Here is a 60,948-nt window from a genome sequence, read left to right on the forward strand (position 1 = left end):
TGTGCTATCAGTCGGTTGTGAGAACAACCAGATGCTAGTCATCATTGTGTCTGGGTCACAGCCTTGACGCTTCATATCTTGGCAGATGGTTTGTTGTTTTGGGCTGGTGTAAAATCCTACCTTGTAAGGGACTTTCAAAGCTTTGCCTTTTTGGGGGGAAATGAAACTCTTGGAATGCTTAAACCCTGTAATTTAGACAAATGCGTTGTTGTATTTTAAATCTAATTCGTAAAAATTGTTGCCTAACGAAGTCGATTCGCTGCAGCAAAGATTCCAGTTTATTACTCAACACCATTCGTCCACTTTCGATATCCTATTGGAGAAGAGCTGTGGCAGAGAAGTTGCAGCTTTTTATCAGCCTTATATTAGGATTTATATTAGGCTGAGATATGCTTATTAGTGGTGTCTACATCCGATGGCGGATCACGGCAAATATTTGTCAAGTTGCATTATAAGTAAATTCCTGAGGGGGGAAATATGAGCTTCTCTGGCAGGGGAGGAGTTGACTCTGAAGAGTGTTCATTCCGTCTATATAAAGCACGGCACATCGTTTTTGTTGTTTTCCCATATATTCCCTCAAAGGAGATTTGGTTTTTGTTTTGTTTTTACTCTCATACATTCCCAGAGCATAGAAAAGCAGAAAGACTGAAAGAGCTGCATGCTGATGAAATCACAAATGCCGGAGCAGTATTGTCTCTTTTAAGGTTAACACACTGAATGAAGGGCATAAAGACTAAAACTGCGGTTCATACAGCTTAGCACCGAGGCCCCAGTTAGGTATGTCTCTGCGGGGGGAGGTGTGCGTGGTCACAGGTGCCTGTGGATTCCTTGGACGGAAGCTGGTCAGGCTGCTGCTGGACGAGGAGACACTGGCAGAGATCCGTCTGCTGGACAGATACGAACCGCCCGTCGAGTTTTTACAGGGACTGAAGGGTAACTGTCTGAAAACAATGTTCACTTACAATATACTTATTGGATTACTAAGAAAGAAGGGTTGTTGGAAAAGCCCATAATCGTCGCCTGCTGCTTAAACCGGCCACGGTTTCGCCACGGGCGACGCCCATGTGTTTTACATCCAGCAGCCTACCTTCGTCTTCTTGTGGTTATTGGCTGTTTATTACAAAGGGTTTTATCACCAATGTACTCCGAGTCATGATAGCCCAAAATATCCGATCTCATACGAAATATCTGGTTATACGGTTTGAAAGCGGAGACATGCCGGGGCGCGTCGCGTCCGCTGCCATTCCAGCCCCATTACGCGTGCCGCGTAAAAGGCGCAGAAACGTCAAGTGTCGTGGCTTTGGTTCCTCGTCTATTGCATGGCATCATCAAATTTCTCAGAATTACTTTTAGATATTTGCAGCATGTATTCACTTTTCTGTTGCAATGCCTCGGCGTCTGTATGAGTCATCGTCAAAATTGTAGACAATCTTGTTTTGTGGCAAGAAAACACATACTAGCACACCCTTTCCCGTATTTTGATCGTTATACACTGACGCTGTATTTATTCGTTTTTGTTCAAATTGCACACATAGAGAAATCAATGCAAGGAAATTAAGATAAAAGGATGTTTGTCTTGCTTACAGGATGTGGTGTTCTTGTAAAGCCAACTGAGACAAATTTGTAATTTTTGATATTGGGCTGTACAAATAAAGTTAACATGACTTGACTTGACTTGTCTAAAAACAAAGCTGCGGTGAAACGCGACACGACACGCCAGTTAGCCTACATGCATCCCCTTTCAACACATCAGGCATTAGCAATTTAAACAGTAACTTAAATACCGTCTCTTTCCTCAGACGTCAAGTATTGATACAATGAGCATATGTGCAGTGTTTCAGCCCTGTAACATAGATTTACCTTTATATTCTGCACCAACTGGCTCGCGTTCCACTTCTATTTCTTTCTTCTTCTTTCTTTCTTCTTTTTTTTTGGCATTATCAATAGTTGTTGACCTAGTAGAACATTCTTCTTTTACCGTTTTTTCAGACTGCCAAAGGAAAACTGTTGTCAGTGTGTATGAAGGGGACATCAGGGACAGTGAGTTCCTGAGAAAAGCCTGCCGCGGAGCATCCATGGTCTTCCACGTTGCATCTGTCATTGATACTCATGGGAATCTGGAGGACAGTGAGCTTTATGACATCAATGTTAAAGGTACTGACTGTCACTGTAAGATTGAACTGAGATATGAAAGATGAAATGAAATGAACTTAGCTTCTGTAAGCTAGTCTTTTTTTCTGAAATTATTAAATAGTTCTTATTCCACAATCAAGAGAAAATTCCCAGGAGTGATTTAAAACCTTTATAAAGCAGAATTGCTTACAAGTGCCTGTTCTATTTAGCACTAAACCTGAAAGGGTAACATGCTTGTAACAATCTTAAAGTGAATCACAATCATGTTATTTTGAGAAAATTAAGGGACATGGATGAGAGAGCTGTACTAGTCCCTGTCAAGTCGTGCACTAATGAAAGCCCAAAGTCAAACCAATCTTTCTATTTCAGCTATCTGATTTCCTTGTAGGTATAACTCCACAAGAAGGAATTATCAATTTCTGATACAGCGCTTTGTTGATCTGTCCACATAAAACTACATGAACTGTTAGCCCGTCCTTGCATTTCAGGAACCAAGCTCTTGCTAGAGGCGTGTATCCAGGAGAACGTGACTTCCTTCATCTACACCAGCAGCCTTGAGGTGATGGGGCCCAACTCCAATGGCGATCCCATAATCAATGGCAACGAGGATACAAAGTACAACACGTTCGGGCTGTTCACTTATGGAAACACTAAAAAAGAGGCTGAGAGGATAAGCTTGAAGGCCAATGGTGAGGTGCTGCAGAACGGGGGCCTGCTGGCCACCTGCACCCTAAGACCTATGTATATTTACGGAGATGGCTGCCGCTTCCTCCTTTACCACATGACAAGAGGGATCCAAAATAATGATGTTCTGTACAGAGTCTCAGCCCCTGAAGCCCTTGTGAATCCGGTGTACATAGGCAATGTGGTTCAGGCCCATCTCCAGGCAGGCCGTGCCCTTAAAGATCCACTGAAAAGAACCAATGTTGGTGGGAAGTTTTACTACGTCTGCGATGACACGCCACATATGAGCTATTCAGATTTTAACTACGCCATAATGTCATCACTGGGGTTCAGTATTCAAAAGAAGCTTGCGATGCCCTACACCCTCCTCTACCTGTACTGCCTCTTCTGGGAGATGCTGAGATTTCTGCTCCACCCCTTTATAAAGATCCACGTGCCTATCACCCGAAAGCTTCTTGTCCTGATGAACACACCATTCAGCTTCTCCTACCAGAAGGCTCAGAGGGACCTGGGCTATGCCCCAAGATACACCTGGGAGGAGGCGCGCACTCACACTATTGAATGGCTGGCCACCAAGTTGCCCAAAGAAAGAGAAAAAATAAGATCTAAATAAGAGTTATATGATGTATGCTCACTCGCAATATTCAGGAGTACTATTAAGTTCTTTTTTTCCCCTGTTACTCTGGCAGCGGTTTTGTGGCAATCTATATTAAACAAATCTAAAAAATAACTTTTCTCTTTGAATGTTTCATTCATTGTCTCTAACTGCTTCATCCAATTAAGACTTGGGTCCAGAAGCAGGCAGGCATTTGGTGGAAGGCAGGGAATGATGATTTGGCAGATTGCTCGCCAAGTCATCACAGGACCCACTCACATGATTACACAAAGTTAATGTTAATTTAGAGTTTCCAGTTGACCCATAGTCAACCTGTACTGCCTCTTCTGGGAGATGCTGAGATTTCTGCTCCACCCCTTTATAAAGATCCACGTGCCTATCACCCGAAAGCTTCTTGTCCTGATGAACACACCATTCAGCTTCTCCTACCAGAAGGCTCAGAGGGACCTGGGCTATGCCCCAAGATACACCTGGGAGGAGGCGCGCACTCACACTATTGAATGGCTGGCCATCAAGTTGCCCAAAGAAAGAGAAAAAATAAGATCTAAATAAGAGTTATATGATGTATGCTCACTCGCAATATTCAGGAGTACTATTAAGTTCTTTTTTTTCCCTGTTACTCTGGCAGCGGTTTTGTGGCAATCTATATTAAACAAATCTAAAAAAATAACTTTTCTCTTTGAATGTTTCATTCAATGTCTCTAACTGCTTCATCCAATTAAGACTTGGGTCCAGAAGCAGGCAGGCATTTGGTGGAAGGCAGGGAATGATGATTTGGCAGATTGCTCGCCAAGTCATCACAGGACCCACTCACATGATTACACAAAGTTAATGTTAATTTAGAGTTTCCAGTTGACCCATAGTGTGTTTTTATGTTTCTATATTGTGTTTTTATGGACTCTAGGAGGAAACAGCAGCAGCCTAGGCAATGGGCCTCCAAAGTGTTGTTGTCAATTTGGCGCTCTCAGACCACATCTGGATCCATTTATTTTTCACCTATGGCAAAATGAATGTGGTTTATGGATCCTGTTAGCCAATCATTCAGCTTTTAATGTATACTGAGTAATATAAGCAGAAATGGCATAAGATAAGGTTATCATTTCCCCATGTAATGAACCTTTAAGAATTATTTTGTTAACAACCATGGACCATGGACTGGATGTTGCGTTACAAGAGTGCAAATACAGGAACAAATATATTTTATGCTAACCTAACAATTGCTAGTGGTCTCTTAATGCAGCTTGGAAATGATCGAAATCCATCTCACCTAGTCCCAAAATGCATAAATAATAATAATAATAATCATCATCATCATCATCATCATCATCACATTTATATAGCGCTTTTCTAGACACCCAAAGCGCTTCACATTGAAGGGGGTAACGCACCTCAGCCACCACCAACGTGTGGCACCCACCTAGGTGATGCACAGCAACCATTTTGCGCTAGAACGCTCGCCACACACCAGCTTGAGATGGAGGAATCATTGAGCCAATTATGGGGGGAAGGGGGTGATTAGGTGGCCAGATGGAGAGAGCCAGGTTGGGATAAGTGCCATGGGATCTTTGATGATCACAGTGAGTCAGGACCTCGGTTTAACGTCTCATCCAAAGGATGGCATCTCCTACAGCACAGTGTCCCCATCACTAGGATTTGATGTTTGTCGTTTTTATTAGGACCAGAGGGAAAACTGTCCCCTACCGACCCACCAACACCACTTGCGGCAGCAACTCAGTTTATCCCGAGAGGTCTCCCATCCAAGTACTAAGCAAGACCATATCTGCTTAGCTTCCGTCATTTGGCAGAGCCAGGGTACATGTTGACATGGCTGCCGGCAAGGCGCAGTCCTCAAAAGCGAAAAGAGTCAATATCAGCGTTGGATATAATCAAAGGCAATTGTTTATACACTCCCATGTATTCTTATATTGGACTAAAACAGGGTTGGATCCAAAGTCCATAATTTGCTCCTGAAATTTACATCACACTTTAGAAGTCTATACCCCTTGAACACACGGACGACATGCAAACTCAAAGTGGATCGAGCCCAGGACCCTGTTGTTATGGGGCAGCAATGCTATGCACTGAGGCAATGTACTGCCCTGTACAACCGTGCCTGTTAAAATTATACTTTTCTCTCGTGGAAAAGACATTATTGTAGTAAATGTTTCATTTATGGAATGTGCTATGTAGTTGAAGTTTGATCGACTGACCGACGCTCTTATTGGCATGCCCCTTTGACACGTTGAAGTCCTGTGGTAACAATGTGGGCAGGCTGGCAACATGGTGAAAATAGCAGGTGAATTTTGGGATGAAAAAGGCCTTTAGATGGAAGTTACTTTTTTTTTTAATAGTGTAACTGAGGGTTTGTAGATGTCGCCTATACTGTATGAAACTATAAAATAACAAATACGGAGGTTCCACTTTCACACGAGGACTACTTTATTTGGATTCTTCCCCCAACAGAACTCCACAGCAACAACACTGTGTACAGCACTTCCGCTCTCTCTTCAGCCTTCAAAATAAGAGCTCAAGGCATATACTGTGGCAACAGCTTATAACAGGAACTTAAAATCATTAACAGGCTAAGTCCAGAAAAATAGGTTATATACCTCCCCTCCTACAAAAAGAAACGTCCTCGTTTCAAAACAGTAACACTATAAGTGCAAAAAAAAACACAGGCTTGTCCAAAACATTATCAACCTGTCCTCCTAAACATACATATACAAAGCAGAAAACACACACTGAAAACAAAAAAGTGCATATCAATCTGCGAACCCCAGAAGGAACCCAACACCATAAAACAAAATCTTAACAATAACATTATGCATGTTATCCCTCACGTCACTTAATGACTTAATGACTTAATGACAATTCATTAAGTCTCATTGATTTACTATGTAACTAATCATTCATGTCACTGTTTCTCTGACTATAAAATGATCACAGGATCAGTGTTTCCCACATGACTGAAATATACTTGTGGTGGTAGCAGGGGTGGGGTACGATCAGACTCTGCTATTGCTAGATTTGATACTTTTCGATACGTTGGCAGCCATGAATATACTTGGGCGGTCTGCAAAGTATTTACTATGTGTGGGAAACCCTGCGGGTTCTAATGATTAGCCAATCAACGCCAAGGATGGGACTAACAGTGTTGTCAAGCTGTTGTTGAGCGTTGTCATTTGTAGTGTAATGAACATGTGAATAGATTGTTGCCTTAACCATCAAAACATGTTAGGGTTCTCCTAATCTCTCTCTATTCTTGCATGTCTTGTTTTACAGTCACATGCCCTAGTACGGAGGACTCCCAGGCCACGACTGCTGCAGGGGATTCCCAGCCAAGAGCGTTTGCTCAAGAAGAATTTGGTAAGATTGTACACATAGATCGCATCATGCTGAAATCTTAAAGATGCCACACAGGGTATCAATTAGCCATGGCATAGGACGCTATACTATTTGGGGTTATATCTCAGTAAAGCGCCCTGCCACCATTCATTCATTGTACCATAGACATGTTTCACTTGGTCTGTAATACTGCATCTACAGATAAAATTTTTGTCATTCACCCTGTTGATCCTTAGTTTTAATGTTTTGTAATTTGCAACTGATCAGACGTAATTATTTATATACAGGCATGGTATTGTTCGATTTTCAACAACCCTTTATGGCTTTTGAGCACTCAAATGGAAGTAGAGATTACAAGTTCTCTATTGCACCTTTAACATATTCAACATGCTTTTGCATTTCCTTCATAGACCGAAACATGGACAGGCTGTCAATGACTTCTGGGTCATTCTGTACTGATGTGCCTGCTGTGCCTCTGCAAAGCTCCTCGTCTTGGTCCCTGCGTCAGCTGACAGCCCAAGAACAGTGGAAGGAAGCTCGGCCAGACCACCTGCAATATCTACTGGCAACTGAAGCTGTTGGCCAGGAGTTGTGCTCTATCTGCCATCAGGCTGCTGTTATAAGGTTGGAGTCAGATGTCTGCAGCTCTCTGTCAGTTTTTGTAAATAGTTTAGTTTACACACTTTTATCATAGGCTGAATAAATACGGAAGGACATGTCCTAACAAAAGGACATGGCTCAGTCTTACTCTAATTATTCCAACCAAATGCAAAGTTGAAAATATATGGCACGTCTTATTTGCTTATGAAATAATTATCTGTTTTTCTTTGCATAGGTGCAGAGACTGCCTTCCCGAGGAGTGGTTGTGTGAGGCCTGTGATGTGTTACACCATAAAATATGGCCACTCCACAACAGAGACAGCATGGTGGATGGCTTCCTCAAGGCCCTCCCACCATCCACATGCTATACTAAAGGGGAAACTGGACACTACATCCCACACAAGCAAGGTACATATTCTACGTTTTTTACTCACTCACTATTACGGGATTATCTTATGTTCTCAAAGTTTGATTGGTAGTTATTTCTGTGAGAGTGTATGACATTAAAATATACATGCTTCTATTCTGTCTGTTATGCAAATAACATGTTTCTATTTTATTTTCTGTCAGCTTCCATTTTACCCACAGTGCGCACACCACAGCTATGCTCCTGTGAAGTTGCTGATGTCACTATGTCTCCAGGCAGAGAAGTCCTCCTTATCACCATAAACGGTAAAGAGTTGTCGTTTTATACTTCATATCTGTTAGCATAATGACATGTCATTGTCTAAATTGTTTAAATGTATCACCAGGACGGTTGACTTGCACATGCCTGTTCATGTGTGCAATATCTGCCTGCAACGCTGGACCCCGGATCTTAAAGATCTAATCAAGAGTGGTTACTGGCCAGCTCTTCACATTCCCAGACCCTGCACACTATTGACCTCCTGCAGTCATTCCAAGACCTGAAGGTCATTTCACCTGGCTTTCCCAGGCAAGCTTTTGCAAAGCTGCTGGAACATCGCACCCGGCGTGCTGGAAGAGTAAGTGTAATAGAACAAATGTCTTCCTAGTTATTATTATATTCTTAAATAGACAATACCCACATGTTCATAATTATGTACACTTCAGTCAGGGCAAATCAATGGGGATGCACTTCAGCAAAGCTTCCTGGAGTTCAGCTATTGCTCGTTTGATGAGGACCAGCTCTGCTGTGCGACCCCGTTCACCTGCCCCGCCCCTGTCCAGGGTGTCTCCCCGCCTGCCGTCCAGTGACTGCTGGGATAGGCTCCAGCATCCCCGCGACCCTGAGAGCAGGATAAGCGGTTTGGATAATGGATGGATGGATGCATGTGATGCATCTTGTGTTGCAATTTGATGTTGTTTTATTTCATTCATTGAGGGGCGTTCTCAGTTTATTTTGTTGTGGGTTGAAAGAAAAAAGAAGAAAACCGCGGAACTGTAGAATCGTTCTAGATTGTTATGATTGCCAAGCATGGAAGCTGAATAAGTTAATAAAGGAATTTAAACATTACACTGCTGCCTTGGAATTAGATTTAATAACTTTACAGTTACCTCTTGCTTTTCTCACCCTGTCTATCCCCCAGAATTTAAGATTTACACAAAGTGCGACATCCACTGTGGTCTTCAGTCATTACATTCTACATCAGCCTAAGATAATACTAAGACCCGGAAAAACAATACCAGATGTCTATACCCTTGACCCAGTTCTCCTAGGAAGGATTACATTTTTGTGTAATCGTGGTCAAAGAACAAGAGGCAAGATCCAGGCAAGCTCACAATGTATTATGTAATGTATATGACTCAGCCTGTAAACTCTTAATCCCTTTAACAGACCTAAGATGGAGGCCACTTTCAGAACCTCGCTGACATTCAAGTAGGAAAAAAAGATTAAGTATGTTAACTTAGAACAACATTCAATCATCTGATGATCAATCTTCTGCATTCACAAAAGGGCAACCCGCTACATTCATACATACATACACACACACACACACACACACACACACACACACACACACACACACACACACACACACACACACACACAGAAGCAGACTAGTGGGCAGAGACGCCAGAGTCCAGCATTCAAAAACAAACAGGCATTGAAGCCAATGAGGTCAGGGATTCAAAAACAGGCTGCAAAAAACATGCATGGCCCCTTTAGACTCAGTCTGCACAGGCCTCAAGAAATTTACATCAACTAAAGCAAAGAATACCATTATTAATCAAGATTTAATGCATATATAAATACATATTTGATATGAATAATCATATGACTGCAGCAATATATTTAAATGTGCCAATAAACTTAAATTATTTATTCATCTTTTTTTTCTTTGTTTTTCTAGCTTTTTAACCCCCCCCCTTTTTTTTTTCTTCTGCCAATTGTATTCGGCCAATTACCCCACTTTTCCGAGCCGTCCCGATCTCTGCTCCAGCCCCTCGGCCGATCCGGGGAGAGCTGCAGACTACCACATGCCTCCTCCGATACATGTGGAGTCGACAGCCGCTTCTTTTTCACCTGACAGTGAGGAGTTTCGCTAGAGGGACGTAGCATGTGAGAGGATCACGTTATTCCCCCCAGTCCCCCTATTGTGTTTAGAAATCGCGTCAGGACACAGCACTGTCGCTCGACACAACCTCTGTGTTGCATTGTTTATTTTGACTGACACGGCGTCACAGACAGACCCGATCAAACAACCCAGAGCCCGCAGGTATCACCAATCGATCCCAGCACAATAGAACAGCACCAAATCAAATGCAGCACTGTCGATGTGTGCAGACATAACCCCCCCCCCCACCCCCCCAGCAGGATTTAATAATAACAGAACTACTGGGCATCACACATCAATCAAGGCGCAATAGTACGATGCTATCATTAACTAATTGCAGCACTGGTGATCCAGTGTGCAGACATAACATCCCCCCCCCGGCAGGATTTCAAACATGAAAGGTTGACACAAAGTCCTCTAGGTGGCCAGGGCGTAAACGTGTGCGAACAGGTCGCGAGACAGCCTGAGGCTGGGCAGGCCGAGGTGGGGAGGGGGAAGGCAGGGGAAGCTGAGGCCCAGGAATGTCTGGGGCCCGTGTAGGAGCTGCATGAAGACCCGGGGTGTCTTGCCATGCTGAGAGAAAGGCTAAGGTTGTGTCACCAGCTGTGTGTGGTGGAGCTGACACCTTCCGCAGGCGACTGGAGTGCCACCAAGTGCCATCGCTGAGGAGGTAGGTGGCTGGGCCCAGCTGACGGGTGACTTGGAGAGGAGAGGTCCAGTAGGAAGCCATTTTTTTGTCCTTGTGGGGCCTGTGGACCCTGACCCAGTCTGACGCATTGATGTCTGGCACCCTGGTTCGTTTTGACTGGTCAAACCGTTGCTTCACCCACGTCTGCTGACGAGTGACTGAGGCTCTGACCCCAGAGGGAGGTGCCTGGGATGTGGAGGGGTGGAGACTGTCAAGGGGAATGTACAGTTCCCGGCCCAGCATTAGAGAGGCTGGGGAGATGCCTGTGGTCGAGTGCTGTGTGGCCCGATAGTGTAGCAGAGTGTGACGGAAGGCCTGTGTGAAAGAGCACCCTTGGGCCATGTGTGCTCTGAGGCCGTTCTTCAGTGACTGGTGAAAACGTTCAACGCCGCCATTGGCCTGGGGGTGGTAGTACGCAGTGCGCATATGACGAAAGCCCTTGTTTTCGAGATAAGCAGTGAACTCAGCAGAGACCAGCTGAGGACCATCGTCAGTGGTGATGGTCTTTGGGAGGCCCCAGCGAAAGAAGAGTCCAGGAAGTCGATGATGACCTGTGAGGTCACAGTGCCGGAAGTGGTGAGCTCAGGCCATTTTGAGTGTAGATTGTAGGCGACCACCATGAACCGTTGGTGGTGGGGAACTCCATGGATCTCACCACAGATGTCCAACTGCAGGTGTTCCCAGGGCTGAGAGGGCCAGGCGAGAGGTTGCAGGGGTGGGGGAGCCTGGTGGCCAGTCTTGCCACTCACAAGGCAGGCAGAACGGTCTTTCATCAGAGCCTCAATATCTCTGTCTATCCCTGGCCACCACACCAGGTCTCAGCAGCGTTGTTTCAGTTTCACAATGCCCAGGTGGCCTTCATGCGCCATATTCAACACACGCGCACGGAGAGCACCTGGGACCACTGTGCAAAACCCACGTGCCACGCAGGTGTCATTCCAGCAGGAGAGCTCCTGTCTGACTCAGGGGAACGCAGCCAGCTCCTCTGGGACCTTGTGAGGCCAGCCGTTCTGGATGTAGGTGCGGAGCTGGGAGAGGACAGGGTCCTGTTCGGAGGCTGCCCTCAGCTCCTGCAAGAGACAGTGGCCAGGAGGGGTGTGTGTAGCATTTGGACAATGTCCTTTTCCACACAGTCAGTGTCTGTCTGTGGAGCTGGGGTGGAGACAGAGCAAGAGAGCAGGTCGGCGACAACATTGTCTCTGCCTGGGGTGAACTGCAGGCTGAAGTTGTACTGGCGGAGGCGTGCAGACCAGCGGTGCAGCCTCAGGGGTTTGTGGCCTGTCCCAGATGTGGACAGCAGCGCTGTCAGGGCCTGGTGATCTGTCCTGAGGGTGAAGGAACAGCCATAGAGGTAGAGGTGCCACCTTTCACAAGCCCAGATGCAGGCTAATGCCTCACGCTCACTCACGGAGTACCGCTGCTCGGTCAGGTTGAGGGCACGGGAGGCGAAGGCGATGGGCTTCTCCACACTGTTCTGGGTTTGAGACAGCACAGCCCCTATCGCTGTGGCTGATGGGTCACGAAGGTGGAGCTGGAGATGTCGAAGTGAGTCAACACTGGTGGTGAAGTCAGTTGAGTCTTGAGATCACGCACAGCGTCACTGCATGCCTTTGACCACACCCATGGCTCATCCTTACGCAGCAGCTGGCGTAGGGGGGCTGTGGTCGCAGAGTACTGGGGAAGAAACCTCAGGTAGTAGGCTGTCATACCCAGGAAGGAGGCGACCTGGGTGGCCAAGCTGGGCTCAGGGATGGCCTGAATGGCATCCACATTGGATTGTAGTGGAGTTACACCGCTCGCTGACAGCTGGAACCCCACGAACTCGATGGCTGGCACAGAGAGGACACAGTTCTCAGCATTGAGAGTTAGCTTGTGCTTGGACAGGGCTGCGAAGACCATGTTGAGGCGCTTGTCATGGATTTCACTGGTGGGCCCGTGTACCACTATATCGTCCAGATACATGGCCACGCCCGGTATGCCAGCCAGCACGGAGACCATGACTTTCAGGAAACAGCTAGGGGCGGAGCTGAGACCGAAAGGCATCCTGGTGTAGCGAAGCACTCCTGCATGTGTCACAAAGGCTGTGAGGTTTCGGCTGCTGGGGTGGAGGGGCACCTGTAAGTACCCCTGTCTGAGGTCGAGCTTGGAGAACACCTCAGAGCCATAGAACTGAGCAGTGAGTTCTTCTGAGGTGGGCAGTGGATACTTATCAGGGACCACTGCCTTATTTACTGCACGTAGATCGACGCAGACACACAGGCCCCTCGAGTTCTTCTTAGCCACCACGAGGTTTGAGACCCAGGGTGATGCGTCCACCAGTTCAACGATACCAGCTTCCAGCAGTTGTTGCAGCTTGGCAGTGACAATCACGGAGAGCCAGTGGGATGCAGCGCAGTGGTTGGATGACAGGTTTCACAGCAGGATTGAGGAGAGGTTGGTGGGCGAAGGCGGAGAGGCAGCCCAGCCCCACAAACAGTGATGGCCAATTCTGCTGCCAAGGCGTGGCAACAGTCAGGATTGCTGCCTCCCCTGTGTCTAAGAGGGAGAACCCCAGAGCGGAGAACAGGTCCAGGCCCATCAGGTTGGCCCCACGGCGTGCCACATGAAAAACTGGATTGGGCACCAGCTTGATTCCATAGCGGACAGTCACTTGGAGAGAGCCAACCAGATCGATTTTGTAGTCACCATACCCACAGAGGACAGCTGAGGGTGCGGACCGTGGCAGTGAACTGAAAAATTGACTATAAGTATCAACATTCAGGAGAGACACACCTGCACCGGTGTCCAACAGCAGGGGGATGCACACATCATTAATGTTGACTGTACATGATTTGAATGACACTGGCCCAGAGCTCACATTGTGAATGATGGTGGTTGAAGACTGGGGGGTGTGGCCCTCTGACCCAGCCGGGGAAGATCGACAGACGTTAGCAACGTGGTTTTGCTTACCGCAGCTACGGCATGTCTGGCCACGGGCAGGACAGTTCTGAGCCCTTGAAGCATGAGACCGAGATCCACAGTTACCGCAGGACTGTTGAGGGCGGGGCCGAGAACGCCGTCGTTGCAGCTGCAAGACGTCCTCAGTGGAGTCGGCGCCCGCCTCGCTCTGGCTGGGTTGCGTCCCGGGGGGCAGCCGTGAGTAGAGGGAGAAGTCGTTGGCAGCTTGACTGGAGGTGGCCACTTGCTGTGTATTTAGCATAGCAGCACACTCAGCTGCTCTCTCAACTTGTACTGCGATGGTAATTGCTCTGGACAGCAACAGATCGTTTTTTTCCAGCAGGAGAGTCTCACGCACCTTTGCGTTGTTGGTGTGTTCGATTAGCTGGTCGCGAACAATCTCGTCCTGAAGCGCGCCAAACTTGCATGAGCTAGCTAGCCCTCGCAAATTAGCTACGTACTGCTGCACAGACTCACCAGTCAGTTGGTGTCGCTGACGGAATATAAATCGCCGAAGCTGTGGAGCAGCGAAATGGGTGTTCAGAAGTCCCACAGCTTAGTCAAAGTTTGTGAAGTTCCCCAGAGTCCCGAGCACACGATGACCCTCTGCTCCCAAGCAGTGTAGCAACAGAGCCGTCTTCCTAGCCTGGCTCACGTCGTCGAGCCCTGAGGCTATGAGGTAATTTTCAAAACTATGTAGCCAGCAAGTCCATGGTACCGGAGGCTCGCCAGGTAATGCCAGGAAGACGGCAGGTGGTGGGAGAGAGATATCAGCCATCCTCGTCGCCAATATTGTGTTTAGAAATCACGTCAGTACACAGCGCTGTCGCTCGACACAACCTCTGCGTTGCATTGTTTATTTTGACTGACACAGCGTCACAGGCAGACCCGATCAAACAACCCAGAGCCCGCAGGCATCACCAATCTATCCAAGCACAATAGAACAGCGCCAAATCAAATGCAGCACTGTCGATGTGTGCCGACATAACACCCGCCCCCCCCGAACAGGCACCCCGACCGACTGACCAGAGGAGGCGCTAGTGCATAGACCAGTACACATACCCACCCACATCCGGCTTATTTTTCTCCCCAATTGTACCCAGCGAATTACCCCAATCTTCCCAGCCGTCCCGGTCGCTGCTCCACCCCCTCTGCCGATCCGGGGAAGGTTGCAGACTACCACATGCCTCCTCTGATACATGTGGAGTCGCCAGCCGCTTCTTTTCACCTGACAGTGAGGAGTTTCACCAGGGGGTCGTAACGCGTGGGAGGTTCACACTATTCCCCCCAGTTCCCTCCAAACAGGCGCCCTGACTGACCAGAGCAGGGGCTAGTGCAGCGACCAGGACACATCCACTTCCGGCTTCCCACCCGCACACACGGCCAATTGTGTCTGTACGGACGCCCAACCAAGCTGGAGGTAACACGGGGATGTTGGTAGGCAACGGAATAGACCACCACGCCACCCACACGCCCAAGCTTTTTAACTTTTCTTTGCAGTCCTTTTCATTTGATAATATTTATTTCATCATGTACTCGTCAATCAACACGACCGGGGCTGAACCTATTCAGTGATTTGTGCTATCGATTACTTTGCCTCTACCGGCCCATTTTCTTCCTAGCACATCACCTGCCAGCACAGCAGACTGGTATGGCAAAGTTTTGACAACTACTAATCAAGCAGCATCAGGTATTCATAGCAGCGGCTTTTTTTTCTTTTCATTTCAGTCCCAGGTCTGTGCCAGACACTCCTACAAAAGTTGGAACCGGTCGATCTGTCTGTCAACAATAAGTTGAACTTTCTCCATAACCTCTTCAGGGAACATGCCTAAATTTGAGGTTTAAACTTTGACCCTTCAGAAGCCGACTTTAATTAAATCAGCTTAAACTCAACAAATGACAGCTTCCACAGCTTTTACATTATTAGAAGCATATTATTAACATAGAATTCAAAGTCTTTACTGAAGGGATAAAAAGGGGCAATTGCCCCACCTGGTGCCCCCCTGTTCGAAAAAACGCTGCTAAACTGCCCTCCTGCCCCCTATGGTAGATAAAACATGATAAAGTGCCCTCTTGGTTGGCCCAATGTGCAAGACAACGTGATAAAGTGCCCTCCAATGTGCCATTCCAGTGGGCAAAACATTACCTTGGCCTTGCTATTAAGACTCCTCTTCTATACCACGGCAGTCTCCTAATAATAATTTCATTTAGGCGTGAACTGTGCAGTGTATCTCGCTGTTGCTGGTCATTTTAAAGCTGCATGCTTTCACTTCTTTCCTTTGCTACTAACATGACGTTATGTTACGTCTGATTGTGATGGGCAGGCTGGGGCTCGCTTTGACGATCATGTCACCACCGTGTTACCATGTCTGTATGTCCTCACCATGTTGCCATGTCTGTACTATGTCACCACCATGTTACTATGTCACCATCATGTCACCACCATGTTACCATGTCACCACCATGTAACCATGTCTGTACCATGTCACCACCATGTTACCATGTCACCACCATGTTACCATGTCTGTACCATGTCACCACCATGTTATTATGTCTGTATCATGTTCTCGTCATGTGTACCTGATGTTTCCTACCGGCAAACCTTTTGTTTCACCTGTTACCATGTCTGCATTGGGGTCCTCAGTTCCTGCTCCCGCCGTGACAATACTGTTGGCTTATTTATCTAATTAATTGTGACAACAAAAATTGGACTCTGGGGGGGGGGGTGTTATGTCTGCACACATCGACAGTGCTGCATTTGATTTGGTGCTGTTCTATTGTGCTGGGATCGATTGGTGATGCCTGCGGGCTCTGGGTTGTTTGATCGGGTCTGCCTTTGATGCTGTGTCAGTCTAAATAAAGAATGCCACGGAGAGGTTGTGTCGAGCGACAGCGCTGTGTCCTGACGTGATTTAAAAATACAATATTGGCGACGAGGATGGCTGATATCTCTCTCCCACCACCTGCCCCCTTCCTGGCATTATCTGGCGAGCCTCCGGTACCATGGACTCGCTGGCTACATAGTTTTGAAAATTACATCATCGCCTCAGGGCTCGACGACGTGAGCCAGGCTAGGAAGACGGCTCTGTTGCTACACTGCTTGGGAGCAGAGGGTCATCGTGTGCTCGGGACTCTGGGGAACGTCACAAGCTTTGATGAAGCTGTGGGACTTATGAGCACCCATTTCGCTGCTCCACAGAGTGCCCTCCTTCGGCGATTTATATTCCGTCAGCGACACCAACTGCCTGGTGAGTCTGTGCGGCAGTACGTAGCTAATTTGCGAGGGCTAGCTAGCTCATGCAAGTTTGGCGCGCTTCAGGACGAGATGGTTCGCGACCAGCTAATCGAACACACCAACAACGCAAAGGTGCGTGAGACTCTCCTGCTGGAAAAAGACGATCTGCTGCTGTCCAGAGCAATTACCATCGCTCTACAGGTTGAGGGAGCAGCTGAGTGTGCTGCTATGCTAAATACACAGCAAGTGGCCACCTCCAGTCAAGCTGCCAACGACTCCTCCCTCTACTCACGGCTGCCCCACGGGACGCAACCCAACCAGAGCGAGGCGGGCGCCGACTCCACTGGGGACGTCTTGCAACTGCAACGACGGCGTTCTCGGCCCCGCCCTCAACAGTCCTGTGGTAACTGTGGGTCTCGGTCTCATGTTTCAAGGGCTCAGAACTGCCCTGCCCGTGGCCAGACATGCCGTAGCTGCGGTAAGCACAATCACTTTGCCAACGTCTGTCGATCTTCCCCGGCTGGGTCAGAGGGCCACACCCCCCAGTCTTCAACCGCCGTCATTCACAATGTGAGCTCTGGGCCAGTGTCATTCAAATCATGCACAGTCAACATTAATGATGTGTGCATCCCCCTGCTGTTGGACACCGGTGCAAGTGTGTCTCTCCTGAATGTTGATACCTACAGTCAATCTTTCGGTTCACTGCCACTGTCCGCACCCTCAGCTGTCCTCTGTGGGTATGGTGACTCCAAAATCGATCTGGTTGGCTCTCTCCAAGTGACTGTCCGCTATGGAACCAAGCTGGTGCCCAATGCAGTTTTTCATGTGGCACGCCGTGGGGCCAACCTGATGGGCCTGGACCTGTTCTCCGCTCTGGGGTTCTCCCTCTTAGACACAAGTGGGGCAGCAATCCTGACTGTCGCCACACCTTGGCAGCAGAAGTGGCCATCGCTGTTTATGGGGCTGGGCTGCCTCTCCGCCTTCACCCATCAACCTCTCCTCAACCCTGCTGTGAAATCTGTCATCCAACCACTGCGCCGCATCCCGTTGGCTCTCCGTGATGGGGTCTCCGCCGAGCTGCAACAACTGCTGGAAGCTGGCATCATTGAACCGGTGGACGCGTCACCTTGGGTCTCAAACCTCGTGGTGGCTAAGAAGAAGTCGGGGGGCCTGCGTGTCTGCGTCGATCTACGTGCAGTAAATAAGGCAGTGGTCCCTGATAAGTATCCACTGCCCACCTCAGAAGAACTCACTGCTCAGTTCTATGGCTCTGAGGTGTTCTCCAAGCTCGACCTCAGACAGGGGTACTTACAGGTGCCCCTCCACCCCAGCAGCCGAAACCTCACAGCCTTTGTGACACATGCAGGAGTGTTTCGCTACACCAGGATGCCTTTCGGTCTCAGCTCCGCCCCTAGCTGCTTCCAGAAAATCATGGTCTCCGTGCTGGCTGGCATACCGGCCGTGGCCATTTATCTGGACGATATAGTGGTACACGGGCCCACCAGTGAAATCCATGACAAGCGCCTTAACATGGTCTTCGCAGCCCTGTCCAAGCACAAGCTAACTCTCAATGCTGAGAAATGTGTCCTCTCTGTGCCAGCCATCGACTTCGTGGGGTTCCAGCTGTCAGCGAGCGGTGTAACTCCACTACAATCCAACGTGGACGCCATTCAGGCCATCCCTGAGCCCAGCTCGGCCGCCCAGGTCGCCTCCTTCCTGGGTATGACAAGTTACTACCTGAGGTTTCTTCCCCAGTACTCTGCGACCACAGCCCCCCTGCGCCAGCTGCTGCGTAAGGACGAGCCATGGGTGTGGTCAAAGGCATGCAGTGACGCTGTGCGTGATCTCAAGACTCAACTGACTTCACCACCAGTGTTGGCTCACTTCGACATCTCCAGCTCCACCTTTGTGACCTGTGACGCATCAGCCACAGCGATAGGGGCTGTGCTGTCTCAAACCCAGAACGGTGTGGAGAAGCCCATTGCCTTCGCCTCCCGTGCCCTCAACCTGACCGAGCAGCGGTACTCCGTGGGTGAGCGTGAGGCGTTAGCCTGTATCTGGGCTTGTGAAAGGTGGCACCTCTACCTCTATGGCCGCTCCTTCACCCTCAGGACAGATCACCAGGCCCTGACAGCGCTGCTGTCCACATCTGGGACAGGCCACAAACCCCTGAGGCTGCACCGCTGGTCTGACCGCCTCCGCCAGTACAACTTCAGCCTGCAGTTCACCCCAGGCAGAGACAATGTTGTCGCCGACCTGCTCTCTCGCTCTGTCTCCACCCCAGCTCCACAGACGGACACTGACTGTGTGGAAAAGGACATTGTCCAAATGCTACACACACCCCGCCAGGCCACTGCCTCTCAGCAGGAGCTGAGGGCAGCCTCCGAACAGGACCCTGTCCTCTCCCAGCTCCGCACCTACATCCAGATCGGCTGGCCTCACAAGGTCCCAGAGGAGCTGGCTGCGTTCGCCCGAGTCAGACAGGAGCTCTCCTGCTGGAACGACACCTGCGTGGCACGTGGGTTTTGCACAGTTGTCCCAGCGGCTCTCCGTGCACGTGTTTTGAATACGGCGCATGAAGGCCACCTGGGCATTGTGAAACTGAAACAGCGCTGCCGACACCTGGTGTGGTGGCCGGGGATAGACAGAGATATTGAGGCTCTGGTGAAGGACTGTTCTGCCTGCCTTGTGAGTGGCAAGACTGGCCACCAGGCTCCCCCACCCCTGCAACCTCTCGCCTGGCCCTCTCAGCCCTGGGAACACCTGCAGTTGGACATTTGTGGTGAGATCCATGGAGTTCCCCACCACCAACGGTTCATGGTGGTCGCCTACGATCGACACTCAAAATGGCCTGAACTCACCACTTCCGGCACTGTGACCTCACAGATCATCATCGACTTCCTGGACTCTCTTTTCTCTCGCCGGGGCCTCCCAAAGGCCATCACCACTGACAACGGCCCTCAGCTGGTCTCTGCTGAGTTCACTGCTTATCTCGAAAGCAAGGGCATCCGTCATATACGCACTGCGTACTACCACCCCCAGGCCAATGGCGGCGTTGAACGTTTTCACCAGTCACTGAAGAACGGCCTCAGAGCACACTTGGCCCAAGGGTGCTCTTTCACGCAGGCCATCCGTCACACTCTGCTGCACTATCGGGCCACACAGCACTCGACCACAGGCGTCTCCCCAGCCTCTCTCATGCTAGGCCGGGAACTGTGCATGCCCCTTGACAGGCTCCGCCCCTCCACACCTCAGGCACCTCCCTCTGGGGTCAGAGCCTCAGTCACTCGTCAGCAGACGCGGATGAAGCAACGGTTTGACCAGTCAAAACGAACCAGGGTGCCAGACATCAATGTGTCAGACTGGGTCAGGGTCCGCAGGCCCCACAGGGACAATAAAATGGCTTCATACTGGTCCTCTCCTCTCCAAGTCACCCGTCAGCTGGGCCCAGCCACTTACCTCCTCAGAGATGGCACTCGGTGGCACTCCAGTCGTCTACGGAAGGTGTCAGCTCCGCCACACACAGCTGGTGACACAACCATAGCCATTCCCTCAGCATGGCGAGACGCCCCGGGGCTTCATGCAGCTCCTACACGGGCCCCAGACATTTCTGGGCCTCAGCTTCCCCTGCCATCTCCCTCCCCACCTCGGCCTGCCCAGCTTCAGGCCACCCCGCGACCTGTTCGCACACGTTTACGCCCTGGCCACCTAGAGGACTTTGTGTCAACCTTTCATATTTGAAATCCTGCCGGGGGGGGGGGAATGTTATGTCTGCACACATCGACAGTGCTGCATTTGATTTGGTGCTGTTCTATTGTGCTGGGATCGATTGGTGATGCCTGCGGGCTCTGGGTTGTTTGATCGGGTCTGCCTTTGATGCTGTGTCAGTCTAAATAAAGAATGCCACGGAGAGGTTGTGTCGAGCGACAGCGCTGTGTCCTGACGTGATTTAAAAATACAATAGGGGGGGCAGGAAGAAAAAAAACAAACTCCACCGAATATCATCAGAAACCACGCCTGAGCAACCATGTCAGGTCAAGTCAATTTTATTTGTATAGCCCAATGGGCTTAAATGTCCTATGGTAGTTGTGATGAGAACTACCGTGCCCAGCATGCTGTGTACATAAGAGGAGGGGCACGCGACTATATGTTTTAGCGCAGTTCTGTACTGGGGCATTCTGGGGGGATTGTCCGGGTCGGGGATTGGAAGCATACGGCTGAATAAAGCACGTTATTAATCGCGACTCCCTTGCCTGTCGTTTATGCACATGATATGGTGTCAGAAGATCTTCGAATCCACTTACCTCAATAATCGGGAACGGAGTTGGTCCGGTGAGACGAGGAATGGCAAAATTTAATCCCCCCGAGGCATTTGATTTCACGCAACCGGCGGCATGGCCGATTTGGATTCAGAGGTTTTCCCGGTTTCGACTAGCAACCAAGCTAAATGCGGAGGATGGTGAGATCCAAGTCAATTCCTTGATATACGCAATGGGGAAAGATGCAGAAGCTATTTTTAATTCGTTTACGTTCGAAGAGGCTTCTCACGCTAACGATTATGACAGGGTGGTCAGTAAATTCAATGAGCATTTCGTACTACGGAGAAATGTCATCTACGAACGTGCATGTTTTCACCAGCGCTCGCAGAGAGCTGGAGAGACTGTCGAGGCCTTTGTGAGGAGTTTATATGAGTTGGCAGAACACTGCGAGTTCGGGGCATTAAAGGAAGTGCACATTCGCGATAGAGTTGTGATCGGAGTTGCTGACCGAGACGTGTCACTGAAGTTGCAGATGGAAGATGAGCTCACTCTAGGAGAAGCGGTGCAAATGGCCCCCCGTCAGTTCGAACTGGTTAAACAGCAAAATGCGGAAGGAATTACAGCTGAACTGAATGCAGTTAGCAAAGCACAGGGCGCCAATACCAACTGCGGCCGCAGTAACGCTAGCAACCACTACAATAAGGGCGACGGAAACGCACAGCGGCCCAAAACAGCCTGCCCCCGATGTAATCGCGTGCACGGGCAGCAGCAGGAATGCCCGGCACGCAACAGGCGTTGCAGGAAATGCGACAAGCTGGGACATTTTGCTGCCGTATGCAAAACCAGAGACGTGAGGGAGGTCGTTTACCAGGATGATGCGTATGAGGGCGAAGCGGAAAGTGAAAGCCGCCCCTACTTCCTCGGTTGCATAGAGGGGATGGATTTTGAGAAAAAGTGGCAAGTGGAGTTACCGATCTGCGGCAAGTTGGTTAATTTTAAAATCGATACGGGGGCGGACATCACTACCATGTCACAGACTGCATATAGGTCACTGCCTGAACGGCCACAGCTGTTTAAAACATCAGTCGACCTGAGAAGCCCAGGGGGAGCACTGCAGTGTGCGGGGAAATTTGTAGCGTGCACGGAGAGACGGGGGAAGATGCACAAAATTGGGATTTTTGTGATAAAAGGGCCAAATGCCAACAATCTATTGAGTCGCAGAGCTGCATGTGAAATGGGCCTAGTTTTTAGAACAGATCAGGTTAGCGAAGATGTTTTCGGGGACATTGGATTGCTTAATTGTGAACCTGTCATGATTGAGCTTAAGCCCAATATACAGCCTTATGCCCTCAGCACGCCACGCAGGGTCCCTTTCCCTCTCATGCCAAAGGTGGACGACAAGCTGCGACGCATGCAGTCCTTGGGGATCATCACAGAAGTGACCGAGCCCACAGAGTGGTGCGCACCCATGGTGCCCGTAGTCAAAAAGAACGGCAAGATACGGATCTGTGTGGACCTAAAGCGGTTAAACCAGGCTGTTAAGCGCGAGCGGTTTATGCTTCCCACGCTGGAGGACATCATGCCCAAGTTAGCAGGGGCAGGGGTTTTTACAACGCTAGACGCATCGTCTGGCTTCTGGCAAATTCCGCTAGATCCCAGCTGTGTAAAACTAACCACTTTCATTACTCCCAGAGGCCGGTTCTGTTTCCAGCGGCTCCTGTTCAGCATCACATCGACACCGGAGATCTTCCAGAGGGAAACGTGCATTCTGCTGAGAGACCACAAGGGCACGGTCGTCGTCGTGGATGACATACTCGTGTACGGCAAGGACCAGGACGAGCACGATAGAAACTTGGAGGCGGTACTGCAGACAATCAAAACATCGGGGCTGAAGCTCAACCGGGAGAAATGCCACTTCAGCAGGAGTGAGTTGCAATATTTCGGGCAGATCATCAGCAAAGACGGCATCAAACCAGATCCAGGCAAGGTGAAGGCCATCTCAGACATGCAGAGCCCCGAGAATGTCCCTCAGGTGAGACAGTGGCTGGGTATGTTAAATTATCCGGGGAGGTTTCTACCCGAACTGTCATCAGTGCTACACCCGGTGAGTGAGCTGCTGAAGAAAGACGCAGAGTGGCAGTGGGGGGAGCCCCAACAGCAAGCCTTCACCAAGATAAAAGCACTGTTGTCTTCCACTCCTGCCCTGGCATACTATGATGTAGCAAGGCCCACCATTGTGAGCGCGGACGCTAGTAGTTACAGGCTGGGGGCAGCACTGTTGCAGGTTCAGGGGGGACAAAGTTCAGCCTGTTGCCTTCTGCTCCAGAACTCTCACAGATGCAGAGAAGAGATACTCTCAGTTAGAGAAGGAATGCCTTGCAGGGGTGTGGGCCTGTGAGCGGTTTTCCTGTTATCTGTTAGGCTTAGCTGAGTTTAGCTTACAGACAGACCACAAGCCCCTGGCCCCCCTCATTAATGCATATGATCTGGACAAAGTGCCGCCGAGATGCCAGCGGCTTCTAATTCGTCTAATGCGTTTTAACCCCAGAGCAGTGTATGTTCCGGGTTCACAGCTGGTGGTAGCCGACGCCCTTTCCAGGAACCCACTCCAGGACGGCTGCGGGGCAGACACAGACGGGGATATGCATGCGCATGTCGAAGCTGTGATCGAAACCAAACCGGTGTCGAGCACGAAGCTGAACATGTTAAAGCAGGCCACGGGTCAGGACAACACAATGCAGAGGGTGATCGGGTACACCACAGAGGGATGGCCGAGGCACGTGCCCTTTTATCTGCATGGCTACCACGCTGCGAGGGCATCGCTGTCCAAAGCAGGCGGGCTGCTCCTGTACCAAGACAGGATTGTAATTCCCCCCGTGTATCAGGAAGACATCCTACACAGGATTCACGAAGGGCACCAAGGCCTTACAAAGTGTCGTGAAAGAGCCAGGATGTCTGTCTGGTGGCCCAGCATCGGATCGGACATTTACCGGAAAGTTACACAGTGCACATTTCAATAAGCCCTCACAGTACAAAGAGCCCCTACATACAACACCACTGCCGCCCAGCCCATGGCACAAGATTGGGGCAGACCTTTGCGAGCAGGATGGAAAAAACTACCTGGTGGTGGTTGATTATTATTCCAGGGACATTGAGATCGCCCAGCTACGGACCACCTCAAGTCTACAGGTGATTGAGCAGCTGAAAGGTATGTTCGCACGATGGGGCGTCCCTGGGGAACTCATTAGTGACAATGCCACACAGTTTACGTCAACCGAATTTAGGCAGTTTTGTAGGAACTATGATTTCCGCCACACAACCTGCAGCCCCCACTTCCCCCAGGCAAATGGAGCTGCCGAAAGGGCCGTCGGGATGGCCAAAAGAATTTTGCGGCAGCCTGACCCTCACCTAGCGCTGATGTGCTACCACGCCACACCAATTGCTGCCACAGGTGCGAGCCCTGCGCAGCTCATGACCGGCCGCCAGATCCGGACCAACATGCCTGTGCTGGAGAGGAAACTCCAGCCACAGCTCTTCGACCACAAGGAGGTGGAGAAGAATGACAGAAGGGCAAAAGAGGCTTATAAGTTTTCCTTCGACAGAAGACACTCTGCACGTGCCCTAACCGAACTGCACTCAGGTGAGAGGGTACGAGTCAAACTAGACGGGCAAAAGGGGTGGAACATGCCCGCAGTCGTGGTGAATCCCTCAGGGAAACCACGCTCCTACACGGTGCGTACGGAAGATGGGGCTGTCTTCAGATGGAACTGCAGGCACCTGCAATCCGTGCCTGCCCCTGCAACTGTTGCAACCCAACCAGCCAGAGACAGCAATGACTTGCAGCAGGAACAACTCAGCCCACCGGTCGCCACCTCATCGGGCACTCCCACGGAGCCGGACGTGCCAGCAAGGCCCTCTGGGTTCACCATCACCTCCAGTGGCAGAGTTGTAAAACCCCCAAAGCGGTATGATGTTTAGATACTGAGTGAGCAATGGGGCAGAATAATCCCCACACTCAGTCGAAGGGCTGGGCAGTCTACCCCACCCTTCAGGTTAATTTTTGAATTTTGAAGTGCATGTCTTCATTGTTAGCTGGTTATGCTGTTAATTGGCAAATTGTTAATATGGTATTGCTGTTGCTATGTTTTATAATCTAGCAATGTTATTGTTTCCATTGGAACATACATGTTCTTTAAAAGGAGGGAGATGTGATGAGAACTACAGTGCCCAGCATGCTGTGTACGTAAGAGGAGGGGCACGCAACCATATGTTTTAGCGCTGTTCTGTACTGGGGCATTCTGGGGGGATTGTCCGGGTCGGGGACTGGAAGCATACGGCTGAATAAAGCACGTTATTAATCGCGACTCCCTTGCCTGTCGTTTATGCACATGACAGTAGTGACGCTCAACCATGTGCATGGAGGAGCAGGCATATTCAGGTTTTATTTATAATCCAAAACTAAACCAGCTGATTTCACTAAACAGCGAAATCACCACTATATTCGTTGCATTTTTATTTTTTAATTTCCCAACTATAACGACCACAAACACATAGGCAATGAAAATGGAAAAACTCAACACATCTTCATATGTATTTTGTAAGAATACAAAGCGCTCTATAATTTTAACATGTCAGAATTTAGTACTAATTATTTTGATAATGGAAATGTGTGTCGTGATGTAGACAGGATAATAATAATAAAGCAAGACATGATGAAGAAAACACGGCCACAGGAAAACAGTCCGCCTCTCATTACATTACATTGCCGGCTGGTCGCGGCTGCAGCCATCCAACTCTGTCCGCAAATAATGCGGCTCGGCCCAGTAACTGGGAATTTGAGCTCCGTCAGCCAATCCGGAGCTGAGCTTTTTAATGCCACTAAATCTTCCCGGGACCAACTCTCCCCATTCACCACCGGTCTGTTTAGTTCCCCCGATCACACGATGCCCTGGCAGGTCAACATATTTCTCCTCGGCACTTTCGTCATCTTCGTCACGACGGTGGTGGCAGGTGAATCCTCGTCAGATGACTCCCGGTTTTCAAGTAGGTAGCTCGCTGACATGAATCATTCAAACGTGTATATCAAAAATGTTACGAATGTGTTTGCTGCATATTTTCTATTAACCAGAGTAGCGGAGACTTGGCTTACGTCACATGTTTTTTTAACGTTTATTTTGAAATAGCCGAGAACTGGGGGTTTCTGAAGTTTGTCCACTCTCGAAAAATTCCCCGACAAGATAAATTAGAGTAAAACTGAGTGTACCAGTATACATTTCTACTTGCGCTGTACAGTTTTACTACTATATATTTATTTATCTGTACTACATTAGTACTTACCCAACTGCCTTATGGCGTCAACAATTTATTGTTTTTTTATCGATTTCTGTACTCGTGGCCAATTATGCATGCTATAGTGCAATATTCAACCCTCAGTCCAATACTCTGTAAATTGTACACAAGTATTTGGTCATTTACAGTATTCCCTAATAATCGCTACCACCCTTAATTAGCGTTAAACCTCCCTTTTCCTTGCTGTTGTGTACTGAGTCTGGAGAGGTGGACGGAGCTGCTGGTTCCCGGAAAAGTTGTTCCCATTCAATCCCCCCGTAGGAAACTTAAATTTTTGTGGATTACCACAATAATACTCAACACAGAAACACGGGAGTCCGCCGGATAATTAAAGGCTCAGTTCACCCCATAATCAAAAATACATGTTTTTCCTCTTACTTGTAATGCTATTTATCAATCTAGATCGTTTTAGTGTGAGTTGCCAAATTTTGGAGATATCGGCCATAGATATGTCTGCTTTCTCTTGTATATATATTGCCAAACTGGTTGGCACTCGGCTTGTGTTGCTCAAAGCGCCAAAACAAAAAAAAAAACATTTGAAAAAAAATCAACAGCAATGTCTCTTTCCAGAAATTATGACGCGGTTACTCAAGATAATCCACAGACCATGCTGTGAGCAGTTTCATGTAGGTGTAGTTCAGTCTAAGAAAATAGTTCCTATTTTTTTACGCTTTTGTAGATATTTGATCTGTTGTGTGTGTGAGTCAATGATCACACTGACTTAAAACGATCCAACTGTAAATCAAGGTGGACGAATATATCACTTTAAGAAGTAGGCATATTCATAAAACATGAAATCACCATAAGTGCATATGTGAAACGACTTAATGGAAATATTCAATTAACATTACATAACATACTGCACATTGGTAACTATCACATGAACCATGTTATACACAGGAACGTTTTTGTTTGTTGTTGTTTTTTTCTTCATAGCTTCCTATTCACTGCATATATTTTGGGTTTGGTCTGCAGATGCGGCCTGAATGTGTTGTGTAGTTGTAACCAGGTTAAAATTAATGTTTTTATTTTATTTTGTTTGAGTATGAAATATCACCAAATCCTGTCTGTGTGCTGTTATTTGTGTTTACTACATTTTATTTTATGTCATTATTTACTTTTATGTGTTTTACAACGACCGTCATATACGTGTACTGTCGTTTTAAGAGAGAGGTCTTATGGGTACACGGAAGACGGAACGCGGGAGAGGCCATTTTTGTTTTGTGGGAGGAGTCTCAAGCAGCAATCGAGCCGAGCCACACGTGTTTCTTACCGTGGGACAGTTTTGCTGGTTGAGGAGAACGTAACCTTGAGTATCCCTGTAAGAAGATACTGCAAGTTGTGGGATAAAATACTTGTTTATCCTTTCTTACATCGGAGTCCCGTGGACGGTTTCTCCTTCCAACGCACACGAGTGGAGTCCGGGCAGTGATTGAACTTCGACCCCCACGTCCGTAAGAAACACCGCTCCCGCTGGAGGACTGGACGGTTGTCGAAGGGTTTGAAACCAAAATAAATGGCAAGGTGGGCCAAATAGAGTCCTGTGTGTCCCCGCTCCTTCCTTGATCATGATGATGATGATGATGATGAGAGACTGAGGGCCCCCCACAACACCTGGGGCCCCACCCAACTAGAACACAACGCAGAGCTAATGATGAGAGTGACGGGCATGCAGCAGGCTGACCAGCATAGAACACCATAGGACTGCCCCCGTTACATTGGTGCCGTGACCCTCCTGGATCCTGAGAGTGACATCAGTTGCTCGCCGCGGGAGGCTGCTGTCGTCATCAAGCCCCAGACGTCCTCAGGTATTTCTATAGACTGTACGCTCATGTTACAGTGGACTGGAGTTGAGCTGTGTGGACACTGGACAGTCATAGCTGTGGTTACCATGGACTGGGCTTGTGAACAGGACATTTGTATATACTGAAGGAAGAAAAACACACGAAAAAAAAAAAAGGAAAAAAAGGTTAATGTTGATGTGATTGAAGGACTCGTGTGAATAATCTATTGATCTAAACTACTGGATATGTGCATATGTGATTAATCTATTGGTGAATTTGTTGATTGTGTGTGATTGTTTCAATCTCTTAGTGATTTCTAGATTCAATTATTTAAATGAATTGAGCTTTTCACTTTTTTATTTTATTTTTTATTTTATCTGAGTGTTAGAGGTAGGAACATGGCAGAGGGTGGTTCGTACGTAGGTGGGGGTAACATTGCTGATCAGGATCTTTTGGATCGCCAGTGTGCTATGGAGAGGGGGTACCAGTTAGATGTGGGTGGGGGTTTACGGCTAGGTGTAGGTAGGAGTTTCGGGCAGCTCTTAGAGGGCGGGGAACCAGACACCAGAGCACCAGGACCTAGAGACCCGACCACATTTGGCACTCCTCAGTTCACCTCCACACGCTACGTAGAACGGGCCAGGCCAGGTATCAGCGAAGGGGCTGTGCTGGGTAACAGCGAGCAGCCAGTGGGTGAGTTAGCCATGCTCATTACTCGGTTAGCAGAGAAGATAGGAGAGTCAATCACTGCTAAGCTGCAGGAAACACAAATGCTTAGAAACACACACACAGACAGTGCTAGGTCTGCTGAACAGTGTTCGGAGACAGTGCCTAGTGTTAGAGTAGTAATGCAGACAGACGCTAGGGAGCCTCCTATTTTCAGGGGCGACAGCTCTGATAAGTTTACAGTTCATGAGTGGGAGAGCCTTATGACTTTGTATTAGAGGAAGCGAGCCATTCCAGTTAGTGAGCAGTCACATGAGATTCTAGCTAAGCTTATGGGGAAAGCAGGGGACGTGGTGAGGATAAAGCTGCGCAACACATCTGTCGACCACATAGCGAACCCTCACATTATTTTTGATGTACTGAAGCAACACTTTAGTGACTTCACATACTCGAGCATGCCCCTGGCGGACTTTTACAGTATGCTGCCCAAGCCAGGTGAGGACGCTATGGAGTATTGGATTAGGCTTAATAAAACAGTGGAGGTGGCTGACGAATGCTTGAAGTGGCAGGGCCGTAGTATTGAAGAGCCAAGCCACGAGGTAAGCATGATGTTTATCAAACACTGTCCAGATCAGTCTCTTGCCAATGTTTTTAAGTTCAAGTCCGCAGGGAAATGGTCTGCTAGCGAGATCCAGGAGAGGCTTGATGAGTACATGCTGGAGAGGAAGTCCCGTGTTGCTGCAGGTGGACAACGTGAAGCAGGCGCGGTAGAGCGTAGGTTCCATTCACAGGTTCATGTCCCTGTAGTCGACATGGCTCCCGACTTGAACACGACCGTGCCGGTGGTGCTATCTCCCGTCCCGGCTCATGCGTCATCTCCTATACCATTTTGTGCAAGGTCTCCTACACCGTCTCCTGCACCTGTCTCTGGCGGTGATGATTATATGAGGAGTTTGGTGAGCTTGCTAGACCGTTTGGTCAAAATGCAGACTCAGGTTCCAGTTAGCGCTGCAGTCCGGACACCGACGCAGACTCAACCGCCAGCTAGCGCCGCAGGGCAGGTGTCAGACGCACCGCAGAGGTTGTGCAGGGTTTGTAAGTCTCCGGATCACTCCACATTTTCCCACTGCAGCCGGGAGAACCGATGTATAAACTGTTTGTCTCCTGGTCATTGGAAGAGGGACTGTCCTCACCCTCAGCCGCCCAACCAGCTCCGTTCTCAGCCTGGTGGAAGAGCCGGTCGTCAGTCTCGTCCATTAAACTACTAAACCCACACCTAGAGAGGGATGGTGTGGGTAATGTAGATGTATCCCTCACTGATGTCTCCGACCTGGCTCACTTGTATGAAGACAAGTGTGCCAAAGCACCTCAGGGTTCGCGTATGGTCATTCAGGCGACACAGAGGATTCAGGCTTTCAGTGACTTGTTCTATGCTCCTGTTCTTGTCAACCAGAGTGTGCAGCTTAATGGCATGTTGGATACTGGCTCTATGTCATGCAGTATCAGTGAAAATGCAGTAGAGAAGCTCCGCTCTGGGGGTGTTTTACCTGAGAAGCAGCAGCCTGAAGAGAACATTGTCTTGATTGGCTGCGGTGGTCTGGAGACTAGGCCTGATGGTTTTTATGACCTCAACATGCAGCTTTATGGTGTTTCCTTTGTCATACCCACTCTGGTCGTGCCCGGTCAGCATGATGATCTGATAGTCGGCACAAACGTCATTAAACATGTGGCCCATGTACTCAAGAGTGGTACTGAGTACTGGGACATCGCGTCTAGACAGGAACATCCGTCTAGTCCTGACGTTGAACAGTTCTTGTCCATGTTCACGAATGTAGAGCGCTGGAGGGGTGGTGCAGTTCCTGAGAAGATAGGTACTGTTAAGCTCACCCAGGCCGTGACACTCTTACCGAGGCACGAGCACTTAGTCTGGGGCAGACTTCCTGCTAAGGTGCCTATGTCAGCTGGAAGCACTGTTGTTGTGGAGCCGACAGACTCCAAGGCCATGCCACGCAGTGTCCTCGTAGGTCGACTTTTCACACCGCTCTGGGGTGATAGGTGGGTACCCATGACTGTTGTCAATCCATCTGACAAAGCCATCATACTGAAAAGGAACTGCAAGTTGGCTGATGTGTTTCCATGCTTGGCGATTGAGGACTTTAATGTTTTCCAGGGACTGCAATCAGTTGCAGGGAGGCATGAGTCCAACGCCACAGATAGTGCCTGTCCCCCTGTCCAGCCGGCTAGGAGTTTGTCAGAGCTCGGACTCAGTGACATTGACCTCAGCTCCTGTCAGGTTAGTGAGGCATGCAAGTCCCAGCTCACTCAGCTGCTCACCGAGTACCATGACATCTTCTCCAGGGACTCTCTGGACTGTGGCGAGGTCACAGGATACACACATCGCATCCATCTGGTGGATGAGCGCCCCTTTCGCTTGCCCTACAGGAGGGTTCCCCCAGCCCACTATCAGAAGTTGAGACAGGTTCTCACTGATATGGAGGAGAAAGAGATTATCCGGAAGTCCTCGAGCGCATACGCTTCACCGCTGGTTATGGTATGGAAGAAGGATGGCGGGCTTCGGATCTGCACTGATTTCAGATGGCTGAATGCTCGGACCTTGAAAGACGCTCATCCCTTGCCACACCAGTCGGACTGTCTTGCCGCGCTGGGTGGTAACTGCCTCTTTAGTACGATGGACCTCACCTCTGGCTTCTTCAACATCCCAATGCATGAAGATGACAAGAAGTACACTGCTTTCACGACTCCCCTTGGGTTGCATGAATACAATCGCATGCCACAGGGCCTTTGTAATAGCCCTGCAGCCTTCATGAGAATGATGATTGGAATCTTTGGGGATCTGAACTTCACGAAGCTTTTGTGCTATCTTGATGATCTTCTTGTCTTCGCGCCGTCAGAGGTTGAGGCTCTGTCGAGGCTCCGCACTGTGTTTCAGAGGTTGAGGGAGAACAACTTGAAACTGGCTCCGAAGAAGTGTCATCTGCTGCAGAAGCGGGTGCGGTTTTTGGGCCACGTGGTTGATGGCGGAGGTGTGTCTGTCGATCCCTCCAAAGTAGAGGTCATCTCCAACATGACAGTGCAGGATCTCATGGAAGGTGATGGGTGCACGCCTTCTGTTCGTAGGATCAAATCTTTCCTTGGTATGGTATTTTACTACCAGCATTTCCTCCCGAACTGCTCCTCCGTGGCTAAGCCCCTGTTCGCCCTTACAGCTGGACAAAAGAGGAGGGGGAGGTCAGCTAAGGATAAGAAGCCCCATGGCAGCTTCCGTAAGCTTACCTCCGCAGACTGGACGGTGGAATGTGGGGAAGCATTTGATCTGTTGAAGACGATGTTACTGGAGTGTGTGGTGCTTGCCCATCCAGACTTTGAGGTGCCTTTCATTTTGTCGGTCGATGCGTCTTTGGACGGACTCGGCGCGGTGCTGTCTCAAGTGCCCCGAGGAGAGTCCAAGGCCAGACCTGTTGGTTTTGCAAGCAAGTCACTCAGTGCCTCACAGCGGAAGTATCCAGCTCATAGACTGGAGTTCATGGCGCTGAAGTGGAGTGTTTGTGAAAAGTTCAGCCACTGGCTGAAGGGTCAAAGCTTCACCGTTTGGACAGATAATAATCCGCTGACTTATCTCCTAACGAAGCCGAAGCTTGACGCGTGTGAGATCCGCTGGGTGTCTAAGTTGGCGTCTTACACTTTCGATCTCAAACACCTGCCAGGGAAGAAAAACGTGGTGGCGGATGCCTTGAGTCGCGACCCTTTTTCCAAGCCCGTCAGTCAGAGGCTACTTAGGGAGCCCTACCCGGCCCTTGTTCAGGAAGCCGACGGGGTTGAGGGGGACTCTGTGCAGGATGTTTTCAGACTCAGTTGCCAGTCCCAAACAGTGAGTAGTGCGCGATCTGGGTTTGCTTGTGATGCAGCTGAGGTCAGGGCTTTTTGTCAAGCCAAATGTGACTGGCCTGATGCATCAGTATTCACAGCACTCAGTTTGGTCCAGCACGTTCAGCATCTGTCGGGTGGTCAGGATACACTGCCAATGTTATCCACCGAGGAGCTCAGGTTGAGTCAGGAGCAGGACCCCTGCATCTCCAAGGTGTTGCCCTTTGTCGCTGTTCGGAAGCGGCCATCGAGACGTGAGAGGCATGGTGCTGACCAGAAGGTCCTCAGGCTGTTGAAACAGTGGGAGAAGTTGGAAGTCAATGATGGTGTCTTGTACAGGGTGACAAAGGACCCAGTGTCCAAGCAGAGGAGGTCTCAGTATGTTTTACCTCTGAGTCTGAAAGACAAGGCACTGTCTTGCATCCACGATCACGCTGGTCATCAGGGCCAGGACCGTACTCTCTCTCTTGCAAGGCAGCGTTTTTATTGGCCTGACATGGAGAGGGATATCAGAGCATATGTCAGATGCTGTCGGAGATGTGTGTTTGGGAAGACCCCAGAGCCAGCTGCTTGCGCGCCCCTGGAGAGCATTAAAACTTCCGCACCGATGCAGCTTGTGTGTATGGATTTCTGGTCCGCTGAGGACAGTAAGCAGCGGTCAGTCGATGTCTTAGTGGTTACTGACCACTTCACTAAGCTTGCTCACGCGTTCCCCTGCACCAATCAGACAGCGAAGCAGGTCGCCAAGAAACTCTGGGATCATGTATTCTGTGTTTACGGGTTTCCAGAGAGAATACATTCTGACCAGGGCACAAACTTTGAGAGTAACCTGATTGCAGAGCTTCTCAAGTTGGCGGGTGTAGCGAAGTCCCACACGACGGCTTACCATCCTATGGGTAATGGCGGGACAGAGCGGTTTAATCGCACGATGGGGAATATGCTCCGTTCCCTTCCGCTTCAGCAGAAGCAACAGTGGCCTCAGCAGATCCATTCTCTCACGCTCGCGTACAATGCCACTGTTCACGAGACCACGGGTTACGCGCCTTTCTTCCTGATGTATGGGCGTGTCCCAAGACTGCCGGTGGATGTTATGTTCAGGCAGGTTTTGCATGACCCTCACGTCTCTGCTTTCCTGTCTAAGGAGTGCAATGGAGATCGCTCAGAAGCACTCCACGGCTGAGCAGCAGCATCAGGCGCGACAGTACAACAGACATGCCAAGGGCACTGTCCTGTCTGTCGGGGATCGTGTTTTGGTTGCGAACCAGAGTGAGCGAGGGAAGAGAAAGTTGGCTGACAAATGGGAGAACGGAGTGTACACGGTTGTCGGTGTCAACCCCAATATTCACGTCTACAAGATTCAGGATGCAGAGGGGCACACCAGGGTGGTGCACAGGAACCGTTTGTTGGAGGTCAACTTCTTGCCCCTTCCTGAGTTAGATAAGGGTGAGGAGTCCAGTACAACCAGTCAGTTGTCTGACTGCGCAGAGTCCGATGAGGAGGACAGTGCAGATGTCCTGACGGTCTCAGGGGATGCAGTGGGGCTAGCAGTCTCATCACTTGGAGACTCGCCTAGATCTGAGTGGGCAGAAGCGGAAGAGTTCATTCCGTCTAGTCTGGTAGTCAGTCTTGTGGGGGCCACTGCTCAGTCTCCACCCAACACACACGCACCACACAACACACATGCACCACACATAGAGGCATCACACTCACTCGATGTAGGTGTTATATCTCACACTGATTCGCACACAGGGGCACCACCCTCACTCGATACAGATGTTGCAGCTCGCACTGTCTCATGCACACAAGTAGAGAGCGATGGTCGGGTTAGGACACGCACAGGGAGGGTGGTGAGGTCAGTGAACAGGTTAATAGAATCTATGGCTCAGATGCCATTTCTACGGAGTGTGAGGGTTTGGACTTTGATGGAGGTTGGAGTCATTCAAACTAGTTTAATGTGAGTTATTAGGTGTCTATCAGACAGGGTTGTATTGGGCCAAGTGCATGGTGTGGCGTATCAGGCGTCACATTGATCTAGGGGAATACTGAGACTTGATCAACCTCATTATTTTCTGAACCTCGTAACCGAGGTAGCTCCTACGTTGACTGGAGGACTAGGTCCTTCTTTTCACTTGTGCCAGTAGTCAGTGATGGGCTTTTCCTTTCCTCTTTCTCTTTTTATCCTGCTGTCAGGATGTTGGTGAATTTCAGGAGGGGTGAATGTAACCAGGTTAAAATTAATGTTTTTATTTTATTTTGTTTGAGTATGAAATATCACCAAATCCTGTCTGTGTGCTGTTATTTGTGTTTACTACATTTTATTTTATGTCATTATTTACTTTTATGTGTTTTACAACGACCGTCATATACGTGTACTGTCGTTTTAAGAGAGAGGTCTTATGGGTACACGGAGGACGGAACGCGGGAGAGGCCATTTTTGTTTTGTGGGAGGAGTCTCAAGCAGCAATCGAGCCGAGCCACACGTGTTTCTTACCGTGGGACAGTTTTGCTGGTTGAGGAGAACGTAACCTTGAGTATCCCTGTAAGAAGATACTGCAAGCTGTGGGATAAAATACTTGTTTATCCTTTCTTACATCGGAGTCCCGTGGACGGTTTCTCCTTCCAACGCACACGAGTGGAGTCCGGGCAGTGATTGAACTTCGACCCCCACGTCCGTAAGAAACACCGCTCCCGCTGGAGGACTGGACGGTTGTCGAAGGGTTTGAAACCAAAATAAATGGCAAGGTGGGCCAAATAGAGTCCTGTGTGTCCCCGCTCCTTCCTTGATCATGATGATGATGATGATGATGATGAGAGACTGAGGGCCCCCCACAACACCTGGGGCCCCACCCAACTAGAACACAACGCAGAGCTAATGATGAGAGTGACGGGCATGCAGCAGGCTGACCAGCATAGAACACCATAGGACTGCCCCCGTTACATAGTGTGCGTTACTTTTCTCAGTGGGTAAGTGTGCTGTGTGTGTTGGCTGGAGAGTGGATGTGTGTTGTGATTGCATGGTGTTTGGCTCTAGTTTATATGGTGTGAGGGGTACACTGTTCACTGTAGAGGGGCTGATGTTCTCCGAGTCTGGTTCCTCTGCATGGAACTGTGGCGGTGGCGGCTCTGCAACAGGAAGGATGTGGCGGCGATTCCTCCTTTTTGTCTTCCGTTGGACTGGATGACATAAGAGCGTGGCTCCTTGCTCCTCTCCTTTACAGTCCCACGTTGGTCGTATCCTTTGGGGGTCTGCATACGAACCACCTGTCCCTCTGTTAAAGGCTGTAGTGGGCGACTTGACTCGTCATGCTGGTGTTTTAGAGTGAGCCTTTTGTTGAGGACCTGGGCGCTGACTCGCTGGGTGTCCTTCAGAACCAGTTCCAGTAGTTTGGTACACACTGGAATGGCTGTGCGTGTCTGCCGTGACATCAGATGTTCAGCAGGGGAGCCCAGTGTTGAATCACGGTGGAGATTCAGGAGATTGAAGAACACGTCAGATCCATCTCTGTGAGATTTCTCCATTAGCTGCTTGGCACTGAAGGCCGCTCTCTCTGCGAGCCCGTTGGATTGTGGGAATTCGGGGCTGCTGGTGGTATGGACAAAATCCCATTGTTTGGCAAAGTTCTTGAAACGCTGAATGGTGTATTGCCTAGCATTGTCAAAGAAGACGGTGTGTGCTATGCCATGGACCGAAAAGTGTCTTTTCAATTTGGATATCACAGCTGATGATGTTAGGTCATGGAGAGGGCAATTTCGAACCAGCCAGAATATGAATCTACAAGCACTTGGTAGTGTTTGCCACGCCATTCGAACATGTCTGTGGCTTCTATGGACCATGGGAGATCTGGAACTGGTTGGGGTTGCAGAGGTTCCTTTTGCTGGTGGGACTTGGTGCTGTTACAAACTGCACATGTGAGTAGCTCTTCAGTGATGTCATTTGACATTGCCAGCCAAAATATGATGCCTCTAGCTCTGCGCTTAGTTGCTTCAACACCTGCGTGGCCTTTGTGCATGATGTTGATGTACTTTCTGCACAGAGACTGGGGAATGACTGTTTTGTGGCCTTTCATGATGATCCCTTCCTCCACTGTGAGTTCGTCTCTGTAGGGGAAGAAAGGAATGACAGCAGGCTTGAGCTGGCTTTCTCTGGTGGGCCATCCTCTTTGAATGACTGCACTGAGGGTTTGTAGCACTTCATCCTCTGCTGTGTGCTGTCTGAGTTCTTCTAGGCGAGCTGTGGAGCTGTTACTCACCGACATGACTTCATAAGCATTGTTTTCAGCAGGGCTCTGGGAAACTTGTGCATTTGGAGCTCTTGAGAGAGTGTCAGCCAGGTACATGCGCTTGCCCTTTTTGTATACCAAGCTGATGTCATAGCTCTGTAGGCGGAGTAGCATTCTCTGGAGACGTGCAGGGGTGGTGTGAATGGACTTCTTTAGGATCATCACCAGAGGTTGATGGTCGGTTTCCATGATTGCGGACTTTCCGTACACATAGTTTTTTAATTTTGTGCAGGCAAACACAACAGCTAGAAGTTCTTTTTCTATTTGGGCGTATCGTGTCTCCGTATCTGTGAGAGTATGTGATGCGAATGCTACTGGCCTGCCGTTTTGTATGCATGCTGCTCTGAGTCCATAGCATGATGCGTCACAGGTGAGTGTGATTGGCTCCTTGACGTTGTAGTACGCCAATACCGTTGGGCTGGATAGGCACAACTTGAGGTGGTCAAATGCCTCCTGATGCTGCTGGAACCAGCACCACGCTGTCTCCTTGTGGATCAGTTTCCTTAGAGGCGCTGCAATGTCACTGAAGTTCAGAATGTACCTAGCAAGGTAATTTACCATTCCAAAAAAATGCTGTAGTGAAGTGATATCTGTGGGGACTGGCATGTCAGTGATAGCTGCAGTTTTAGAGGGGTTAGCTTTTAGGCCCTCGCTTGTGAAGATGTGGCCTACATAGCCTACTTGGTCCAGGCAAAACTTGCACTTGACTGGATTTAGCCTGAGGTTGACCTCTCTCACTCGTTCAAGTACTTTTCTCAGGTTGGCATCGTGTTCAGCTCTCAGGCATTCTCAGGGGTTGCGAACCGGTGGCATTCCAAGGTGGTGAACAGGGCTGCTCCAGTGGCAGAACTGACAAGGAAAGGCAAGGAATATAGCAGGGTAGACAACAAGAAGGAAGGTGGTACGGTGATGTGAATACCTGCAGTCAGTGGAGACTAAAGAGGTCACTTAGATGAGTGATGAAATATTTCTCTCAATAAAAGTTGTCTCCAGATGAACTGATTCAACTTTCTGTGATTTCCTTACCTGGATTATATAGCATGCATCAAGATATAATATGAGTAGTAAATATCAAGTGCATTTACCAGGGTAGGGATTAAAAGAAGGAGGTAAATTATTCTCAGCCCATTTACTTTTCAGATGTCTGCATTCAGAAATACAGGAGCCACACTGACTTAATGTTATTGTTGGTGTCTGACACCAGTGGTGGCTGGCCAGTACAGGGCGCTGGGGCGCTGCCCCCTTCAAATATCAAGAGATGAAAATCTACTTAAACATGTTAGATATAATTTAGTTGTATAATGCAAATAATTATGAAACAAATGTGTTTTTCAGTTTGTGAGCGCCTGTCAGCAGCCATTAAATATTGGTTCCAAATGGTATTTGGTTGATTTCTGTCTGAATACATATGCTGCCTGGGTGAGGGGTGTCGGCTAAACAATACCTTATGTAAGCCCTCAAACTTTTGGCAAGCAGGTGACCTGAGGCTGCTGTCTAATTGGTTTCTTCAGATTTTCCATGGGGCGCAGTTCTGTGCGCCCCAGACACTCCCACTTTTATTGGCATTGAATTGGTATTGTTTTAATGTTTTTTGATCTAATGTGATTGGACAATTATCGTGGCTGTCAATCATGTTCACACCCACCATGATACCTCATCTCGACTGTCAATTATCCACCGTCTACGAATCCTGATAAAATCTATAGGCTACATTGTCCTTAATAACTTTGTGACTGTGTGGACATTAAAGCAGCTGTCAGGTGTGCTGAGCCAAGGTAAATTGCGCCCCCCCCCCCAATTTTTTTAGCACCAGCCGTCACTGTCTGACACCCCTCCACTTTAATAATTGACTTGCATTTGGAGTCTCCTCTGCAGCAGTTGCACTGAGAAACACCGATCAGCCAAAACGTTAAAACCACCTGCCTAATATTGTGTAGGTCCCGCTCATGGCACCAAAACAGCTCTGACTCGTCGAGGCATGGACTCCACAAAACATCTGAAGGTGCCCTCTGGTATCTGGCACCGAGACATTAACAACAGATCCTTTAAGTCCTGTAAATTACGAGGTGGATCGTACTTGTTTTTCCAACACATCTCACAGATGGTCGATCGGATTGAGATCTGGGGAATTTGGAGGCCAAGGCAACACCTTGAACTCTTTGTCATGTTCCTCAAACCATTCCTGAACAATGTGTGCAGTATGGCAGGGCACATTATCCTGCTGAAAGAAGCCACTGCCATCAGGGAATACCATTGCCATGAAGGGATGCACCTGGTCTGCAACAATGTTTAGGTAGGTGGCACGTGTCAAAGTAATATCCACATGAATGCCAGGACCCAAGGTTTTCCAGCAGAACATTTCCCAGAGCATCACACTGCCTCTGCTGGCGTACCTTCTTCCTACAGTGCATCCTGGTGCTATCTCTTCCCCAGGTAAATGATGCACATGCACCCAGCCTTCCACAAAATGTAAAAGAAAACATGATTCATCAGACCAGACCACCTTCTTCCATTACTCCATGGTATAGTTCTGACACTCACATGCCCATTGTAGGCACTTTTGGTGGTGGACAGGGGTCAGCATGGACACTCTGACTGGTCTGCAGCTACCCAGCCCCATACACAGCAAGCTGCAATGCATTGTGTGTTCTGAAACCTGTCTGTTATAACCAGCATTAACTTTTTCAGTAATTTGAGCTACAGTAGCTCTTCTGTGGGATTGGACCAGATAGAATAGCCTTTGCTCCCCACGTGTGTCACTGAGGCTAGGGTGCCCATCACCTGTTGCCAGTTATCCTTCCTTGGACCACTTTTGGTAGGTAATGACCACTGCATACTGGGAACACCCTACAAGACCTGCCATTTTTGAGATGCTCTGACCCAGTTGTCTACCCATCACAATTTGGCCTTGCCAAAGTTGTTCTGATCCTATGCTTGCCCATTTTTCCTGATTCCAACACATCAACTTCAAAAACTGACTGTTCATTTCCTGCCTAATATATCCCACCCCTTGACAGGTGCCATTTTAATGAGATAATCAATGTCATTCACTTACCTGTCAGTGGTTTTAATGTTTTGGCTGATCAGTGTATACTGAAGGTGTTGCAAAATGTCAGATGTCATCAAATGCTCTGGGTATCCTCTACCTTCCTGTTTGAATTGGCTAGTTTTTCTATTTTGATTTGTTGTCATCTTTTACATTTTTGAATGGTAGTGGTCAGACCTCAAGTAAAAATTACATGTAGCCCCTTTCATGTACCTCCTCTGATCTAGCAGGCGTTGGCAAGGAGTGGAAACATGACTGTGCTGACTTTAACAACACCACATGGAGAGAATTCCAGCAGCAGAGAACAAAGCTTCAGGTCCAGTACCTGCTGCTAACACGGAGGAATGTGGACTGTGCCGCCATGTTCAGCCAAGACTCCCTCACCAACCCACAGCAGCCCTCTCTCTTTGACTTCTCCCTTCCTACCAAGATCATTGTCCATGGGTACAGGTGAGGTGGATGGGATTTTCACACAAGTATGAGCACATGCAAAAATGCACACAAAGACAGGTGAACCCAATGAAAATAAATTTACTGTCAGTTCTCCAGTGAAATATCATTCCTAACGGTGCAATACACGGTGTGTGAATATTGTATACTAGAGACTCTATCCACAGATATTTTGTGATTATTTTCATTTCTAGTTGCTGATTTTACACAAACACAAATTATTTCTATCAAATCTCCCTCAACTACATGACTTTCTCACACTCACACACACACACACACACACACACATATATATATATATATATATATATATATATATATATATATACACACTACCGTTCAAAAGTTTGGGATCACCCAAACAATTTTGTGTTTTCCATGAAAAGTCACACTTATTCACCACCATATGTTGTGAAATGAATAGAAAATAGAGTCAAGACATTGACAAGGTTAGAAATAATGATTTGTATTTGAAATAAGATTTTTTTTACATCAAACTTTGCTTTCGTCAAAGAATCCTCCATTTGCAGCAATTACAGCATTGCAGACCTTTGGCATTCTAGCTGTTAATTTGTTGAGGTAATCTGGAGAAATTGCACCCCACGCTTCCAGAAGCAGCTCCCACAAGTTGGATTGGTTGGATGGGCACTTCTTTGAGCAGATTGAGTTTCTGGAGCATCACATTTGTGGGGTCAATTAAACGCTCAAAATGGCCAGAAAAAGAGAACTTTCATCTGAAACTCGACAGTCTATTCTTGTTCTTAGAAATGAAGGCTATTCCATGCGAGAAATTGCTAAGAAATTGAAGATTTCCTACACCGGTGTGTACTACTCCCTTCAGAGGACAGCACAAACAGGCTCTAACCAGAGTAGAAAAAGAAGTGGGAGGCCGCGTTGCACAACTGAGCAAGAAGATAAGTACATTAGAGTCTCTAGTTTGAGAAACAGACGCCTGACAGGTCCCCAACTGGCATCTTCATTAAATAGTACCTGTTAGAGCCTGTTTGTGCTGTCCTCTGAAGGGAGTAGTACACACCGGTGTAGGAAATCTTCAATTTCTTAGCAATTTCTCGCATGGAATAGCCTTCATTTCTAAGAACAAGAATAGACTGTCGAGTTTCAGATGAAAGTTCTCTTTTTCTGGCCATTTTGAGCGTTTAATTGACCCCACAAATGTGATGCTCCAGAAACTCAATCTGCTCAAAGAAGTGCCCATCCAACCAATCCAACTTGTGGGAGCTGCTTCTGGAAGCGTGGGGTGCAATTTCTCCAGATTACCTCAACAAATTAACAGCTAGAATGCCAAAGGTCTGCAATGCTGTAATTGCTGCAAATGGAGGATTCTTTGACGAAAGCAAAGTTTGATGTAAAAAAAATCTTATTTCAAATACAAATCATTATTTCTAACCTTGTCAATGTCTTGACTCTATTTTCTATTCATTTCACAACATATGGTGGTGAATAAGTGTGACTTTTCATGGAAAACACGAAATTGTTTGGGTGATCCCAAACTTTTGAACGGTAGTGTATATATATATAATCTCATCTTCAGCCGCTTTTCTAGGGTTGGGTCACGGTGGCAGCAAGCTAAGTAGGGCACTCCAGACGCCCCTCTCCCTAGCAACGCCCTTCAGCTCCTCCTGGGGGATCCCAAGGCGTTCACAGGCCAGATTGGACATGTAGTCCCTCCAGCGAGTTCTGGGTCTACCCCGGGGTCTCCTCCCAGTTGGCTGTGCCCGGTAAACCTCCAAAGGAAGGCGCCCAGGAGGCATCCTAATCAGATGCCCGAACCATCTCAACTGGCTCCTTTCGATGCGAAGGAGCAGCGGCTCTACTCCAACCTCCCTCCAGATGCCCGAGCTCCTCACCCTATTTCTAAGGCTGAGCCCAGACACCCTACAGAGGAAACTCATTTCAGCCACTTGTATCCCCAATCTCACCCTTTCAGTCACTACCCAAAGCTCACGACCATAGGTGAGGATTGGAACCAAGATTGACTGGTAAATTGAGAGCTTTGCCTCCCGGCTCAGCTCCTTCCTCGCCACAACGGTCCGGTACAACGTCCGCATTACTGCTGATGCCAGTGTTGTAGTACTCGAGTCCAGGACTCGGACTCGAGTCCGACTCGAGTCCTGATTTTCATGACTCGTGACTCGACTTGGACTTGAGCACTGATGACTCGGACTTGGACTCGGACTCGCGAATTTACTGCATTCGGACTCGGAAGTTGGAGACCCGGACTCTGACTTTTTAATTGATAAAGACTGTTTTTGTTAGATTTTTTTTAAATAATAGGCCCTACTAAAATATATTGATAGCTATATTAATACTGTAACATTATTCAATTTCGTGTAAGGGCAGGCACGTGTGTTCCACCTACATGCGGATTCACGTGGCGTGCATACCGTCGTGTTCAGTAGCGCGAAGATGCCTAAAGAGACGCCCCGAATTGTGCTCTTTGCTTACACAGATTTTACAACAAATTCCAGCAAGATCACTGCTAGATGTTCGATATGTAAACGAACTATTGAGAAGACCGGGACAACCTCAAACTTCAACAGACATCTGTCAAGGATGCACCCAGAAAAGTAAGTGATATGCAGTCAGCTGATGATATGGTTGGTGATCAGTTAACGTTAGCAAGCTCGCTATCTAGCTACGGTAACAATAGCCTCTGAAGTAACTCAACCACTGGTCCAAGATGTTGGGTCGGGTCGTGTGGCGGGTATATCATGTCACTAGAACCGTTGGGTTAGGTGGTGTGGCGGGTATATCATATCGCTAGAACCAAGTGAGATTGTATAGGTAAGTTAAGTAACGTTACTGTTAGAGTGCTAATGCAGCATTGCACAGAAAAGTCACAGTACGGTTCGCTTTCGGTACGAGCGTGCCATCGATCTCACTAATGATGAGTTGGTAAGTAACACGCAGCGTCTTCGTGTTATAGGGAGATTAAAACTGATTTTTCTTATTTATCATTTAGCTAATTACCAAGTAGCATACACTTAACGGAAAAAACACACCACTCTGAACTACCGTGTTAGCATTTATCTTAACTAGCAATAACAAATCCGCACATTGCAGATCTCCGCCATGAATATTCTCCAAGTGCGGAGAAGGAAGAAGTCTAGCCTATATGCATCCACAAATAATGTTGATAAAATGTGCACAACTTTACAATGCAAATAAAAATAATTGTAGGCTATTACTCGCTAAATGGACTAATTGAAAAAGCTAATGTGGATGCCGCCACTGGTTTTCTTGAGAGCTGGAGACAGTACGAGATTTGACGGATGTGGCATTTCCCCCCCCCCCCGATGTACCGAAACCTACCGAACCGTATGGTGATTCGTGACACCGCATAGGCTACTGTAAATATGGGGATATTTTTCTTTGCATATATGCAGCATTGGGTGTGCCAAATTCTAAAAATAGACACGCGCGACGTAGCTTTTGAACAGTACTATGAACTGGCTCTATCTTCTAACAAAATCACACCCTCCCTGACCCATACAGAATAAACATACAGACTCACGGAGGATAGAGAGTTAAAGCTCAGCTAGGTAGCATGTAACATACTTAAATCAATAATTAAATGACTGGGTTTTGCTAATTAGTCCCTGTCCTGTTAGTCTCATAAATTATGTACCTTTTCTCATACTTTTCATTTATCCAGCTAGTTTACATTAGTTAATCTACTAATATGGTAATGTTAGTTATATAGATAACTAAATATGTAACTTAACTGGTTATGGTTCAAACAACTATATGTATAATGTGTAACATTTGTATTGTTATTGCATATTGTTATAGCTATAACGTTACACATTTTTTGCTGTGAGAAAGATTACTTGAAACAGTTTGGCATCAGCAAGCTAAAGCGTGTATCCTATCTTCCCCTAGGTTCCAAGAATACCGTGCCTCCACTGCTTCAGATGTGATGCCAGCTGCTTCAGGTCAGAAGACAATCACATCATTTTTAAATGATGGACAGCAAAGGATGTACGACCTCAAACATCCACGTCAGAAGGCAATAAGTGATGCCCTTGTAAAAGATCTAATCATTAAGTGCTGCTTGCCACTCTCCATCGTTGACAACGAGGACTTCAAGCACTTCCTGCATGTCCTGGACCCTCAGTACCGGCCCATAGCAAGATCCACAATTTCCTCTGTGACCATTCCAGGAATGGTGGAAGTCAAGAAAGAACAGATAAAGAACCAGCTGGCAGAAGCATCGAGTGTTGCTGTTACCACAGACATTTGGAGTGATCGAAAGATGCAGTCATTCCTTGGAGTGACAGCACACACAGTGGCAATGGATAAAAAAGACAGGAACTCAGCCTTCAGTCATATCTTCTTTCCTGCAAAAGAGTGCATGGGAAACACTCAGGAGAGAAGATTGCAATGATGTTTGAATGCTGTGCTGAAGAATACCTGATTAAGGACAAGATCAACTTTGTCATAACTGACAATGCATCCAACATGAGAAAAGCTTTCCAGGCCAGCTTTCCCCTAGAGGATCCTTGTGATGCTGAAGCTCATGATCCCAGCTCATTTGAGGAGGATGATGAAATATGGCAAGACCTGATGCCAGAAGATCAACAGACAGTCAGTGACACTTTGGCTGAGAACTGTAAGATGCGGAGACTATTATGCTTCACACATTCACTGCAGTTGGTCATAAAAGATGGTCTGAAAGACACCAGTGGGCTGTCAAGCACCCTAGCAAAGCTATCCCGTGCAGCCAACCTCCTCCACAGTGGCACCTCGTTTAAAGACTGCTTTGAAGCGTGTTTTGGTGATGCAACAATTCCAACAGTGAATGCCACACGATGGAATTCCACTCTGAAGAAGGTGAAGGCTTATGTGCATTTAGACATGCAAAAGCTGTCCAGTGTGTTGGAATCAGAGGGGCACAAAAGCCTTCTTATCCCCGCGAGAGTATGCTCAGCTTAAAGAACTGATCGAAGTTCTTGATCCGTTCTTAGAGGCAACCAACCTAACTCAGGGTGAGACTACTGTCACCGTCAGTGTGATTGTGCCCTGTGTCCTCACTGCGCTGTCACCTGCAGGAAATAAGAGGAAAAGCCAGATACTGTGGGCCTCTGGTGAGAGCTCTGGAGAGCTCCTTGAAAACAAGGTTTGCAGAGGTTTTCAGTGCAGTCAAGATACCAGGATGTGAGCCAGCTGAAGGAAGAGGCCCCACCAAATTTCCTTTCACCAATGCCTACTTCATAGCATCTGTGTTGGACCCAGCATTTGGCTTCCAGTGGCTAGAACATGATGTGCAGCTGGACAGTGACATCAAAGATGTGCTGAAGACTGAGATCAAAGTTGAGAAATGTTTTGATTAACGTTAGTTAAGTGATTAACTATTTGATTGTTGTGATGTTTATATCATTGAAGGTGTTACAATAAAGCACATAGGTGTGTCATTTGTCATGTAGGCCTAGTCAATAACATATTTGTAATGAGTCCCCCATGCCCCCTCTCATTTCAGAGTATATAAAGGCAGAGGGTGACAAGCAAGCGGTATCAACAGCAGATGCAGCGGAAGCAACAGGACCAGGGGAAGGTGAACTTTCAGAGTCTCCTCCTGAGAAGCAGTTGAGAATGTTCTCCCACTATAGGAGGACTCCCTCCTCCACCGAGAAGAAGCCGTCTGGCCAGGCTCAGTTGACTGCATACCTCGACTTGATCACTGAGAAGGACTCTGACTCAGTCCCGTGCCTCAGATTTTGGCAGCAAAACAAATCCAAATTCCCTACCCTCTATCAGATTGCCACACAGGTATTCTCTATCCCTGCCTCCAGTGCGGCCATTGAAAGGGTATTTAGTCATGGAGGCATTTTGATGAGGCCTCACCGTGCAAGGTTGAGTAGTTCCATGCTGTCAGATCTTATGTTTTTGAAATGCAACATGTATGCTTAAAACTAGTGCCACTAGCCTTTTGTTCCTAACTATTCCTGAGAGACAATGTCTTTTGACTAGTTTTTATGAATGTATTGTATGCTGTAGAACTTACTTCTGTATACTGTTTCCACCATTTGCTAATATCATGCTATTCACAGCTATCAATGTGTTTTGAAGCACATCCAATGTTCAGAATGTCAAAGAAATTCAGACTGTTCTAAAAATGTGTGTGTGCGCGCATGCTTGCGCGTGCATGTGTGCGAGTGTGTGGGTGTGCATTTGTTTGGCTATCGTGTCACAAAGTAAATAAACTCCCTTTGAAATGGTGACAGCTGTGTCATTTTTGTTTAATGTAGACCTTTTTTATTTGTATGTCAGATCTTTGACTGTGCCCGAGTGGATCACTGGAGCCATCTTGGAACTCGACTCAGACTCAACCTTGATGACTCGGACTCGGACTAGGGTAATAGTGACTCGACTCGGACTCGACTTTTCTTTGGTGACTCGGACTCGGACTTGGACTCGAACACTGGGGACTCGAGACTTGACTCGGACTCGAGGTTTAGTGACTCGACTACAACACTGGCTGATGCTGCACCAAACCACCTGTCAATCTCCCACTCCATCCTACCCTCACTCTTGAACAAGACCCCCGAGACACTTGAACTCCTTCACTTGAGGCAACAACTCATCCCCAACCCAGAGGGAGCAATCCACCATTTTCCAGTAGAGAACCATGGCCTCAGACTTGGAGGCGCTGACTCTCATCCCAGCCATTTCACACTCAGCTGCAAACCGCCCCAGTGCGTGCCGGAGGTCGCGTTCTGATGAAGCCAACATAACCACATCATCTACAAAGAGCAGAGATGCAATTCTGAGGTTCCCAAAACAGACATACTCCTCACCTTGGCTGCGCCTTGAGATCCTGTCCATGAATATCACAAACACAATTGGAGACAAGCATAGGCCGCGGAACGCATTCCGAATGGGTAGGGCCAAGAATGACGTGACGCCCCCCCCAAGCCACACTCGTAACGCATAACTGTATTTATTATTATTTATGATTGCCGTTTTTATTTGTCCTGATTATAGCCTACACTTGAGTCACAGTCAAATAGTATAATCAGTATGATTAGAAAGCATAAATCATTTGACACGTCAAGTCCAGTTGCATAGGATTAAAAAATGTCAACGCTCACCACCTCGTCTTAAACGTTCCCAGAGAAGTTCCTCCGTCTCTCGTTGTGCTGGATGAAGTCACTGGCAATGGCGAGACCATCCACATTGGCCAAAGCATCCCCGTGTGTGTGGCTGCACATCAAGTCATTGAGTCATTGTTGACCTTAGATAAGTCTTCATACGACGAAGGGCTGACAAAGATCTCTCGGCGCTGGCAGTTGACACGGGAATTGTTAAGAACAATTTCAGCAGCCTGTGTACATCGGGCAATAGGCTCATAACGTTGAGGGTAGCGGCGGCAGAGGGGCTAGTTGGAGCAGCGACAGGTAGACATTCTACTTCTGGTTCCTCAGAGGGCTCATTGTGGGCTGGAGTGACGGTGGTTGTCTCAGCTACCTTGGTTAACTTTGACCCGAAGAAATCAGTTATTGTTCGACGCTTCATCATTCATTTTAACGTTACTATTGCTTAAAGTTTAGCGAACACACTGGCAGTTAGTCTACTTACATAGAGCGCTGGTATTTTGTTCTGTGAAAGTCACGTCCGTGTGACGCTAAGCTCACGTGACACAAATAACCAATCAATCATTAGGAAACAGAGTTTGTTGCTTGTGATAGGCTACGTACTGTACGTAGGCTTACAGCTAGTGGAAATTAGCCCGGGAAGCGCGCAAAAGTGCAATACATTAAGAATGTAACGTATTTGCGATTTGAATTTTTACACATGTTTATGTTTGATGCACGCCAAAGTAGGTATGGCCACGGCCCTACTGGCCATACCGGTTCCGCGGCCTATGGAGACAAGGGACAATCTTGGCGGAGTCCGACACCCACCGAAAACGTGTTTGACTTTGTGCCAAGAATGTGGACACAGCTCTCACTTTGGTTATACAAGAACTGGATGGCTTGTAGCAACTGCCCCGGTACCCCATACTCCCGCAGTACCCCCCACAGAGTGCTCCAAGGTACACGGTCGTAAGCCTTCTCCAAATCCACAAAACACATGTAGACTGGCTGGTCAAACTCCCATGCCCCCCTCAGCACTTCCACAAGGGTAAAGAGTTGGTCCGTTGTTCCACGGCCAGGACAGAATCCACATTGTTCCTCCTGGATCTGAGGTTTGACAATCGGTCGGAGCCTCCTTTCCAGACCCTAGAGTAGACTTTCCCAGGGAGGCTGAGCAATGTGATGCCCCGATAATTGGAGCACATCCTCCGGTCCCCCTTTTTGAAGATGGGAACCACCACCCCTGTCTGCCACTCCACAGGTACTGTCCCTGACGTCCACGTGACACTGAAGAGGCGTGTCCGCCAAGACAGCCCAACAATGTCCAGAGCCTTCAGCATCTCAGGCCGAATCTCATCCATACCCGGCGCCTTGCCACCGAGGAGCTTTTTAACTACCTCAGAGACCTCTGCCAGGGATATGAGTGGGGCTTCCCCTGAGTCTTCAGACTCTACCTCCTCCACTGAGGATTAGTCAGGAGCTCCTCAAAGTGTTTTTTCCACCGCTCGACAAGCCCTGCTTCCCCTTCCTGAATCGCCGGATGGTTTGCCAGAACTTCCTTTAGGCCAACCAAAAGTCCTCCTCCATAGCCTCACCGAACTCCTCCCACACCCGAGTTTTTGCTTTCGCAACCGCCGAAGCAGCGGCCCTTCTGGCTTCCTGGGCGCGTGCGCGTCCTGGGTGGCGTGCGCCTGTAATCCAAGTCACCGGGAGGCTGAGGCTGGCGGATCATTTGAGCTCAGGGGCTGTGGGCTGCAGCGGTCTGTGCCGATCAGGTGTCCGCACTAAGTTCGGTATTGACATGGTGCTCCGGGGGGAGCCCGGGACCACCAGGTCATCTGGTGCTGCTCTATATATGTGTGTGTGTGTGTGTGTGTGTGTGTGTGTGTGTGTGTGTGTGTGTGTGTGTGTGTATATACACTACCGTTCAAAAGTTTGGGATCACCCAAACAATTTTGTGTTTTCCATGAAAAGTCACACTTATTCACCACCATATGTTGTGAAATGAATAGAAAATAGAGTCAAGACATTGACAAGGTTAGAAATAATGATTTGTATTTGAAATAAGATTTTTTTTACATCAAACTTTGCTTTCGTCAAAGAATCCTCCATTTGCAGCAATTACAGCATTGCAGACCTTTGGCATTCTAGCTGTTAATTTGTTGAGGTAATCTGGAGAAATTGCACCCCACGCTTCCAGAAGCAGCTCCCACAAGTTGGATTGGTTGGATGGGCACTTCTTTGAGCAGATTGAGTTTCTGGAGCATCACATTTGTGGGGTCAATTAAACGCTCAAAATGGCCAGAAAAAGAGAACTTTCATCTGAAACTCGACAGTCTATTCTTGTTCTTAGAAATGAAGGCTATTCCATGCGAGAAATTGCTAAGAAATTGAAGATTTCCTACACCGGTGTGTACTACTCCCTTCAGAGGACAGCACAAACAGGCTCTAACCAGAGTAGAAAAAGAAGTGGGAGGCCGCGTTGCACAACTGAGCAAGAAGATAAGTACATTAGAGTCTCTAGTTTGAGAAACAGACGCCTCACAGGTCCCCAACTGGCATCTTCATTAAATAGTACCTGTTAGAGCCTGTTTGTGCTGTCCTCTGAAGGGAGTAGTACACACCGGTGTAGGAAATCTTCAATTTCTTAGCAATTTCTCGCATGGAATAGCCTTCATTTCTAAGAACAAGAATAGACTGTCGAGTTTCAGATGAAAGTTCTCTTTTTCTGGCCATTTTGAGCGTTTAATTGACCCCACAAATGTGATGCTCCAGAAACTCAATCTGCTCAAAGAAGTGCCCATCCAACCAATCCAACTTGTGGGAGCTGCTTCTGGAAGCGTGGGGTGCAATTTCTCCAGATTACCTCAACAAATTAACAGCTAGAATGCCAAAGGTCTGCAATGCTGTAATTGCTGCAAATGGAGGATTCTTTGACGAAAGCAAAGTTTGATGTAAAAAAATCTTATTTCAAATACAAATCATTATTTCTAACCTTGTCAATGTCTTGACTCTATTTTCTATTCATTTCACAACATATGGTGGTGAATAAGTGTGACTTTTCATGGAAAACACGAAATTGTTTGGGTGATCCCAAACTTTTGAACGGTAGTGTATGTATACATGAAACAGGCTTATTTATATTTATTTATATATGTGTGTGTATATACGTATATATATATATATATATATATATATATATATATAGTGGGGTTTTTTTTTCCGAAACCATCAATGGTGTTGATAGAAGTGGTCAACTAATGAGCGGAATATCAATACAGATGCAGGAAAAAAGTTTTAATACATAGCAGTACAAGCTTGTTTCATGCGTCGCGCGTATTGATATTTTTTTTAATTTGTTTATTTATTTATTTATATGTGTCTCCAATCTGACCATCACTTGGGTACAACCTGTGGCGGATCCCATCGTCTTCACGCTTGTGTTGCCATGGAACTAGATCCTCCCAGGCCAAGCAGTGTGGACCAGCATCGTGACCTGGTCACCACTTTAATCAAGGCTTTAGCGAATGGCTCCGAGAGTTTTTTGAGGACCATGCTTTAAAAATCCACCAAGAACAGAGAGCCGCAGGAAGGGGTCCACCCCCTACTATCCCCTGTCCACGCTGTTCCAGTCTCTTCTATTCTCACCTTGGACTGTCAAGCCATCTTCGTTTCAAGCACACACCTTAATCTCTTGGAATGGATCCTCGGACACGAGAAACACCAACGACGATGATATATATATATATATATATATATATATATATATATATATATATATATATATATATATATATATATATATATATATATATATATATATGGCTAGCACCATCGCCTCACAGCAAGAAGGTCCTGGGTTCGAGCCCCGGAGTAGTCCAACCTTGGGGGTTGTCCCAGGTCATCCTCTCTGGGGAGTTTGCACATTCTCCCTGTGTCTGTATGGGTTTCCTCCGGGTGCTCCAGTTTCCTCCCACAGTCCAAAGCCATGTAGGTCAGGTGAATCGGCTATACTAAATTGTCCCTAGGTATGAATGTGTGTGTGTGTGTGTGTGTGTGTGTGTGTGTGTGTGTGTGTGTGTGTGTGTGTGTGTGGGCCCTGTGTGATGGCCTGGCGGCCTGTCCAGGGTGTCTCCCCGCCCACCACCCAATGACTGCTGGGATAGGCTTCAGCATCCCTGCGACCCTGAGAGCAGGATAAGTGGCTCGGATAATGGATGGATATACCAGTTAAGTGTCAGTCATGTGTCATTGAGAGTCATGTGTATGCAGGTTCTTCTTCTTTCTTTTCTTTTTTTTCACTAATTAGTCCTCTGCTGTCTAGTTACAGGTGTTAATCAATGAAATAAGCTGGTGTTGTGTTGAATTAGAAAAACATAAATGCATGCACACATCTCTCCACGGCACAAGATTGAATACCACTGCTTTCAAATCTAGATACTCTTATAAAGATAGTCTTCTCTTCTAGATGTTCCTAGAATATTTCTAGATTGCACACCCTTGTTCTTCCTGCACACTATAATATCACTACAGGGATGAATAAAAATCAAGGATAAACAAATGGATAGATTGATAGATGTCTTGTCTCATCTCCTCTCTTCTCTCCTCCTTTCAACATTTCCTTCCTGTGTTCCACCCTCTCCACCCCTCTCTCCATCTCTCCCAGGGCCCTGGGCAGTAAGCCTTCGTGGGTGAAGGAGCTGGCTCAGGCCCTACTCAGGGCGGAGGATGTGAACGTGGTGGTGGTGGACTGGATCTATGGCGCCTCCTTCGCCTACAACCTAGTGGTGGAGAACTACAAGGAGGTGGCCGTGCAGATCTCCATCCTTATCAACCATCTCCAGGTGGGGAAGTGTCCAGGAGACATATGTATGTGTGTGTGTGTGTGTGTGTGTGTGTGTGTGTGTGTGTGTGTGTGTGTGTGTGTGTGTGTGTGTGTGTGTGAGAACCTATAAACTCTATGGTAATTCATTTATTTTATTTTTAAGAATCATGGGTGTAAACTGGAGTCCTTCCACTTCATCGGGGTCAGTCTTGGGGCACATGTGTCGGGATTCGTTGGGACCCTTTTCGAGGGCAAGATCGGACGGATCACAGGTGAGCCCAAACAGCCCACATGTTATGCAAGTGTGAGTATTAGTAAACACTTTGTTAACCATCTGATTAATGTTCTGTGCACTAAAAGGTCCAGGTGCAAACTCAAATGAGGAAATTTTGGAAATAAAACATTATTTTGAAGCAAGTCCCCTCTCAGTAGGGTAGTCATCCTGTTACCCTCACGGCCAATCAGTTTCCATTAGCACAGCTGTTTGAATCAGCTACATATTCCAAATGGTTTGGTAGTGTTTCGAGCACATGGCAAAAGTTAATTTTGTTGCTTTAATGATAAAATATGCAAATGAATCACAGAGCTTTTCTTTCAGGTTTTTTTTGTTTTGTTTTTGGGGGTTTTTTGGGCTGTTTATTATGTCCTGCATAGGAAGACCTTGATTCAAATCTGGTCAGTTACAACAGCAGGTCCCATTCACAGATGGAGACATTGTACTTTTTATTGCATTCTCACTCGGCTACTGCAGAACCTGTGCCGAATCCCCCAGAGAAAACCGAAAATACGAAAAATCAAGTTTTGCTGTTTTTTTCTGGAGTCACAAGCTGTGCTGTGTATCTAACAGGATAAAAGACACTAAAATTTGATTTTATGATGTGCTAATTCATTCCTGTGTTGCAATGCTTATGAAAGACTTGTATAAGATACTGAAACAAAATAGGTGCAGGATATATGCATAAGAGGGATTCCTACAGCAGCACTTAAATATCAAAGATGCATTGTAAGTACATGACCCAAGGCCTTAGGTAACTGTTACTACGGTATACCATACTAATACAGGATAAATGTAGGATTAGTGATTAAAGGGGAATTCTACCATGGCTGCCACTGTGGGTGACTGGAAATCACTGGGCCCAACAGACCAGACAATGAAGGTCTCTAGGACAGAAGTCACTCACCAAGCCTTTCATTGCTGCCAATTTGTTTGAATGGTACTTTCCGGCAACAGACAGATCCTTCAGAAAATAGACAAAGCCACTTTGATGAGGGCTGCTCTGATGCCGTGTAGAGCAGGACAGGCCCCTCTTCCCAGCCCACACCATGCACCACAATGCATGATTGTTGGACTTGTTTATATCTGGTGTCTCAGCTGGAAGGTTTTTGAGCAAGTCTCAATGTGTAGGTCAGACGCACCAAGGCCACTGACTTGGATTTTTTTTCTTCATTTTGTGCTTAGGCAGAGCAAAGCAGAAGTTCTTGTTGGGTATAACCACTTCAGCGATGTGTGAACGCTAATGTCAAGCTCCGGGATCCCTTTTCATTTAGTACAATTTATAAAATGATAATTTCAGTTTTTACATGAACCCCCCTCTCATTTTCACAAATTCGAATCTTGTTTATGAAACCCAGGGTCCCGTGTGTTCAAGTTTATCAGCAGCAGAGTACATATGCACACAACAAATTGGCCTCTGTGTTATCCATCCATTATCCAAGCCGCTTATCCTGCTCTCAGGGTCGCGGGGATGCTGGAGCCTATCCCAGCAGCCACTGGGTGGCAGGCGGGGAGACACCCTGGACTGGCCTCTGTGTTATGTAATGTTCAATATAAAGACACAAGGACATTGACGCAATTTCAAATAGAAAAGTTATTAATCCTCAGAAACTGACATTGCCATTCTGCCCTGCAGGTCTCGACCCCGCCGGTCCAATGTTTAGAGGAGCAGACAAGTTCGACCGTCTGGACCCCTCGGATGCTCAGTTTGTGGAGGCTATCCACACAGACTCTGACTGTGAGAGAACATTCACATTAGCTTAAACTTGGTGCTAGTTCTAATACAATATCAACCTACATCGCAAGGTAAAAAATATACCTTTTTATAGCAGGTCAGCACACACCACTGGCTCTTTATATAGTAGTTTTCTTTGCTGTTAGAAGCTCACCAAACACACTTTGACGGCAATATCAAGTTTTCATCGATTAACCCTTGACGTTTGCATTAGATTTTGGTATTTCCATCCCTGTTGGCCATGTTGACTTCTTTTTGAATGGTGGAATGGATCAGGCCGGTTGTGCCCGTTCACGGTTCGCGTCAAGTAAGTCCAGTGTGGTTGTCAATGAAATGTGAACCCTGTTTTACATCATAACAAAACCAAATCATAATATAAAATCTGCATATGAACAAGTGTTTTGACACAAGCTCTTTTTTCGGTTGGCATTTGGCTCCCTTAGTTTCGTCATTTGTTGTCAGTTCTCGTCTACTTTCCAGTGTACGGCTATGTGATATGTGACCACATGAGGGCGCTGCATGCCTATGTCAGCGCGCTGAACGGCTCCTGCCCCTTAACCGGGATCCCTTGCTCCAGCTATGAGCACTTCCTCGCGGGGCGCTGTCTCGGCTGTAAGGGCGTCCTTAACGGGACCTGCCCAACAATAGGTAACGGCACGTGAATTATTATACTTATGATGATTTTAATTTCATTTTCTAATCTGACTGCTCAGTCGACTGTTAATAGTCTGTTAACAAATTACATAATTTAATTGGTCAACTGGGCATAGTGATACTGACCAGTAAACGAGGACCCTTGTGACCTGTTATAGTCTAAGAGAAGATGGCATGAAACGGGTGTGAAGTCAAGGTTTCAGAGGTGAATCTCTCACCAAATTAGGACAAAACAGACATTGGACAAATAGTACTTTCATCCCACACTTGATCTCTGTGTCACAAGGTTTTAGCTGCTAGTACTCATCACTTCAGCCCCTGATATGTAGTCAGACAGCGATACAGCAAAACCTCTGATGCACTGAATAGTCATGCAAGATAGTCCTATCATGCTTATTCACTCTGTGTGTGTGTGTGTGTGTGTGTGTGTGTGTGTGTGTGTGTGTGTGTGTGTGTGTGTGTGTGCTTTTCTTTTAGGTTTATCAGAAAACAGCGGGATAACAGTGTCTCCGATTCCAGAGGAGCAAAAGGTTTTCCTCCTCACAACGTCTGCACCGCCATATTGCGGTGAGTGCTTGTGTGTGTGTGTGTGTGTGTGTGTGTGTGTGTGTGTGTGTGTGTGTGTGTGTGTGTGTGCAGTCCACGTCTCTGCACATCTGCATTTCTTTAACATCAGTCAAACTCTGCGTTCTTGTTCGAATACATTTATTTGGGTCAAATTGAAGAATGGGAGCACATAATTACTCACCAATACAGCCACATACATGTCTTTAATGCCTGTAATCATCTTGCATGATTATTAGTTTCATTATCTAAATGCTGAATGAATCACTTTTAACATCTGGTGATGCCAAACTATGGTAATTCTTTACTTGTGTCCCATTTTGTTTAAGCATGTTTTCTCTTCCCAGCACAATTCTCCTGCTACATCTGTACATAGACCCACTATCTACACATGTTGTATCATTGGCCATTTCTGGCTTTGTGCACTGTACAATTATACATTTTTTTTTCCTAATGTGACATTACCAAGGTAATCAGACAGAGCCTCTTTTTCTAGACGTTTTCACAAACTTTCTCTGTTTTAGATTGCATTTGTTTCTGATGTTTTGAGCTCACTAAGGCGAATCTCTGATCTCTTGTGTATGCAAACTTAGTTGGCAAAAAAAATTTTGACTGAGTTGAATTCATTCTTTTCTTCCTGTCCCATGGGGGGTGGGGGTCTCAGCTCACCACATCCTGCTGGACTTGGAGGTGTGGCCCCTGGATAAGAGTGCGGAGGTGGAGGTGACCCTGAAGAGCAAGAGCCTTGGTACGGAGAACAGACTCAGGCTGTAGGTATCACTCACACAGACACGTTAAGCACCAGGCTGACTGTAAACACCTGAGTGTTGTTGTTGAATGGTGTACCACAAAGCACCAGATGGCCAAAAACACTTTTGCAGGCCTTGGACTGCGGTTTGCAAGATAGCAAGATAGTCAGGAATTGTTAACTAAACCCACAGATGACAAGGGGTGAGCTCAGTGGCAGGAGGCTGTATTTGTTTAGTGTGAGCGCCCCCAACTGGAGAACCAGGTTCAAATTCAACACCACTATACTTGTCAAAGCATCTTATCCCTACATGCACTTCAGCTGGATAACCAAACACAGAGAAGTTCCTTCTTGTGAATCAAGAAATTAAATATTATAAAAGTTAGAAAAAGAAAAGAAAAAGACAAAAAAAAACAAGAAGCAGACAAAGTGTATTATACAGGTGTCCTTGAGTAAAACGTCCAACCTTCTGATTCTTTTAAACCTGCCCTGGATAAGGTGCCAATTATATGTCTGTCAAGTTAAATTAAATTTCACTTTCAGTTTTAACAGTTTCGTTGAATAGACAGTGTTCTGGACAAGGGGAATCCAGGAGAGTTATCTATATTTAAGTATTATTAAATGCAAGTATAAGTAATGAGTTCTTCATTTGATACAAGTGGCAAACTCACTCATCTGTCTGTCTGTCTGTCTGTCTGTCTGTCTATCTGTCTGTTTGCCTGTCTACCTGCCTGCCTGCCTGTCTGCCTGCCTGCCTGCCTGTCTGTCTGTCTGCTTGCCTGTCTGTCTGCCTGCCTGCCTGCCTGCCTGCTTGCCTGTCTGTCTGTCTGTCTGTCTGCCTGCCTCCCTGCCTGACTGTCTGTCTGTCTGTCTGCCTGCCTGCCTGCCTGCCTGTCTGTCTGTCTGTCTGCTTGCCTGCCAGCCTGTCTGTCTGGCTGTCTCTTTGTCTGTCAGTCTGTCTGTCTGCCTGCCTGTGTCTGTCTGTCTGTCTGTCTGTCTGTCTGTCTGTCTGTCTGTCTGTCTGTCTGTCTGTCTGTCTGTCTGTCTGTCTGTCTGTCTGTCTGTCTGTCTGTCTGTCCGTCTTTTTAACATTAAGTTGTGACTGCTGTTCAGTAAACAGACATTAATGCAGTCATTTCACCATCAGTTAAGACATCAGTATAAACAGTGACAGAGAGGTGGTGCAGGACATTCTGTACATACACCAGGTTTGTGAATTGGCCACTTCCAACCAGGACAAAGAGGTGGTAATACTAACTTTACACTGCATAACTACTATCAGGAGGCATGGGGGGGGGGCAAAGTGGGTGTTTTCCACCAACATACAGAATGACAGATGGATCCCTAGAAGAATTTTTTTAATTTTATGTTTTCATAAATCATAGCAGGGCCTATAATCTCAAGAACTGCCAGTCTTGGAAAGTCACAGCTGGCAGAAAACCAAAGATACTGGTAGAACCAACTAATTTCACTGGGCTCTTAGTGAAGCTGGTGGGTTTTCTCTTCATTTAAAGAGATGAAAAGCTGAGTGGCTTTCTGTCTCAAGGGAGACCACAGTGCTGTGGATAAATGAGTATTGAGGTCACGTCCATCCTCCATGTCTAATGTACCTTGAGACCATAGAGAAACCATTCTTGTTTTGTTTTGTTTTTTTCTTGTTTTTCGTGAGTCTGATATGGGGAAAGGGAAATAGCATAGACAACGTAAATTACTAACATTTCATCTGAAAGTCAACTTCCTGTGGGATGCTATGCACGTCATACACCAAGGCAGTTCAAAGTGCTTCAGATAAAGGCGTAAAAAGACATTCAAAAAGAGATACAAAACAAGAAGAATATTAAAAGAATAAGATAAAGAATCAGCATAAAATGGAGTAAGAATAAAATTGCAATAATCCTAGCAGAATCCTATTTAGTGAAATGCAGCGGTGAACATGAAAGTTTTTAACCTGGATTTAAAATGAACTTTGTCTTGGGGGAAATTCAATCTCTTCAGACTAAATGCCTCTCTATGTTTGGTTTTTACCTGGGGACCTACCAGCAGAGCAGCTTCAGATAGCCTGAAAGGTCTGGTAGGTTCATATTCTAAAAGCGTATCAGTGATGTATTTCGGTCCTGAAGAGATTTGACAGAGAGTTCCTGGTGATGAATCCTGAGGGGAAAAGCTGTCCTTTGTATCAAATGCAGGTTACCCGAGAGTGCATGTGTGTGAATATGACCATGCACATGCATACGTGCACATTTATTTGTGTTTTTGACTGTATTTCTGCATATATAATTATGATATGTGACTGAAATATTAAATATTATGAAAACAGCTAATTTCCAAAAAAAACAAAAAAACAAAACATAGTTACAATGTCCTGGATGTAAGGGTATTGAAAGTGCATAGACATTAAAAAAAAACATTTTTCATTTTTCATTTAACACTTAAAACGAGACAAGGCAGAGAGTACTTTCCTCTCCTCTTGTAGATTGCTCCAGTTTACCTCCATGTATGTGCATCTATCTGTATGTGTTCCCTTGTTCGTATTTGTGTTTGTTGCAGTTCGACAGACACCACTGCATACAGGAGGGTGTTGGCTCACCCGGTGGCTCTGTGCGAGATAAACTCCATCCAGCTGAGGAACACAGGAGCCAGATTCTACCGGCAGGCAGAGATCCACGTCCTGTCAGTCTGCATATCAGAGTTCCCGCCCATCAGGTAGGTTATGAGCTTGTCTGCATGCCAGCATGCACACATACACACGCACACATGTGCATGTTTTTTTTTTTTTTTTTTTTTGGTCTTTCCTGAACGCACATAAACACATGCAAACACCACATCATGTGCACTTAGATGGGGTTTTTTTTTCTTGGACACATACACATAGTCTATTGATTTTTCTTCTTCTCTATCTCTTGGAGATGTACGTACACACACACTAACACACACACACAAACACACACAAGAGCATACCTACTGTAAATCCATCCACCCAACCACCATCAAACAAGTTCTTATTTCTCTCTCTCTCTCTCTCTCTCTCTCTCTCTCTCTCTCTCTCTCTCTCTCTCTCTCTCTCTCTCTCTCTCTCTCTCTCTCTCTCTCTCTCTCTCTCGCTCTCTCGCACACACACACACACACACACACACACACACACACAGAAATGTAAAGCTCTATGTACTGTGTTTGCATTCCAGGCAGGAGAAGTCGCTGTGTGTAGAAAATCTCTACGTCAGACGAGGAACTCCGTGGTCGCATGACTTTGTGTTACTGTGTGGCAGTTTTTGAGAGATCTACAATAATCAACAGACACTGAAATGAACACACACACACGTGCACACACACACACACACACACACACACACATACACACATACACTGCATCCCCATAGCACATAGCACCCTTTGATTCTGATATGGTGTCTATGCCATTTTTCCCCACAATGATCAAATAAAATAGTGGCTCAGGAGACGTGATCCCTCACCCGTACCTACTGGCTGTTGTAACATAGAGATATATGCATAAATCAACACACACACACACATACACACACACACACACACACACACACACACACACACACACACACACACACACACACACACACACACACACACACACACACACACACACAGATCTGAAATGCCATGGCCATTTAGAGTAGAGAAGGAGGCAAGATGACGTAATTTTTCAGTGACCGTGGAGAATGGGAGAATAATGGAGGGTAAACTGTGGTTGGTGATTGCCACGTTTCGTTATGTATACACATACATACACACTCACACTCACACAAACAACTCAGACCTACACATAGCATGCCCAAGGAGAAAAATATCTTTAAATAGATAATTAGGTACTAGGTAATAGGTACTCTGGTTACCAGAGGCTCTCTTCCAGCGATTCACAGCTCTTCTAATTAATTTACATTTGGTTGTCTTTGTGTTCATCTTGAGCAAATACAGGAAGTCAAATTCCCTATGCATCTAAACTTGTTTTGCAATTAAGAAAATATTTTAACTTGATTTAGCCTTAGAGCAAACGTTTAAATACTTTTCTTTCACCATATTCCAGCTTTACAGCACAACAGGCTGAATGAGATGCTCAGGGAAAACTTTTTCTTTTTATATTTGACAAATGTAGAATTACTGTCACTGTAATGTGTTATTCTGGTGCTGATAGTTACATTTAGATTGTCTGTTCAAGCAATAAAGTGGTAACTTTTGGTTTCTCTGTGTGTATTTAGAAGTTTATACAGTAATGGTTGTGTGCTGGATACTGTACCGAAATTAAGGACTATATTATTGTTTGACCCTGCAATGCAATTACAGCTATCACAGCCGTCTCATTTTGTTTTTCGTTGACTCTCTTGGGAAGACATTTGTATTAGGTATGTTAGAGCGGAGAAGATAGTCTGTAAATGCAGCAGCACACAGTCCATACACATTTTGAACTAGTAGGACAAGAAACAGACCATCACTGCCAACAGTTCCCACTATTTTTAGCTGATCTTTATCAGACAGGACATTAATTATGGGAAATGTAGGGTGAAAAGAGAGGGGAACACGACCATGAAACGGGGACATTATAATCAG

At 47.1% G+C, this 60,948-nt stretch overlaps 2 protein-coding genes across 4 annotated transcripts; both read left to right on the forward strand.

Moving 5' to 3' along the window:
* Positions 1–581: 581 nt before the first annotated feature.
* On the forward strand, positions 582–4,065 carry hsd3b1 (hydroxy-delta-5-steroid dehydrogenase, 3 beta- and steroid delta-isomerase 1). Its single transcript, XM_056289610.1, has 3 exons — positions 582–933; positions 1,990–2,154; positions 2,622–4,065. Exons 1-3 carry the CDS (start codon positions 780–782, stop codon positions 3,428–3,430), a joined length of 1,128 nt encoding a protein of 375 aa, XP_056145585.1. The 5' UTR covers positions 582–779; the 3' UTR covers positions 3,431–4,065.
* Positions 4,066–25,836: 21,771 nt separating this feature from the next.
* On the forward strand, positions 25,837–60,672 carry pla1a (phospholipase A1 member A). 3 transcript variants are annotated; one of them, XM_056289645.1, is made up of 11 exons: positions 25,837–26,056; positions 40,251–40,473; positions 52,237–52,414; positions 52,559–52,667; positions 54,306–54,407; positions 54,619–54,711; positions 54,867–55,052; positions 55,536–55,625; positions 56,287–56,392; positions 58,918–59,073; positions 59,553–60,672. In XM_056289645.1, exons 1-11 carry the CDS (start codon positions 25,957–25,959, stop codon positions 59,641–59,643), a joined length of 1,434 nt encoding a protein of 477 aa, XP_056145620.1. In that variant the 5' UTR covers positions 25,837–25,956; the 3' UTR covers positions 59,644–60,672. The 3 variants fall into 3 exon arrangements, with proteins under 3 accessions (XP_056145620.1, XP_056145622.1, XP_056145621.1); XM_056289647.1 differs by having other exon boundaries at positions 54,885–55,052; XM_056289646.1 differs by having other exon boundaries at positions 40,254–40,473.
* Positions 60,673–60,948: the final 276 nt, after the last annotated feature.

The sequence above is a fragment of the Lampris incognitus genome, chromosome 11, assembly GCF_029633865.1.
Source record: "Lampris incognitus isolate fLamInc1 chromosome 11, fLamInc1.hap2, whole genome shotgun sequence".
Taxonomy (NCBI): Eukaryota; Metazoa; Chordata; class Actinopteri; order Lampriformes; family Lampridae; genus Lampris; species Lampris incognitus.

What these genes read in the sequence shown, in the direction of transcription:
- hsd3b1 (XM_056289610.1), top strand. Translation starts at nt 780, where the DNA reads ATGTCTCTGCGGGGGGAGGTGTGCGTGGTCACAGGTGCCTGTGGATTC. An exon ending in GTTTTTACAGGGACTGAAGG is followed by an intron (nt 934 to 1,989) that starts GTAACTGTCTGA and finishes CCGTTTTTTCAG; the next exon opens with ACTGCCAAAGGAAAACTGTT. An exon ending in TTATGACATCAATGTTAAAG is followed by an intron (nt 2,155 to 2,621) that starts GTACTGACTGTC and finishes CTTGCATTTCAG; the next exon opens with GAACCAAGCTCTTGCTAGAG.
- pla1a (XM_056289645.1), top strand. Translation starts at nt 25,957, where the DNA reads ATGCCCTGGCAGGTCAACATATTTCTCCTCGGCACTTTCGTCATCTTC. An exon ending in CGGGACCTGCCCAACAATAG is followed by an intron (nt 55,053 to 55,535) that starts GTAACGGCACGT and finishes CTTTTCTTTTAG; the next exon opens with GTTTATCAGAAAACAGCGGG. An exon ending in TCAGAGTTCCCGCCCATCAG is followed by an intron (nt 59,074 to 59,552) that starts GTAGGTTATGAG and finishes TTTGCATTCCAG; the next exon opens with GCAGGAGAAGTCGCTGTGTG.